General features: G+C 37.2%; 2 protein-coding genes across 2 annotated transcripts; one reads left to right on the top strand and one right to left on the bottom strand.

The window, feature by feature from the left end:
* Positions 1-24,762: 24,762 nt before the first annotated feature.
* LOC127091504 (lon protease homolog 1, mitochondrial) lies at positions 24,763-35,484 on the bottom strand. Its single transcript, XM_051030163.1, has 20 exons — positions 34,959-35,484; positions 34,011-34,076; positions 33,669-33,860; positions 33,493-33,558; positions 33,282-33,323; positions 33,061-33,183; positions 30,893-30,991; positions 30,681-30,746; positions 30,510-30,596; positions 29,675-29,714; positions 29,071-29,242; positions 28,629-28,753; positions 27,957-28,087; positions 27,757-27,861; positions 27,505-27,618; positions 27,109-27,276; positions 26,871-26,972; positions 26,490-26,675; positions 25,541-26,056; positions 24,763-25,256 (listed from the first exon to the last, which is right to left on the bottom strand). The coding sequence occupies exons 1-20, from the start codon at positions 35,241-35,243 to the stop codon at positions 25,065-25,067; spliced, it is 2,877 nt and encodes a 958-aa protein (XP_050886120.1). The 5' UTR covers positions 35,244-35,484; the 3' UTR covers positions 24,763-25,064.
* Positions 35,485-53,814: 18,330 nt separating this feature from the next.
* On the top strand, positions 53,815-56,527 carry LOC127093319 (uncharacterized). The gene is made up of 2 exons (XM_051032228.1): positions 53,815-54,180; positions 55,573-56,527. Exons 1-2 carry the CDS (start codon positions 54,111-54,113, stop codon positions 56,379-56,381), a joined length of 879 nt encoding a protein of 292 aa, XP_050888185.1. The 5' UTR covers positions 53,815-54,110; the 3' UTR covers positions 56,382-56,527.
* Positions 56,528-72,089: the final 15,562 nt, after the last annotated feature.

Here is a 72,089-nt window from a genome sequence, read left to right on the forward strand (position 1 = left end):
AGCTTCCATCCTGCTGGGGAAAGACAAACCTTGCTGGGGAAAAACCATCAACACAACCTCTGCTGGGAAGACAGCTTCAGACTTGGAAAACAGTCACAACTCCGCTGGGGATACAGATATCAGTCTACTACAGAAACCCGTCCAATCCACTGGTAGGATGAACTCTGCTGGAGAAATAAGTACTACTCCACTAGGGACGACCCAACCAATCCATATGTAGGAGAATCACTGTTGGTGATGCATTTCATAAGACCCGCTCCACTCGGGGAACTTGCTGAGGAAAAACCACGCCATTCTGCTGAGGAGAACAATCCTAGCGGAGAGAACAACCGTAGTGGCAAGAGCAACAACTCTGTCGAGGATGATAGCACGTCATATCATACTGGAGATGAATTCCCACAAACCTGCTTGGGATAAGCACTCACGGCCATACTGGAGATGATAGCATCACAAAACCAATTGTTGGGGGACACACCAACGGTCTACAGATAAACTCCACTGGGGTGCTCCCGAGGAAAATAACTGTCAGGCGCTCAGCGGGGATTCTCAACTGGGGAAATCCGCAAGCATAGGCCTGCTGGGGAGAAGCAATCCTTAGATCTGCTGGGGAAAGAAGGTACTGTCCACAGGTATCTCTGCAGGGGAAAATAATTCTGATAGCTTCAATACTGGCTTGGGCTGGGGACGTGACAACCTTCAGGCTTGCTGAGGAGACAACGATCTCGAATCTGCCAGGGAGATCACACTCTTAATCCTCTGGGGAGATACAGCCTGTTTGACGGGGGTGTCGGTCGACTCGTCGAACACTGGTATCCATCATCCACCCATAGTGTTGACTTTCCACTTTTAAGAACTCTCAGACTCTTCTGGACTTTTCTGCTCCATCATCTTGTATTCCAAATCTCGTCCGTACTCCACGGGGATCGAACTCCTGGTATTCATACAAACTTTCCAATCATCAGACTTTGAAGAGTCTTCTTGATTAATTTTCCAGGACCGTGGTCGTAATCCTTCACCGTCTTTTCACCGCTCAACTATCCGTTGCCCCTAATCAGGCTCTGCACAAGAGATCGTCAGATAAAAACGTGCCCCAGGTATGCCCCAGGTGTTCTGATATTTCAACACTTAGGTCACTCAGACTTCCAAGTAAGATTTCCAGATTTCAATCATACAAGCATGCATTGGAAGAGACCTCTATGTTTCAAAATGCAAATATTCTTATCAAAATAAACGGATGTTTTCGTAATCAAAACGGTAATGACAACAAAACAAAATTATTTGACTGAACACACGCTTTATTTTACTGGAATAAAAGATGGCTCACAATCGAGCAACACACAGGAAGCAAACCCTGGAAAGAGGTGATTGCACACAAAAGGAAAAATCTATCCTAATGGCAACGTGAAACCGTGATCTCATCGGGTTCCAACTTAGTTACACCTCATATGTCCTCAGGACTTTCCGCACCTTCTGTCTTCTGAACAAGACGCTTCCGATCGGTCTCTGTCGGAGATTATCCAAGTCATCATGAGCACAAATGATCATGCTAGACGCAGTTGTTCGTTTCATTCCCTCTTTTGCCTGGACCGCCCTTTCGGGTTTCAGTCCACCGGGATACCCTTTTTTGCCCAAGTCGCCCTTGCGGGTTTTCAACTTGCCGGGTGTACATTTCTTTTCTTTTATTATCCCTAACTTTTGCCCGAACCTTTCTCTTTTTCTTGGTTTGCCGGGATGCCCATTTTTTGCCTGGACTCTTTATTCTTTTTTTTTTGTCCAGCGGGTTTCTTTCACGAAGTATTTTCTAACTGCGTCCGCATTCACAGGGAATGGAAAAATCGTCGTCATCCGTGGTCATAAACAACAAGGTTCTGTCAGATGGGACCCTCTTGACCACGAACGGACATTCATAACTGTTTGATCATCTGCCCCACAATCGTCTTGAGGAGGAAGGATCCTTTTCAACCAATTCTTCCACGTGGTACGCGCGAGGTCATACTTCTTGGTTAACAACATGCTTCGTTCACTGGGTACAACTGCCCCATGACAAGTAACTGTCAGCCCTTCCCTCGGTTGGACTCAACGTGTCATTCTGAGTCTTTATCCATTTAGCCTTCTCTGGTTTCTCACACATCTGTGAGGGAGACACTGCCCCAGGTAGATGCACATCCCTAGGTTCAATATCCAGGATACAAACTTTATGTTCAGCCACCATTGTTGGTGCAACCAACTGGGATCCGGGAAGCACTAACTTATTCACCTCATCTCTTTCCCCCTCAGACATCGGAATCCGTTCGGATTCGGGGTCAGACCCCTCCTCCGGGATCAGTCACTCCCAATCTTTCGATTTGAGTACCTCGAGATGTCCTCATCAGGGACCTCAAACTTCCTTGGTTGATGACCTTCCACGGGTTGCTGCTAGCTTTCCAAACACATATCTGATCAGATCCATTTTGGACATCCACAAAGTGGTATGAATCAGCATACACTGTCTCAGTCGGCGAGCAGCCTATGCCGAAGTACATCAAGTTTTTTCGAACAGTGAGTGTATTGTTTCACGGTCGATAAACTTTTTGCTTAGGTAAATTGCATACTCTTTTCGACAAGACTAGTCATGCTGACTCAATACGCACCTCGTAGACCCCTCGAGGGTTATCAAGTACCGGATTAACAGTTATCTCTTTCACTGAGGTATCAGAATCAGAGGTTCCTGCAATTTATCTCTTTTTTTTTTTTTTTTTTTTTTTAGCAGGATTGACCTCGATTCCTCTGATTCGCTCACAACAATCCTCGGTAGCTTGATGGACAACACTCCATAAGTGCACTGATTCAGACTTAAAAGTATGAGTTATCTCAACTTATCAAACAACTTGCCCCAAGTCTACCGGATGCCCCTGTTCTGCTTGGGACTTTGCCATCATGTCATCAACATGGCATTTGCTTTCACGATGAATCATATCATGAAACAAAGTCACCGTAGACCTCTGATACGTGGCACCGGCCTCATGTGACGGAACGACATCAACTTAGAACACGAAGGTGCCCCTTGTGTGGTGGACCTGGTTTACTCCATATCATCTGGAAATAATTCAATCTGGTCTTGGCCAAGAAGCCATCCCTGAAGATAAACACTGAGACCTGAGCCATATAATCAACCAATACCTCATTGTGATGTACCGGGAATGCATCTTTCTGATTAGCTCTGCTCGCATCTTGATAGTCTATTCACACCTTCTCTCTTTCTCATCCTTTGTCGGCCTCAGCTTTTGCTTTCTAACCTCGGCGGAGCTTGGAGTAACAATCTTGAATCACTCCTCGTGCGGTTGAATCACCTTCTCCTCTTGTTTCAACAACCTGGCTAATTCCAGCTGATCACGATCTTCTGCGCCTTCTTCTTCGGCATGATAGCTTGGATTGTCGAAGTCATATAGAGGTGTAACCAAATTGTTATCGATGAGCTCGAGAGAATCACTTTTAAGGTCGGAACCAAATGAATCGAAAGGAAAGAGAATAAAACATTGCCATTTTATTTTATTTTTTTAAAACTGCAAAAAGTGAAAAATAGGGAACGCCGCCTTTAATTACAAAAAACATCCATTTATTACTGATGCAAAATGTTGCAAAATGAAACACATGAGGTGGCCCTTACAATGGACCAGTACGCTTCGGGCAAAACGTACGGCTTTCATGCAAACAAGATTAAAACACAGAAATACTACACTCCTGGATGAGTGACAGTGATGCTTTTGGAGGCCTTCCAGTTGCCTGGTACGCACGACTTTATCCACGCCTCAAGCTCGCGGTTGCTGTCAACATCCTCACCCACTGAACGGGCATGACCAGGATCCCACATCCCTGCACTGACGAAGGTGTATGGTGGGCGACATCCTCTATTTGGTCTAGACGACTCTTGACCCAGCTGATAACCGACCCCAAACATGTCTGCTTTTACCACGATGTCAATGATCCTTCCCCAGCCTTGGGCTTCTTTGTTCTTCACCACTTCCAGAGCTTGTTTATAAGAAGAAATGGACAGCTTCTTCTTTTTCTCAGCGACAAAGGCATTCTCTACCTGGATGGTTTCAACTGTCAGACTGGGTACTCCACACCTTACATCGTCCATTTCTACTTCCTTCATCTTCTGGGTCGTGTCCTTCATCAACACACACTCTTCTGTAGTGACGGTCACACAAGCATTATCAACAACAGGGAAGGCTCCATCCCGTAGCAGAAGTTTTGGGACCACAGCCATTGGAACCTTTAGCTGATCCTTCTCAGTCATCTTCAATCCTTTCTTGGCCTTCTTCACCATTTTGACTTTTACAGGACCCCTTCTGGGCGCAGGGTTGACATCCCCCTTCATAATCTGGGCCAAGTTAATGGTCTCGGAGTCCACCATGTCCTGGACGACATGCTTAAAAGCTCTACAGCCCTCAATGTTGTGTCCGGGTGCCCCAGAGTGAAACTCGCACTTGGCATTCTCATCATAGTTTGGTGGCCTCTTCTGCCGTTCTATGGGAATCAATATCCTTGGCCGTACTAAAGCAAGATCCATCAACCTTTGGAACAGAAGGGCGTAAGTCACGGGTGGTTCCTCAAACTGACGATCCTCTTTCTTCTTCTTCACCTGGCTTTCAGCTCTCGGTGTCTTCTGTTGAGGTGGCAGTTGTTGCTGTTGAGCAGGTGGATTACTGACAGGAGTGGTTACAGTGGCAGCATAAGGATGATAACGATCTTTGCTACGTTCTTTCTTTGCGGGCACACCAACTGGCTCAAACTTCTTCTTGAATGGACCACTGTCGGAGGGTTTCTCTGCTACAGTACCAGAAGGTTTGTTCACTTCGGAGGACGGAGCCTTCCCCTGAACCTTTTCTACTATCAGCCATTTCTCAATCCTTTCCAATCTTTCAGACGTGGCTTTCTGCCCCAAGGCAAGTCCTTGCACAACACTGAACAACTCCCTCATCATCTCTTTCAGTTCAAGGATGTCGGCGTTGGGAAGATCCATCAGCTTGAATTTGTTGACCCCCAGCAGGTTATCTGAACAGACGAGCTATGCGTACCGGTTGAACACTGAAACCTACAAAACAGCAAATGGGTTAGTATGACTCACACATGCAATGTCTGTCCGTACTAGGAATATTCAGTCCTCTTTTTTTTTTTGGTTTCATTGAGACAGATAAAATTTCATCAACAACATTTTGACATCTGGATGTCTCTCAACCGGGGTTTTTAATTTAAAAATAATGGACCCTGAGTACGGACAGACATGAGTTGAATGCAGATGAATGCGGGATGATATGATGCAAATGCATGAATGCGGGTCCTTGTGCCACCAGGTCAACTGTAGACCCTCTGCTTTTCTGAACCAGTCAATTTTCGGGACCAAGTCACCATAAATCCAACTTGGGGAGTTCCGAAATAAACGGAACCGGAGATTACATCACCATCCTCACAGGAACAACCACTGAACGGGTGACAAACGGGTCCTTTGAACAAGTACTCTCAGCTCAGCCCGGGGATCCGAAATAAACGGAACCCGCTGATAAACCACGGACAGAACTCTGGCGTCCCAGAAATAAATGCTCCATAATTCCCAGTCACCATCAGTACCAAGAGTCACCAACAAATCGCCAACCAATCAGCAACTGTACCTGTAATGATCAAACCCTCCCCACTCACGGGTGTTATCTAGGCCAGGGTAAAGTCGAAGAGAAACGCAGCATAAATAACCTTTCGCAGAATACCATCATATACACACCTGAAGTATGTAACGACAATATCCCACCAGGGTCTGAACTGCTCGTGATATCAATGTTCCGCTAAGTGGCGCCATACCACCCGCTTCCCATGAATCACTCTATTCCTAGGTTTCCTAGATTTCACTCATAGCCTGGGTATTGGGCCTTTTACCTCAAGTAACTCCCACCCCCAAACAGAGAAACACAGACAGCACAGCAGATGAATATGAATGAAATGCAAACATTAATGCAAATAATAAATGCAAGCAATAAATGCACATATATACAATGAATGCAATAAAAAAAAACAGCACAAAGCAACCAAAACCCTAACCTAGAGAGCGCTAGGAGAGACTCGCTCAGGGAAGATGGACCAGCATAGGTCAACTTCTCTATGTCCCCAGCAGAGTCGCCAGCTGTCGCATCACGCGAAAAAACCGGCGGGAAAACAAGAACAACAGAGCCGCCACCGTGCGTTATTTATCCCAAAAGAGGGAAAGGAAACGCTCAGAGTAAACCTGGAAAAAACATGGTCTCGCGACCAAAGAGAATGGGTTCAGGAGTCGGTTATGCGAAGGGAAGGTATTAGCACCCCTACGCATCCGTAGTACTCTACGGGATCCACGCACAAAAGGAAGGATAAACGGTTGCTAAACACTGCTCACACTCACACACACTGGCTGGAAGGAGACAAAAGAAACTGACTGAAACTGAACTCGGCAGGATGTCGCATCCTGGGCCTACTTAGTCTATCAGGCATAGACATCAGAGTCGAAGTAGTTTGGACTGGGGAAACGACACATGCTCGCTAGGATGTCGCATCCTATGCATACGTATCTTCTCGGACGAGAGAAGAATCAGAGCATTCGTAGCTCGGCTGACACGCACACAAACAGACACAGGCAAAGGCAAACATGGAGCCTGAATGCCAATCACTGGACTTACATCAGCATCCGAACCAAAACACACAAGAAGGCAAACATGGAGCCCAAATGCCAATCACTGGACTTACATTGACATCCGAACCTAAACACACGCACACTGGAACCCAAATGCCACTCGATGGACTTACATCAGCTTCCAAGCACACAACAACACAACAAGTTGATAGGGAGTCGGGGACTCGAGCCTATAACTGTCAAGCACACACTCAAACAGACAGACAACAAATTGCTAAGGAGTCAGGCACTCGAGCCTAGCAACTGTCAGACAACACACACAAAAAAAGAAAAGGGCGCCCGGAGAGATCAGCTCAATCTCCTGCCTACATACTTCATCTGGTATGAAGATCAGGGCGATGTAGTTCCCCTACAGAGGGATAAAGGACTAGCCTAACCAGATAACAGAGGGAGACACAACTAGGGAGACTACGACTCGAGCCTAGATGTTATCATGCAAAATCATCCCTAAGTTAAGGTTTCTAGCTAACTGGCACAGGGAGCCAACCTATCCTAGACATGACTTGCACAGGAAGCAAGCCACACACACACTTAACTTGCACAGGAAGCAAGCCAAGCAAAACCTAACTTGCACAGGAAGCAAGTCTAAACTAATCCTAACTTGCACAGGAAGCAAGTCAAACAATCCTAACTTGCACAGGAGGCAAGTCAAACAATCCTACAAGCACAGATAGCACACACTATACACAAGCAAGTGGCTCAAACAAGGGTTGGGTTTTAGTCAAGGGGTCATATCAACCTCAACAAACAAACCTCTGGAACTGGGTGAATGTTGCTCTTAACCTTGCCATTGCGGGGCTAAGGTGAAGCAGATGAAAGGAGATGAGGGGTGTGCCTCATTGCTTCTATCCCTGGCCTGGGAGAGCATTTGACAAGAATGTGTGGGTTCAGAAAGTGGGAACCCTTCTACACATTTAAAACTGACTCAACTGTACAATTGTACAAGATCTTGGGTTTGTATCTGCAATGCATCAACACCGTGGTGTGAGCAAAGCAGATGACACACTGAATAGTGGGGGATAGATTGCATATCCCTACCTTCCACCAATTGCCTCTTCACTTAGGAGGACTTTGACTCTATGCAAGGACAAAAGTAAACAATCACAAACATTGCCTCTTAAGGAGGACTTCAGACAGTTGCCTGGCCAAGTAACAGGCCAGGTCTTCCAGACTACATGAAGAAAAAGAGACATACCTCAATGCAAGTTGCTTATACAAGCAAAGCAAAGCAAAAAGTTCACAAGGAACTAAGCAACTAAAGCACCAAAAATTGAAGGACAGTTGTGTTCTTGATGTTGTTTGATGTTACTGAAGTGCAACAGTTGCACCTTAGGGTCCCAGATGATGAATGATGAAGTTGGCTTTGGCTTGTGTAGATTGAAATGGTCTCAAGCAACTTCTGCCATGGAGTGAGTTTTTGTGTAGATGATGAATGATGAAGTTGGCTTTGAGTGAGTTTTTGTGTTTTTTCTCTTGACCAAGTGGCTGCTAGCAGTGTTTGGCAATGGTGAATGGATGGTCAAAATACAATGCAAGGCTTGGCCACTTTTTGAGTTTTTGACAGTTTTGGTAAATGCAAGTAAGATGAGTTTGAATGAATGAGTGAAATTGGTTTGTGTTTGTTGGTTAGGTTGGCTGCAGAGTTTGTTAGTGACAGGAAATGCAGTTTGGATTGTATCAAACAGGGCCAGGCTAGGTTGCTTTTGTGAGTTTGGACTGACTTGGTAAATGCAAGGATTGAGGCTTGAGAGAAATAAGAGGACAAGTGTTTGGTCTGTGGTGTTTGACAGAAAGTTTGAAATGCAAAGGAAATAGCAAGGTGAGGTTTGAGAGAGTGTGAAGATCTTTGGTTTTTGCTCCTAGTAGTGTTTCACATGACAGGAAACAAACATAACCCCTGCTGTCTTGTGCTGCTTGTTCTTTTTGACAGCATTTGAAAAATGTCAAGGCAAAGTGAATGAGGCTTCTTGGTGTTTTGGACAGGATTCTTTGAAATGCAAAGCAAGATGATGTTTTTTAGAGAATGAATCAAAATGGTTTGTTCTTGCTATTGGTATTACTCATGACAGAAAAAAAATGAAAGGTCTGCTGTCATGGTTGCTTTGTGGCCCTGGGCATGGTTGTGACTTTGGTGCTTTTGGATAGAAAAACAGAAATGCAAAGCAAGGATGAGTGAAGTCTTGTGTGCAGTGTATTGCTGCTGCTACTCCATGACAGAAAGTCAGGAAGCCATGCTATTGGATGTTGCTTGAGGTAAGGCAATGCTGGTTCTTTGAGAGATTGGACAGAAAAGTAGTAATGCAAAGCAAGGTCAATGCAGTTTTTTGATGAGTGATCTTTTTTCTGTGTTGCAATGTTTTTGTGGCTGCAATTAGTGTGTAGCATGACAGAAAAAATGGTGCTTAAGTCTGCTGTTGGACAGTACAAGGCATGGCATGGTTTTGGTCCTTCCTTCCCAATTTCAAGCAAGCAAGCATGGCCTTTGTTTTGCTGTTGGTTAGGATGCTAATCAGGTTCACAATGACAGAGCATGGCCTTCTAATTTTCTGTTTTGATGAAGTACAAAGCATGGCTCAAATGCAAGTATGGATAGCATGGTGAAACTTGTACTTTTTTCAAATTCCAAGCAACTAAGTAATGGCTTCATGTACTGCATAATTTGACTTGGCAAACAAATTTTAAATGATATTTCTGAGCTATTCCAATTGGCCAAATGTTAGAAAAATGTTTATATCAAAAAGTCAAACATTGGTCAAACTTGCATTTAAATGGGATAGGTCAAAAAATGTCATTTTGATTGGTGAAGTTTTGGCTCATGAAATTTATATTTTTGGAAAGAGGGGATCAAATGTGACTTGTAGGAAAAAACCCCACCAAAATTGGCCAAACGGTTTGAGAGATATGGCCTTCTGAAGTTCAAGATTTTCTGAAATCGATTTGATCATAACTTGCCAACCACACATGGGAATTGAGAGTTCTTGGACTTTTTAGAAATGGGAGAACAAGATCTTCAACTTTCATGTTGGGCAAAAATTCATTTGAGGCTTTTATCATGATGTAATTTTGAGGATCAAGACTTTCCATTTTTAGTAAGTTTTAGTTACAGGCCCAGTTTCCATTTTTGGAAATTTTTGATCTGGCTTCAAATTCTTCCATGATGGTGTTTGACATGATGTATGAGGACTATTTGGCCATGAATGAGCTCTCACAAACCAATTCCAATCATCAAATCACTGATTAAATGGACAGTTGACCAACAGTTGACTTTTAGGGTTTCTGCCTGACTTTGCATTGACTGATGACTTCCAAACCCTAATTCCTTGAGAACTTGACTTCAAATGATGTCCCAAGTTGTATGAACTCTTGATTATTGATCATGGTGCCCAAATTCCACAAGAATGGCCACCATCCACTGCTTTGACTGACTGTTGACTTTCTTTGACTTTTGACTGTCTGTGTATGAACTGATGACCTCTGAGCCTTCAACCCTTGACATGAACACTTCAAATGGACCTCCAAGTCATGTGAACTTGTTGGACAAACCCTAGGGCCTTGGCTCAATGAGAATTGTGCTTGCTTGCTTGACTGACTGATCTCCTGACCAGTTTGACCTAATTCTTGCTTGCTTGCTCTTGAGGCAACTGAGGGTTATGCGAATGCTATGCAATGGACCATGATATGCTATGACCTAATATGAAAATGTATGTACAATGATAGGTGCAAATTTGAGGTGCTACAGTGTCCAACCTCCTCTTCTTGATAAGGAGATGATTGATATGTTTATGGGAACTCTTCATGCTCAATATATGGAGAAAATGGTAGGATCCAGCTTCCCAACTTTTGCTGAGGTTGTCTCTATGGGAGAACGAATTGAGAGCCAAATTAAGAAAGGAAAGCTATCTTGCGCTGCCAATGCTTCAAGTGGGATGAAGAAACCTTATCCTAACCTCCCAAAGAAGCCAGAAGGGCAGACCAATGCCGTAATGGAAGGAAGAGGACATAGGGCACGTCAGTATGCTCCTATGCCTTATCATCAGGTTGCCGTTGTCATCCCAACACCATATCAACCACCGTATCAGCAACCTTATCAACAACAATATCAGCAGCCTTATCAAAAGCCATCTTATCAACAACAACATCAGAATCAACAACAATGTGCTCCACCACAACGTCAACCTAACCAGCAGAGGGCAAGGAGACCAGAAAGACATTTCGATCCTTTGCCAGTACCATACAGCAAGATCCTTCCTTACCTGCTAAAGGATGGATCAATTGTTTTGAAGGAGCTAACACCTGCGACTCCACCTTACCCAACAGGTTATGACGCCAATGCTCACTGCGAGTATCACATGGGTGCCCCAGGGCACACGGTGGAGAATTGCAAGGCTTTGAAGCACAAAGTCCAGGACCTGATTGACAGTAAGGCAGTTACTTTCATGCCAGTTAGGCCAAATGTCGCGACAAATCCCATGCCGGCGCATGCAGAGCATAGTGAAGCATGAAGATAAAGCTTCCCACCGGCCTGAACAAGCAGAGCAGTCCCGCCAGTGAATCAAGTGATGAAGACCCGCTTATTTGAATGAAGGCGATCATTATGCCATTTTTACCATTTCGCATTCTTGTAATTTGTTCTTGTTTGTCTAAGTATTGTACGCTTTAAACATTGTTATTTATATTTGGTCTTGTTAATGGGATGATTATGCATATCTTGAATTAATCCTTCATATTCACCCATATCATTTATTTGCAAAGCACAAACACATACCTCTCCACTTCACCCTCTTTATCACACTATTGCTAGTAAATGTTGGAAGGAGGATGACGAAAACAAAATACTCATAATTGTTGATTGTATGCTTTCGGATAAAACCTTGCTGATGATGTACAGGCATTGTTTCAAAATCCCAAACGCTGGAGAGATAAGGAGTTAATCCATAGTCAACCACTTCGAGCCTAGAAGTAGGAGTTTCTTTCGGATCTAAAAAAACCCTTACATTAAACCTGGGGTAGGGTAGTGTTCAGTTAATCTGACTATGCATTCAAATCACAAGATGAAATATCCAGTATGTGGATCAACTACATGCCATTCTTCGCACACATCCTAAAGTGTCGAAGGAACCTTGAAAAATCAAAAAGTTATGACGGTTGTTCTTCAATGACCAATGACTTGGCAGTCACATTCTAAAAATAAAAAAAAAAGAGCCCGCTAAGTCCAACACCCTAAAAAGAGACTTAGGCAAAAAAACTGGGGCAATCCCGATGGATTAGAGCTTCAACAAGCGGTCCATGCAAAAGTTAGGGATCAAAACAAAAATCAAAAGAGACAATGAAAGTGCTCAACAAAACAAAACAAGATTCGGTGACCACCATACCCAAATCAAAGGGTCACCAATATCCGTGAAGAACAAAATAGGATGACTGCCATTTTAATAGATCTTACACTATTGTACTCGCATAAAAGAAAATGTGTGTCGAATTAACCGAACATAGGATTGGAGATCATCATGAAGAAGGGGTGGGGTGAAATAAATTTTGAGCCTTATATCCTTTTGTTTCAATAACCATGAACCAAGCCACGTCACAACCCTCAAAAGACCTAACTGAAATAGGGTTTATTTTGAAAGCAGACCACAACAAGGTTGCGTAAACTGACTCCTAGAGATTTTCTAATCTTCTATTCTCACTATATCACTCACACACTAGCTAAAATCGACACCACGTTTGGACACATGGTCCACTCGTCATACATTACCACAACACTTCCAAAATGAATGATTGTTTTTCTCAAAACTCGCATAACCATTGCATTAAAATCACCATTTCTTGGATAACAATTCTTAATTGTCAGTCAGTACTTGACATCGAGAAATTTCCAACAAGGGGCAATTCAAGAGGCACTTGAACGTTGGTGCTGGCACGAATCAAGACCATCCTATGAATCAGGGGCATGGCATCCTTTTGATTATGTTGACTTAGGAAGTAGTCAGTATAAGACAAATCTCCAAGCATCGGTTGGCCAGGGAGGAAAAACACTTCAATACTCAGTATGTCTGGGGCAAGTCTCTCAAAGGCTAATCAGGGACGGATCGTTGCAAGAGTCGGACGTTGGAGAAAACAAACTCAGACCACGTCATGAGATAATCACTCCTAAGGTTTCCTTTCAAGGAGAATCCCTTTGAACACCCTACAGAATGGGGCAAGGAACGAATTCCCTCCGTATCTCCAAGTCAGTCAAGCAAACTACGTCAGACGCTGGAAACTACTTGAATTCACAACAAAAATGTCAAAAGTTCATACTGGTACAATATCACATCTTGACAAGAGTCTTAGGGGCACGTCAAAGGCATAATCATTGTGCGTTGATCACGTCGCTATGCTCATTTACAGGCTGGCCAAACATCTCAGAAGAAGAAATCGAGATCTTCTCTAAGAACAAAGACACAACGTATCAGCAGGAAATCAAACTTGGGGCACCAAGAGCATCCACACCCGTTGTGTGTTTATCACATCATCAACTACCGAGTGTCGGGCAGTTAAATCCTGTCACCAATCAAAAGTCCAATCTATACCAACAATTACCCCCAAAGCCAAAGTCCACCTTGCTGGCACCCACACAAAATTAAATACAACCAGCATTGGGTTCCAAAAAATACATCGCCTTTGAAAGGGGGGGCCAATCCCAAACAAACCAATCATTCTTCGCATTCAAACATGCATCACATGGATACATAACGCATACATGACGTTTATGCGTATAGCACAAATCAAGATCCAGGGTTTAGTCGTATGCACCCAGGCCAACCCTCAGTTGAGTCACTGTCAATTCTTCTAAGTGAGTTCCTACCCTATTATCAGGCGTTCCCCATTGAGTCACATCTTTCGACCTTTTGTTGATAAGACGTTATCCTCATCTAAGTCAAACATTGTTTCTTTTAAACAGCTATCTTGTTTCGAGTTGAGTGTCCCTCAATGAGTCGTTTCCTGTAACCTTCTATTGATGGAAACTATATCTCCCCAGAGAATATTTGTTCTGCAACCTTTTGTAGTTGATACTCCAAGCAAGTCTTACCCAGTAATGTTCCAATACTACCCGACAAGTCGGGTTTGCTGAACTTTGACAGTAGCCTTATTTTTCTAATATTTTTCTCACTATTATCCTTTTGGTGAAAGTCTGTTGAGGAATAATATTAATCATCACCCTGTTTACAATAACTGTTATCCTTTTGATAATGGTAAATCCTTGACATTTACCGTCATCCTTTTGGTGCCAAAAGTTTTGGTCCAACCTTCATCCTTTTGGTGAATGGTGACCCCTCATTATTAAAGCTTATTGTCATCCTTTTGGTGGTAACAAGTGTTGTCGTTTGATCTTACCGTCATCCTTTCGGTGTCGACGATCCTTGAGGTTTTGGTCCGACCTTCATCCTTTTGGTGATGGTGATTGTCGACTTATTATCATCCTTTTTGATGATAACAAGTTTTGTTATTTGATCCTACCCTCATCCTTTTGGTGACAGTGATCAGTAAAAGTTATCAACTTATTATCATCCTTTTTTGTGGTAACGAGTTTTGTTGTTTAAACCTACCTTCATCCTTTTGGTGACGTTGACCATTTGAGTTATAGACTCATTATCATCCTTTTGGTAATAACGGGTTTTGTTTTGATGTTACCCTAACCCTTTTGGTGATGGCGATCATTAAGTTTGTTTCGGCTTATTATCGTCCTTTTGGTGATAACGAGTTTTGAAGTTTTGTCCTTATTATCATCCTTTTGGTGATAACAAGCTCTGTTTGTTTGATCTTACTGTCATCCTTTCGGTGTCAGTGATATTTAAGGTTATTGACTTATTATCATCCTTTTGGTGGTAACAAGTTATGTTGTCGATCTTACCTTCATCCTTTTGGCGATGGTGGTCGTTTGAGTTTATTTGACTTATTATCATCCTTTTGGTGGTAATAGGTTTTGTTTTTTGATCTTACCTTCATCCTTTTGGTGATGATGGTTATTTTGACTTATTATCATCATTTTGGTGGTAACAAGTTATATTGTCGATCTTACCTTCATCCTTTTGGTGATGGTGATCGTTTGAGTTTATTTGACTTATTATCATCCTTTTGGTGGTAATAGGTTTTGTTTTTTGATCTTACCTTCATCCTTTTGGTGATGATGATTATTTTGACTTATTATCATCCTTTTGGTGGTAACAAGTTTCGTTGCTTGATCATACCTTCATTCTTTCGGTGATGGTGATCATTGAAAATTATTTGACTTATTATCATCCTTTTGGTGATAACAAGTTTTGTTGTCGGATCTTACCTTCATCCTTTTGATGATGGTGATCTTTGAAATTGATGAGTTAATTATAATCCTTTTGGTGGTAGTCTTGATACTATACTCTCGGCTTGGTTATTTATCTCACCATCATCCTTTTAGTGATAGCTACCTTTGCAGCTTGGATTATCCATCATCCTTTCGGTGATAACGATCTTGGAAATCATGGTGAATTTCTATCAACCTTTGATGGGGGGCGATTAGCTCTACTGTCATCCTTTTGGTGCTAGAAAGCTTGTTCAGTTTTAGTCCCACATTTTCCTTTACACCAATAACGACCTTTGCAAGGTTTGAATGTCGACGCGAGGGTTGGCATTGATTTGGAATTCTACCCCTATTAACTTGGTGCACTTGGAATCCATTGCATTTTCCTTCTGCATTTCTCCATTGCATTTCAAAAGGACAAAATTCAGGTCTTTTTTGTATTTAATCATCTTCCACCATGAATGCACGAAGACTGTTGTCGTTCACACCTTTTGGTTCAAGGTAATTAAATAGGGGCAGCTGTCATACCCCAATTTTGTCCTACCTCGATACAACTTTCATCTGATCCATGACCCTACTGCACATGCATACATTCATTATTTCTAAAAAAACAAAAAAAAATTAAAAAAATAATTGGGTAACCAGTTACCCTAATCAGCGTAACCGGTTACACAGACCCAAATTTGAGTTTTTGGCCATTTTTGACTGGGTAACTGGTTACCCTAATTAGGGTAATTAGGGTAACCGATTACACCTGCGCAGGCAGCTGTAATAGGTTTGTTTTTTACACAATGTGTTTTTTTTATCACCCCCTCTTTCCACCAACTTTCCCTATAAATAGAGGTACTATTTCCCCTCATTTTTTATGCTTCCTAGCCCCCAAAAGTTTTGTCCAAGTACCATTTACTCACCTCTCTAAACCTAAGCAAAAAAAAAATCTCTCTTAGAAAAGTCACCTTACCAACTTTTTATCCACTTTCATATTTTCTTCAAAACTTCTTACTCTCTAACACTCATAACTCAGCCTCTTCACTATACTTCCACCATAAACACTTTCATCCCAAACTCCTTGCTCTATATCCAAGCTCAACACCACTTCGACCTACCATTTTTCAACAATTTTGGGTAATGATTTTAGCTTAGTCTTTGTTAACTTTTTGGTTCTGTTTTTATGTTGAAAATGTTTGTTCATTCTTGGTTGATCTTTTGAGAGGTTTTAGACTCAAGATTGTAAAAATGATTAACTTTGGTTTACACCCTTCTTTTTGGGATTTCTTGCTCTTGCTACTTCTATCCACTATCTTTAATCAAACTTAGTATTTTGTTTCATTTGCTATTTATTGTGGACTTGTTTTCACATCTATTTGGTTGATGAGATCTATTATGTCATGGATATGGTTGTTTAGAGTGGATAAAACCTTCAATGTTTCAAACCTATTAATGATTGATCAATAGATCCTTCATGAGACTTTGAGGCATTGATAGGTTGCCTCTATTTCAACCATGTTTGGGTCATTTGATACATAGATGAAACCATTTTTCTTTACATTTTTTTTGTTATCATTTAATATTTATTGTTGACTTGTTGTTACATTTATTTGGTTAATGAGTTCTATTGGATCATGACATGGTTGTTTAGAGTTGATTAAATCTTCAATGTTTCAAACCTATTAATGGTTGATCAATAGATCATTCATGATACTTTGAGGCATTAATAGATTGCCTCTATTTCACCCATATTTGAGTCATTTGATGCATAGATGAAACCATATTCTCTATATTAACTTGTTAATCCATTTGCTTATTGTTATTCTACTAACTACTAACTACTAAATACTAACATTTATATTATTGCACTTTAATTCCTTGCAATTTATTTTATTGTTACTAACCATTAACTACTAACTTCCAATATTTACATTATTGCACTTTACTTCCTTGCAATTTATTTTATTGTTCATTTACATTCACTAGCCATTATTATTATGATGATATTACCATTCTTTATCTTGTGATATGCTTTTATGTCATTACCTTGTAATTTACATTCAAGTACTCATTATAATCATCATTGTACAAACTCATCATGCATGTTTATTTACTTGTTATTTATTGTATTGTCATCATACATTAAAAATAACAGAAACATGATAAAATGATAAAGACCTAAAATATTCACTCCACTCTTAATCAACTTGGACTTAGAGGACTTCATCTTAGGACCTTTGCTTGGAAGTCTTCTTTTACTCTTTGTGATATTTTGTAAACACTTGGATTTTCATCCGTAACTTACATGCATATTGTAAGAATGGCATCATGGCACCACCTTAGGGGGACATGTTTGTAAGACCATTATCCTTTGTTTAGCATAGGTCACTTTTGCACACAAAAGGCTTTCTATTGGGCTACCTTACAATGAGACTCTTTATTTTCTTGTTGGTTATTTTTGCATTCGCGTTGCATAAGCTAAAACTCATAAGAAATCTCATTTCGAGAGCATTTTCATAATTCAACTCATATGCACATGTAAATACAAACCTCGGTCAATATCGAGTGCGCCTTTCCCAAATCAATTCAAAACACCCTTGTAAGTCGATCGCTTTTAAAGCATCACCATCAACCTCACATAGCTTACTCTTGGGCTTTCTTACAATGAGACCTATTCGATTTTTATCGACTAGAAGAGCAATACACTAAATAAATTCACTTCATTCAAAACACAAATCTAAAACCTCGATCCGACGTCGAGTAGTTTCTCTCAAACTCAATTGAAATACCCCGATTAAATCAAAACTTTTTTTACAATAAGTTGAATAAAAAAGGAGTTGACTTTGAGTTTTCAACTTCACTCCTCAATTGGACGAATACGAGCTCTCTTACTCGGTCAGTCGAACAATTGTCATTTCTCCGCAAACATACAACCTAATCAAAACACTTTCATAACAAATTATGCAAAAAGGGAGATGGTCTTGAGTCTTCGATTCCTCTCCTCAAATGATTGGATACGAGTTGTCTTACTCAGCCATTCAAGTATCTGTCGTTTATTCTAAAAAATACGTCAACCATACACAAACCTATTTTCATAATCACTCAGATGAAAAAGAACGCGGTCTAGAGTCTTCTATTCCCTTTCCCGATTATTAGGATACGAGTTGTCTTACTCGATTATCCGAGTATTCGTCATCCATTCAAAACACTTTAATTATTATCAAATCCTTTCTATAATTAAGAATGAAAAAGAAAGTGGTCTAGAGTCTTCCATTCCCTTTCCTGACTGTTAGGATACGAGTTGTCTTACTCGACTATCCGAGTAATCGTCATCCAACCAAAAACATCTCAACCAATCAAAACATCCAACATATTAATCCAACTTGTCACCCCCGTGTGACCAAAACTCTTTTAAGAAAGAACACTATTTAATCCTTTCTAATGTGCATAACAAACCAGTGCTTAAAGCCTCCGCCGAGAGTAGACAAGCCAACGTTTAGCCTTTAGGATGCGATCTAAACAGTTGTTCATTAAAAAAGACCAACCAACCGTAGTTCCCCGAACTACGAATGCTCTGATTTCCTTATTATACCATAAGGATACGTAGGCAGGAGATTGTTGTATCTTCGCGAGCACACTAATAAAAAAACCTCCCCTTTCCCTTTTCTGAGGTTCTCATCCATTTCTATTTTTAATAATTTTATAACCCAAAGATAATAAACAAACATAAATTAACACACGAAACGCACATTAGAACTAAAAGGTTTCCGTTGAGTACAACGGACGTAAGGGGTGCTAATATCTTCCCCTTACGTAATCCACTCCCGAACCCGAATATGGTTGCGACGACCATTATTCCATTTTCTAAAGGTTTTATCGATATTTTCCTATTCCTTCATTGGGATAAATAAAGTTCGGTGGCGACTCTGTTCGAACGTAATTTTTTCCGCGACCATCGCGAGGAATCGTATTTTTCGAGATGCGACAGTAGTATCCATAGAAGAGTCGAAAGATTTGTCAAAAATTGACAAAGGGAGAGCTTCAAGGGACGCTTGAATCTCATGAACAAAGAATGGCTGAAAGAGTTGCAGGAAAGTCGAAGAGTGATATGGCTTTGCAGGCTCAATCAGCAAAAGAAAGAAAATGCAAAGGAAGCTGGAATGGAATTAAAGGCGGAGGAGGTTACAATAATTCGACTGGTCGAAATCATCCAAAAAGAAACTGGTCGAATCAAAGAAAACCCTGGAACCAAGGCAACCAAAGAGGTGGTGTTGCAAGTAGAGGAAGAGGTGGTGGTCAAAAGTCAGACAATAGTCACATTCAGTGTTACAATTGTCAAAGGTATGGTCACTATTCTAGTGATTGTCCAGAAAAGCAGAAGAATCAAGAAACTTATGCAAAGCTGGCAAAATATGAAGAAGAAGAGACGTTGTTGATGGTTACAACAAGAGAAGAAGAAAGATTCAAGGACCAGTGGTACTTGGACTCAGGATGCTCATCACAGATGTCTAGAAGAAAAGATTGGTTTGCCAACATAAGGCCCTCAATGAAGAACATGGTGAAATTTTAAAATGACAACACTCTAGCAGTTGAAGGTGTTAGTAATGTTCTGATAATGAGGAAAGATGGCAAAAGGTCAGTTATTTCAAATGTTTTGTACATACCAGGCATGAAGATTAATTTGCTCAGCATATGGCAGTTGGTCGAAAATAACTACAAGGTGTCGATCAAAGATAAGATGATGAGAGTTCTCGACTCAAATGGAAGGTTGATCTTGAAGGCTCCAATGTCTCAGAATAGAACCTTCAAAATTGAGCTTAATGTGATGGAGCATAATTGCCTTGTAACAACAGCCAACAAAGATGAATGGATATGGCATTATAGACTTGGTCATCTCAATTTCAAAGATATCATAGATTTAAAGAGAAGAAATATGGTTTCAGGATTACCAGAAATCGACATTCCAAACGAAGTCTATGAAGAATGTATGCAAGCGAAGCAACATAAGAACAACTTCAGTAAGGATGCAGGAAGCAGGTCGAAGGCAATTCTTGAAGTCATATACTTTGATGTATGTGGTCCTCTCCAGGTGGATTCGATTGGAGGTAACAAATACTTTGTTACATTTATAAATGATTTTAGTCGAAAACTGTGGTCTTACCTGATCCAGAAGAAAAGTGAAGTGATCGAGGTATTTTCCAAGTTTAAATCTATGGTTGAAGGACAGAGCGGTCGAAAGGTCAAGATTTTGAGAACTAATGGTGGTGGATAATATGTGTCGAAAGACTTCAACGCATTATGTGCGAAAGAACGGATTGTGCATGAGGTGGTGTCACCCTACACTCCACAGCAGAATGGAGTCGCAGAAAGGAAGAATAGAACCATTATGAATATGGTTAGAAGTATGCTTAAAGGCAAGCATCTACCCAAAGAATTATGGGGAGAAGTTGTGTCAACTGCGACATATATCCTGAACAGATGTCCGACGAAGAAGTTAGAAGGAATCACGCCAGAATAATGTTGGTTTGGTGTCAAGCCTAGCTTAAGTCATCTAAGGGTGTTTTGACCTATGGCACATAGACATATGCCAGATCAGTTGAGAAGAAAACTTGATGACAAGTCGAATCAGATGATCCTGATAGGATATCATTCGACTGGAGGATACAAGTTGTTCGACCCAGTGAATAAGCAGGTGGTGATCAGCAGGGACGTAATCATAAATGAGCTTAGAGAATGGGATTGGACTGAGAATGTCAAGAAATATTCAGTGAGAATCTTTTGTGATGAACCAGCTAGTGAAGTCGAAAGAGAAGTTCGACAAGAACAAGTTAGAGGTGAAGCAGGCCCAAGAAGAACTCAGAGAACAAGACACGTGCCTGCAAGGTTGCAAGAATGTGTGATTACATCAGATGATGTGGTCGATGAAGAAGGTGAGCTGGTACATTATGCTTTCTACGCATATGTCGAACCTGTCAATGCAGCTGAGGCATTGAAAGATTCGAAGTGGATGAAAGCAATGGACGAAGAACTGAAGTCAATCGAAGTCAACAACACTTGGTCACCTGTCGAATTGCCCCAAGATAAGAAGGAAATCGATGTGAAGTGGGTATACAAGGTGAAGTTGAATCCCAGAGGAGAAGTGACTCGACACAAGACGAGACTTATGGCGAAAGGATTTATTTAGAAAGAAGGAATCGACTTCGATGAAGTTTTTGCACCTGTTGCTAGGATCGAAACAATCAGGTTGATTGTTGGTCTAGCAAACATGAACAATTGGCAGATGTGTCAGATGGATGTGAAATGTGCATCCCTTAATGGCCCCTTAGAAGAAGAAGTTTATGTTGCATAACCAGTTGGGTTTGTGAAACATGGCGAAGAAAGAAAGGTGTACAGGCTGCATAAAGCCCAGTACGAACTTAAACAAGCTCCAAGAGGTTGGAACAAGAAGATAGATGGATTTATAAGGGAGAAGGAATTTGTGAAGTGCAAATCTGAACATGGAGCAATTACCATGAAGATCGACAGCATGTCAGCTATCAATCTGGCGAAGAATCCGATAGCATATGGTCGAAGCAAGCACGTCAAAATGAGGTTACATTATCTTCGAGACCATGTAGCAGATGGGAAGATGAATGTGGAACACTGCAGAACCGAGAATCAGATTGCAGACATCATGACAAAGGGAGTGCGGGTCGAAGTGTTCAAAAGACTAAGAGCTATGATGAATGTATATAGCTTAGACACAATGAATTAGATGGTGTGTTGAATTGTAATTCCTTGTGTCGAAGTAGGTTGCTCGATAGGAACAAGAAAGTGTCGAACCACCTAGTGTGTTAAGTTGTGTTAGTGTCGAAGTGTCGAAGCATGTTGCTTCACACAGAATTTCGACTTATGCCTTTTTTAGTAGTGTTAGTTATTTTGGATTTTTATAGTTTTGGGTTTGGGCTTGAGATCCAAGTTAACCTAAATCTATAAATAGATGGAGTAACCCTTATTTTTGTAATAGAGGTGAATAGAGCATTCATAACATTGTATTCACAGTATTTTGCAGTTGCAAAGTAAATAAGAAGTTGTAATAGAGGTGAATAGAGCATTCATAACCTTCGTCGTTCTTTACACTCTCTTTTTTTCATTATTCTTCTCTTTTCATTGTTATTGTGTGGGTAATAACAATCTTGTTCATCAAGATTGATTGAAATTCTCTATAGGTTTTGGGGGATTTCCAACCAATGTAAGTAAATAGAATGATATTAAAATTCTCTTATACTTTAGTACTAAATCTTGTATCTAAGAATGTAAGTTTAGACAATATATTCATTGACTAAATTATCATATTCTTTTGAGGGAGAACTTTGTCACTCACTGCATTCTGACTTAATTTTTTGAGGGAGAATTTTGTCACTCATTTCGATTCTATCTTATTTGAGAAATTAGTCTGTTTAATTGCGAATAGAGGATATCTAATTTTTACTTAAAAAAACTATCATATTATCCATTTGAATTTGAATTATATTTATCAAACTTTCTCAAAATTTAACAAACTATTATTTACTTTTAAGTTGATTAGGCTTGAAATAAACCTATAATATTTACTTTTAAGTTGATTAGGCTTGAAATAAACATATTGTAATAAAGTTACAACGGCTAAAAATGCATAAATATCATGAACATCCACGTGAATAATATTAAATTGTCATTAAACTCTACTTAATTCAATAAAAAAAAGGTTTCTGTTAGTTTATAGTGAGCAAAGAAGAAAACGTAAACAATGATTTTATATACAAATTCGTTACAACGGAATAGTAGTAAATAACGAGTAACCTAAAAACACGTAAAAGAATGAAAACAAAAAAATAAAAGCACGTACAAAAGAACAAGTGATTTTTCAACCACTTGTACACTGATGCAGCTTTGTTTCAGTCTTCTGTGATAACAAAGTCGAAATTTAAAATTTTGAAACTTTGTGAACATATCTAAATCAGATCTAATCTATCATTTTATTTTATTTTAATATTTTTATTTTGTATATCAAAAAAATTTGCAGTTATTTTTTAAATGTTTTTTCATTTATAATAGAATTTTATAAAAGAATTTCGATAGTCTGTTTTTAATATTAATTTTTATTTTATATATTAGAAAATTTTGTAAAAAAAAATCGATAATTAATTAAAAACAAATTATTTTATATAGTAGAAAATTTTACAAAAGAGTTTCAATAATAAAAAAAATTATATTTTTTAACTTTTATTTTGCGTATCGGATTTTTTTGCAAAATAGCTTCAATAATCAATTTTTTAATTTTTACTTTGTTGTAAAAGAATTTTGTAATTAATTTTTTAATATTTTTAACTTTTATTTGTTTATCAAAAAACTTTATAAAAGAGTTTTGATATTCAATTTTTTAAATGTTTTTAAAATTTTATTTTGCATATCCGAAAATTTTTTAAGAAAAATTTGGTAGTCAATTTTTAAATATTTTTTAACTTTTATTTTTTTATACTTTTATTAAAAGAAATTACAAAAGGGTTTCGATAATTTATTTTTTAATATTTTTTAATTTTTAATAAATTATTTATAAAGTATTTTGATAAAAAGAGTATATATAATATAAAATTAGGAGAATAAATAATGGGTATGGGTAAAATTTCCAACATCCTAACATCTAAAATTCAATTATAGATGACTGGAATTCTTTTGACATCTAAAAAATCAATTATAAATCCCTGAAATTATTTTTTTACATTCAAAATTGAAACCAACCATACATTATTTTATCTAAATGGCAAATCTTACGATTTTTTTTCTAGTTACACCCTATATTTTTCTAGCTATACCTATTAAACTCAAAGTATTAAACAATTATATACTTATATTGTACTCACACTTTAATTGAATTTGAATAAGATTTAAAACTCATAATGTATAACTGAAATATGAAGTAAGTTTACGTAAACTTACTTAAACCGAATTTACGTAAATAAATCTAAGTTGTTAGATATTAAAAAGAATTTGATTTTTATGATTATTTATTCTAATTATTTATAAGCTTAGAAAGTAATGCAAACGGATTTGATAAATTAATAATATAGTGCATATTAATTAATATTAATTAATCTATGTGTGTGAAATAAATTTACGTAAACATACTTAAAATGAGTTTTCATAAACATATTTGAGTTAAGTTTGCGTAAGATTTAAAAACTCAGAATTTACATGTGGTAGTACGTAAACTGATTTTACGTAAACATATTTGAACAAAGTTTATAAACACTTTTTGGACATTAAAGTCTTATTTGTTTTGGTTTTTAAAAAATGTTTTAGTTTTTGAAAACTTAAAAAGTAAAAAATTGTTTGGATTACTTATTTTAAAAAAGAGTTGTGCAAAACACTGTATTTTATCAGTTTTTTCATAAACATTGTATTTTTTCATTAAAATTATTTATATATAATCAGTTCTTTCTAAAAACATGATTAGGCAAACAAATTAAAATTTGCCAAACAAACTTTTCTTTTTTCCTTTTTTAAAATTGTTTTTAAAAACTATGACCAAACACAATCTTAGAAATACTTTTTAAAACTAAAAATAAAAAGTTACTCAAACGGGGCCCTTGGAATCGTGTAATTTGTGTCTGAGGGTATCACAGGAACTTAAGGGATGTAAGTAGCAGAAATAAAGTGCAACTTTGCACTAAAAAGACAAGATGAAGTAATAATCATAATTTACCTGAGAACTAAAACTAAAAGACAAAACAGAAGCAAGTATCATTCCAATGCGGATACTCGTATTATTGCAAATATTATAATACTCTCCCTTGCAAAAATATATCATTTAAACAAAGATCCTACAGGGCTTTTGAAGATGAATGTACATATTATTACAATTTGGATGCATCAGGCTGAAAAAAAGAAAAGTATACTTCACCCTCCTGAACACAGGGCTAGGTGAATAAAAACTCCAAATATCTTCGGCACTAATAAATCGATATAGTACAAAACTCAGGCCGGTTCCAACCTCAATAAAGAATCAGGTTTCATCTCAAGATCCTACAGGGCATTAGTGATTCAGTTCTCTGTATTGTGAGACTTCTCATCACCAAAAGCCAAATCAAAGATCTGCAAGTAGTCATCAACAAAATGCACATCAAGACCTTCTTTTACATTAGGTGCTAGCTCATCAAAATCTCTCCTGTTTGCAGAAGGAAATATTATGGTCTTAACATCACTCCTTCTTGCAGCAATGGTTTTCTCCTTAACCTGCAAATTTCATAGCATTGACAGACAATCAGACACAAAATTTGCAAAAAGTCATGGCAAAAAATACTTATGCTATAGAGATATAGTCAGTTTGTTGGACTTGAAATTTTTCATATATTATAAATATTATTTGTTGGTGAGTAGATACTGAAAGCAGTAGTCAACTCATGTATAAAATGCACCCTTTGTGCTAAAAGAAATGATTTTAAAAAGAAACAGCTTAAGATGCAAAGTTTTTACATCCAAAAATTTTGAACAAAAATATTTCAATTTTCTCAACATACCCCGCCAATGGGAAGAATCTTCCCTGTAAGTGTCACTTCCCCGGTCATTGCTAGATCCTTCTTCACAGGCTTCTTCAAAGCAAGGGACAGCAGAGAAGTGGTCATTGTGCAACCAGCACTTGGTCCATCCTTTGGTGTAGCCCCTGCAGGAACATGGAGGTGTAACTTTGAATTTGCAAAGAAACGGTTTTCTGGTTCTTTCTCCAGTAGTATAGCTCTGGCAACTGTGTGAGCTATTTGAGCACTTTCTTTCATCACATCTCCCAATTGACCAGTGACATGTAGTGCTCCTTTTCCATCCCCTTCTTCAACAAATGTAGTCTCTATATACAGAGTGGAACCACCCATTGCAGTCCAGGCAAGACCCATAACAACCCCAGTAGGTGTCTGATCATAGATGCGCTCTGCATGGAAGACAGGCTTGCCAACATAATTATCTAAATTCGATTTATCAACCAAAACCTTTTCAATAGCCTTAGCTTCAATTTCCTTATCATCCTCCCTTTCTTTTGCAACCTGCCAAAATTCAGATCCATAAATATCAAATTTGTGTCGGTAGCAATGGAATGATGGACCATATAAAAGGCTAAGGTTTCACAGAAAAAACTGTATGTGTAGTGGTTACTGAGCCACGGAAAAGATTTCAGATTCTAGATTGAAGTCTTCTCTTCAAACAGAAAACCTCATAAAACTTTGCCAGTTTAAAACAGCTGTAACTTTTGTACTAGTCACAGAAAAGCCGGTAAAACCCCAAAAAGATGCAACTATATGGCACTAGCATACCTTTGAAGTATATAATAAGGAAAAAGACTTTGTAAGTTCTCAAAGTCCCATTAGTGTTTCGCATTAGTAGGTTTTTGTTTTCTTGCTCAATGAACCAAATAAAAATTAAAAAAAAAAGGTTTGCAAGAGAGAGAATCATGATTGTGCTTTCAGAGTGTTATACTACCTCAAAATCTGTAGATTCATCTGCTGGTAGATTTGTTTGCAACTCATCATCGTCTTTAGAGTCTTCATCCATATTTTCAGAATCGCTACTCTCTATTAACACCGGGTTCTCTTTTGGAGTGGTATTTGGACCCGTTTCAAGAGCAGCATCAATGGTTTCCCCTTGCCTCACAAGTTGTAGTGCTATCTGCCATGCCAAACAGAATATTTCAGGACACCGAATGCATTTACTAAATTTAAATTCAGATAAAGTGATGAACAGACTGCAATCAATAAATTTGAAACGCATATATCAAGAATGGCTGTCTATTCAACCATGCACAGCATAGCATATTTTACTGGTAACTAAAAACCGAAAAATAATGACAAAAAAATACTATACCTTCCGGTAAATTTTCTCTATATGCTTTTGAAGGTTTCTGACTCCTGCTTCTCGGCAGTAATTTTCTATTAGAGCAAGAAGAGCAGTATCCGTCACCTCCACCTGAATCAAATTAACTTTTGTAGTCAACTACCTTTTCAACCATTTAAAATGAATAAGGAAATAAGAGATGGCATCATTATGCTGGCCATTCATTGCAGGAAAAGGAACCCTGTAAACGAGTGAAAAAGTTAAATACTTGTTCAGGCTTTATTCCACATGCTTCACGTGTAGTTTTCTCCAGATAATCTCTTGCAATGTGCATTTTCTCATCAGTAATATACCCAGCAATAGCAACAACCTCCATCCTATCCAATAGGGGATTTGGTATCATCTCCACTACATTTGCAGTGCAAACAAAAAGAACCTGCAGCATGACTCCAGGGCATTATTTGTCGTGGTAAAACAGTCAGTGTGACAACTTTGACTTCAAGGTACTCAATGAAAACTATCCATTCAAAAAATATTTGACTATCCAGACTAGCTATAGAAAGATAAAATAAATCCTTTTAGATCAGCAACAAACATGTAACCAATAAGACATGCACAAATGCTGACTCTTACATAACCTCCAAGATTATAAATACTTACTTACCTTTGATAGATCAATGGGAACATCAAGATAGTGGTCCAGAAAATTAGCATTCTGCTCAGGGTCCAGGAGCTCTAGCAAAGCACTTGCTGGATCACCTGCATGTCCTCTGCCCAACTACCAATTGAATAAAACAGTGTCAAAAATACTAATTGTCCTTAATAGAATATTTGAGATTGGGTATCGTTAAAAAATTAAAGGATGAAACAAAATTACTCAGCCACAAATAAATCGAACTGTCTAGCGACATCTTACTTTGTCAATCTCATCAATCAAAACAAGAGGGTTGGATGTTCCCACATTCTTAAGGCATTGTACCATCTTTCCTGGCATAGCACCTATATATGTTCGACGATGGCCCTGTAAAATTCAACATTAATGATACAAAACACCACCACGCATTATTATACAACTGGTATCAGTTCAACCTAGTGAAGGACACAAATTTTATCTACCTTGATTTCAGCCACATCAGCCAATCCTCCAACAGAGAATCGGAAGAACTTACGGTTCAAGGCACGTGCAATTGAACGGCCAATACTTGTTTTTCCCACTCCTGGTGGACCAGAAAGACAGATAATTTTTCCTGCATATAAGAAAGATCAGAAACCATGTCAGACTTTTGGTGAAGACCATAGGCAAGCACCAAAGGCTTGAAGTTTAAGTAAATGAATTGACTTACGGAGGCCAATATCTTAATCTTAAAGCATTGAGTTAGAATCAGTGTAAAAGTAAAACACATAAAATTGAGTGTCTCGTGATTGAATTTTGGACAAAATAATATGCATCACATTTCAAAGCCTAACAAAGTCAAGCATGCGCATAATATTTTAAATTGTTATTTCAAATCTAACATTAAATTTATACCATTTAAAACAACTAAAAGCACGCACTCCAGAGCAGGCTTGTTTTTCCATAAAATATTTATAAATATAGAAAAATTGGGCATCAAGATATATGGGGATTTAATACTGCTTAATCAAAAGAACTAACCTATTTCAAGAAACCATAGGAATATAGTATTTGGTAGACATTAAAACAGATCAATATTTAACAGAGTAGTATTTGTCACAAACTAAACACCCAGATAAATCTTTGGGATATGCTACATAAATGATTATATTTACCTTGTGAAGTCCCTCTTAATTTCCCAACAGCTATGAATTCCAATATTCTTTCCTTCACATCAGTTAATCCATAATGGTCTTCATCAAGAATCTTTTGTGCACCAGTAACATCAAAGTTCTCGTCACTGGATAAGGAAATTAACAGATTCAGACTCGTGATTTTCAATACAGTAACTAGCGAAACACAGACTTAGTGCATCCAAAAGCCTAGGAAGATTATTCTTGTGCATTTTAGCTGTCAGCTTTTCAGGGTCTTCCTAAAAGGCTAAAGAATCCTGTTCAGCAAGCTTTCCTAAATGCAAACTATGAAATACATGTCCCCCAGCACATGAATGGTAAGGGCCTAGGGGGCTGTCTTCTTCATGAGGCATACATTTAAATCTTAAATAAATTTAAATTAATCTAGCAATAGTAATAAGAATGAAATTCCAAGTATATAAACCTGTATTCACCCCAAGGAAGTGCAGTCAACCAGTCCAAGTAGTTGCGGGTAACACTGAATTCACTAGAACTAGCCTCCAACAGCTGTAGCTTTGTCAGTTCTTCATCTATAACTTGTAAGACATGAGGTGGGCATTTTTCTCGTTTAGGTTCAATCCTTTCCCTGAATTTTCCTGAATTATAAATTAAAGTTAATATTATCATAGAAACAAATTTCATTAGAAAGTATACTCTAGAAACAATCCTTTCCCTGAATTATAAATTAAAGTTAATATTATCATAGAAACAAAATTCATTAGAAAGTATACTCTAGAAACAATCCTTTCCCTGAATTATAAATTAAAGTTGATATTATCATAGAAACAAATTTCATTAGAAAGTATACTCTAGAAAAGTGATTAACTAAAACACAAATGAAAGTACAAGAAGCATTAACTAAAATACAAACAAAGTACAATATAAAGAGCACTCCTATACTCACCACACAACAAAAATTTTAAAAGATACTTGTAGAGAAACATAAAGAGGAGAAAAAGAAGAAAAAAGTTATAAGAGAAATCCACCATCTTGTTATAAAGAAATGAGGGGGAAAAATCAAAACCAACCGGTAAGAGCTGTCTTGTCGTCAGTCTCCAGTCCCAATTCCTGCAAATTGAATAAAACTCAAATTACAAGAAAATTAATCAAAGACCAACTTATATAGTAGAGCATGTTATACATACACATATAGATATAAATTATAACTGCACTTGTGTTAGGATAAAGGGAAAAGCCAACAGGAGGATCAAAGGCCTAGATTGCCCCAAAACTTTATAAACCACAGGATAAGCTATAAAGCCTACTGTAGCCGTGAATAGTAATTATGAGTTTGGGTTCTACAGATAGAATTAGGGGGTTCTGCAAAGCAATGGTGCATAAAGCACAGCTTAGCTAACTAGTTAAAGCCAAGAGCTTGTCGAAGCTTATAAGCTTTACCCACGTATAGAAAGAAAATAAATTCAAACAGTATCTTGTGTGCAAGTTAACATAAAGGATTGTATAATACTCCACCTGTTCCAAATTATAAATCACTTTGCCAAAAAAAAAATGTGTCCCAAATCATAAGTCACTTTATTCCAATGCAACATTAATGACATTTTTCCCAATATATCCTCTATCATTTATTATCATTTTTTCTTCCAATTCTTTAAATTTCTCTTTCATCTGTAATAAATGAAGAGCAATATTGTATAGTTATGCATAATTTATCTTTCCCATACAACATTGATTATGTTTCTTAATTCGTGTGAAATGTCCAAAACATCTTATAATTTGGGCCGGAGGGAGTACATGGAATAAACCAATTTTCTGAATCTTAGAATTTCATTGATATCAGAAAAAAAACAGGTTTGCCTAGGATTTGAGGTACACTAATCAAACCATATCATGGAGGTTTTATACCTTCTTTATGGCCTTAAGCTGCTCGTTTAACAAATAGCGGCGCTGCTCACCACTTATCTTCTCTTCAATTGCTTTTGCAATTGATTCCTACAATAATCAACTCAAACTTCAATAAATAAATGATGAAAAATTAAGTAGTACAACGCACAAGAAATCCAAATACATTATTACCTGAATCTTACTGATTTCCATTTCTTTCTTTACCAGCTCGAGTGTAAGTTTCAATCGTTTATACACCTGTTCAACAAAACAACAAATGCACCTCCAAATGTTAAAAACTCAATGTTCCACGGTTCAAATCTTTATGTTATTTTGATAGTAAAACAGAATAAAAAAATTCCACAAAGTCTACGTTCTTAGGCGTCAACTCCAAATTTACTCACATCTAGCTCTTCAAGCACTTGTTGGCATTGCAGTTTGTTTGCCCCGGATATTGCCGCTCCAAAATCTGCTAGCCTTGCATAAGTAAAATCACCTATATGCTGCACAATTAACGAAGAGACAGTCAACATATTAAAATGATAAAAGTAACGACTAAACTAGTATCAAAACATATAACAGCCACCACATTAATTACTCCAGTTTGTTTTTGTTTCAAATCAAAAAAAGAGTACAAGAAAAGGCACTTATTACTGATTCATTCATGCTTATGTAGGAAAGAGTGATGCATTACCCATTAGTTTCTGAGAAAATTAACAATCTCTTTTGAGTGATACAACTTTGGAAAAAATATAACAAAGACTTCAAATAAGAGAGTTAAATATGTTTTAAGTTCCTACAAAAAAATTCATTGATGTTTAGTCTTCAATTTTATGATATTCAAATACTCTCTTTTTAAGAGACTAACCAACAAGTTCAAATCATCAATATGCTATATATTCAAACGGTCTTGTTCGAAATGCAAAAATCTTGTGGAAAATGTCACATTTATGTGTTCACAAACTGTATGATAAATAAGGTCAGAGACCAATGAAGTGCCTTTACTTCATAGAACAGCAACACCTCATTGAAGCACAACAACAATTCAGCCATGCAAAATTCCACTCTTGTGTTGACATTTATAATATGCAAAAGAACGAAACAGCAGGATGCATAGCGTGTTATGCAGCAAGTTAAGTAGAAGAGTCCCCAAGAATCCATAAATCCTACTAAGATTTAATGAGACAATTGCAAGAAACCTGCCTAAAAGTACAGCCAAAAACTTCACAGAACTTAGATTCATGATGCAAATCAATAAACAACTAATGGCCCATTTGTTTAAGATAGTGATTTTCAGATGAAATGAACTAAAGATTATTTCTTAGACTATTCCTGCAAACTAAAATAGATGTTTGTTTGTTTCTAATAATGAAAATCATTTTCTAATCTTCCCGCTCATCTACTACACTCATTAAAAACAGATTATTTCTAAGAAACAACTAAAATAAGACAAGCAGGCTCTTAATCAAGGGATTATTCAAAAAGCAGCTCTACAAACCATAGTTGAACACTTATTCATAAGCTAGCTGAAAAAAGCTTGCGGAAATGTTACAAGCTATATTTATAAGTATAACCAAATACTAACATAAGAGCTTATACTATGAAATAAACCTAAGTAAGCTCTAAATATGCTCATCCAATCTATCCCTCATTGTTATGAAGATATCTTAATTTTTAAGGTTCATTGTCAAGCTATCTAAAATATGGTGCAGCTCAAGAATCCCTACTAAACATTTCTGTTTGCCATTATTCCTTCTCTATCTACAATCCCACTTGTGGTACAATTATCACAAAGATTGACATCAACTATATAACATATTTGAACAAGCTGTGTTGCAATAGAGTAGAACAGGTTAGCTTAAGGAGTAGTAACATTTGAGGTGTTCGCATGGAAGTAGCAATATGGATCCAACTATTCCAGAGTTTGTGGCAATACAAAGAAGAAAAATAATAATAATCGAGTAGTTTAAAATTCAAAAACTAAAAATTGAAGGTGTCATTCCAACTTCCAAAAATTCTAACGAAGCAATGCAAACAAACAAACCTAGCACATAATCAAAGGACTACTTCAATCCTCTCCCCATTCCCATGTTCTGATAAACACAAACACAAAAGGGTCTAAAGTCTAAACCTCAGAGTAAGTCTGAATATGATCTCTCCAAAAATTGACCTAAACTATATTCCATATTCCTGTCTCTACAATCCTACTGGGGGTAAAATTATCACAAAGATTGACATCCACTATATTCTATATTTGAATAAGGTGTGTGACAATAGAGTAGAATAGTTTAACCTAAGGAGTAGTAACATTGGGGGGGTTTGCATGAAAGAAGCAATATGGAGCCAACTATTCAAGAGTCTGTACTTTTCCGCAATACAAAAAAGAGAAATAATAATAATAATCAAGTAGTTTAAAATTCATAAACTACAAACTAAAGGTGTCATTCCAACTTCCAAAAATTCTAACATAGCAATGCAAACAAACCTAGCACATAATCAAAGGACTACTCCAATCCCCTCCCCATTCCCATGTTTCGATAAACACAAGCACAGAAGGATCTAAAGTATAAACCTTAGAGTAAGTCTGAACATGGTCTCTCCAAAGAGAGCTTGTTTTAAGAACGTCCCTAAGTGTTGATATGACCTCAAAAGATGTGGCCTTTATGATCTCATCCTCTTTGTTATAAGATTTATCCTGCAGCATTAAGTAAAAGTCAATAAAAGATGCTTGTCCAATAAAAAATTTCATTTCAAAGAAAATACAACATGAGGAAGCAATCAGTAAAGGCTTGCCTTGAGATGATCAACTTTTACAGTAAGCGGGTCCTCGCTAACCTACAAAAAGGAAAGTTTTAAACAACCATCAGAATACTTCAACTGTAGACAAATGATTATCAGAAATCAGAATCCCTGTGAACAAAACTCAGGAACAAATATGGGGCAAATGGCGCCAAAATATTATCAAACGCCATTTTTTCTTAATTTTTGCATATTCAATACCAACCATCTCTGTAATGCGTAGACGTCGATGACCAATCAGGATCACCTGATCGCCCTGGATACTTGAAATCTGGAATTCAAAACAGGATTTTTTACAAAAGTTAGGCAGTTATCAAATCTAAACGAGTAATGTGTTGAAGGCAATAAAGCAACTATTAAGCTGCACATAAAATAACATACTTGGGCAAGAGTCCCAACTTCATGAAGACGGTTAAACAACTCTTTTCCTTTTAAATCATATACATTCTTTTCAGTGTCAGAGCTAGATACTACATTGGGATCAGTGTCGGGCTCGTCTTTAAGGAGGAAAGCACCAGCATAAGGGGCTTGCCGTTCTCGACTCTCCTGTAAAGCTGCCAACACTTTGGGGTCCTGGACGCATAGTAAAACAATCAACAGAATTAACACAAACATGAGTTCAAATTCCATGTCACATTTAATCAAATACTATATGGTTAAGCCAGAAGCGTGTAATGAGCAAAGACAGAGACTTAAATAATCATTCTTGGCAACTCACCATACCTTAACAAAGATTGGCATGTAAAATCCTGGGAAAAGGGGTCTGTGCTGCAATGGTAATGCCAAAACCTGATCCAAAGGAAAATAGAAAAAAGAATCAGTAAGGCTATGTTTGGATTGATGGAACATAACGGAGCGGAATGGAACATAACGGAGCGGAATGGAACATAACGGAGCGGAAATGGAATATAGATCTCATTCCATTGTTTGGTTATTTTATTAAAAATGTCTCATTCCATTGCATACACCACATATCGGATGGAACAAAAAATGGAGAATTGGATGGAATGGATTTCATCATGTTCCATTCCACTCCATTCATTATTTGCAAATCCAAACAATGGAATCTCATTAGTTACCATTTCATTCCATCTCATACCACCAATATAATCAGACCCTAAGGCTATGTTCGGATATCATGAAATAAACGTAGTGGAATGGAGCAGAATGAAGCAGACTAGAATGAAGATTCTATTCCATTGTTTGGAAATTTTAGGATGGAACAAGACAAGTTGTTCATTCAGCCTAAATCGGAGGGGAAGGAATATGGTGGTAAATGATGGAATGGAATCCATACCATTCCATTTCGCTCCATCCGATTTTGATGATAGATGGTGGAATAGATACTACAAAATCGAATTCAAGAGTCCAGACAATAACCAACTAGCAGTTTTGGCAACACTATATATATTACAACACTACAGCATCTACATCTATATCTATAATCAAAACACAAACTTCTCTTGCAGTCGTAATTATTAAAATTTCTGCTTTTGAATTACTAATTCACGGTCCCATTTTCCAAATAACCATAGGCCAATCAAATTAAAACATAATGTACCTATCAAAAACGAAAAAATCCAACTTCTGAATCATCTAAACAGTACTTAAAACATTTCAGCAGCTAAAAATAAAAAGAAAAAAACGAGTAAGATAAAATCTGAAACCAACAGTTAGGTAATCTTCAGGTCTGGGGTACGTGGAGACAATAGCAGATGCCTTTGACGGAGTATCCTCAGCCGCTTTAACTTCGGCATCCACCACATGATCGACTCCGTCGCTGGAATCCGAACAGAAAAAAAGCCGACCTCCCAAATAACGATGGTTCCGGCTCGAGCCGCTGAGAGAGCTCAGCACTCTAAGCAACGGCGACGCGGAGTTTGCTGCGGGACGGAGCACCGGTACTGCGGCGGGGCTTAGGCGGTGGATGCGAGAGGATGAAATGAGCTTCAACATTGGATTTGGGGATGAGGAGAATGGTGGGAATAGGATTGGGAAAATTGAAATTGAAGTGTTGTGAGAAAATTAGAGAATTGAATGGGTTTTGAGGGTGGCGATGACCACCATTGATTGTAGTGGATACGAAAGCGAGGGAGAAATGGGGTGTGTGTGTTGAATTACTGTGTGCAGATTTGTTAAACCTTCTTAAACCCTCGTCTATTGGGTTTACTAAACTGACCTTTCTTGTTCCATAAGTACGCTTTTGACCTTGCTGTTTTATCACTGTCTTTTTTGTTTTTGTTTTGCTTTGGGTTATATGAGAAAAACAATGGCAAGTTTAGTTTCACTTTTACTTGTTACCGAGCAGAGTACTATTGTACATTTTCTTATATATATATATATATATATATATATATATATATATATAATTTGAAAAAATCTTCGTGTTCGAAATCATACTCGTATCAGTGTTAAAGTTAGAATTTGTACTCGTATCCTATGTGTATATAAGTACTCATACATGTACACTCGTATTTCTATTTGAAATAAATAAATCAATTATAAAATATCATATTATTTTAAATTTTAAAAAATATTTAAAAAAAATTCACACAATTTATTGTTTAAACAAACGAACACTTATATTAAATAAGTAATTGTTGATAGAAATATATTTTTATATAATAACATAAATTAAAATATATAAATATAAATAAAAATACATAAATATATAATGGGCAGGTATGGGACGGGGTGGATATCAAAGTGTCTATACCCGTACTAATACTCGCTTATTTTTATGGATAATTATCCGAGTTTATGTCTGTACCCATTTTTACGAATTTTTATCCGATCCTTTGTGGATAAATTAGCGGGTGTCCATTGGAGATGGGTCAAATTGTCATTCCTAATTGTTTCAATTTTCACATGTAGTACTAGTAGTTCTTTCATCATTCATGTTTAATTTTAAAATAGTCAATTATACTCCCTTCATTTTAAAATAAGTGTAGTTTAAGTTTCTAATAATTAAAAATTATAAGAAACACAATTAGATATGGTGTAATTAAGTGAAATACATAACTTTAAGATACTGTGTAGTTGAGATGCACTTAAGTAGAATACAATATAATATAAGATACAGTGCACTTAAGTAGAATACAATACAATATAAGATACATTGCACTTAAGTATAATACAATACAATATAAGGTACAGTGTATCATACCCCAAAATTTACCCTACCTTTCACAATGTTTATCTCGGACTATGATCCTAAAATTCATTTGCATATTTGTTTGCATATGCGCCTGCATATTCATGGCATTTCCATCCATGTGCATTATTGATTTAGAGGGTGGTGTTTATGGTTCAAGCGTTGGATAACTCCTGTTATGGTATTCTTAAAAACCTAACTTATGGTATTATGGTACTACACTTAATTTCGCTCTGAGTTGCTTGTGGATCAGGTGGACTACATCATGACATTGGATTTGATTATGAACTGTAAGCGGGATTGATTAATCTATCGTGAAGTTAGTCGTTTGATATGGATTCGAGATAAGGCTTTGCAAATCAGAGTCTAGTCGAACAATTTATTATTTCATACAAGTTCCATTCAAATATAAATTCAGATGTTCGATACAAGACATGGTAGAAAGTTATTTCTCTTTAAAAAAACATCCCATTCCATTACAAAAGAGTCCCAAAAAACCAAATTACATATTTTTACATCATTTGACTCACAGTTGAATTTTGACCAATTGTTGACTTTTTGGTCAAATAGTCAACCAAAGTCAACAGACCATATTATACTCTATCTGTTTCATTTCTCCATGAGTTCTTCATGTTCGAGCTTCTGCATCATGTCAGAGGTTGTTCAACACCACATCACGAGTCATACCTGCAAAAATATACCAGAAAACATACACAATGAGTCGCGGTCCCAACATGCCACAAAATAGTGAAAAAGAGAAAAATCACTTTTTCATGCATGTGATCGGTTACGCAAAATCAGGTAACCGGCTACACCTGCATTTTCAATACTTTCAGCAACCCATAAATATAAGTTTTCGTGTTTGAAATCGATTACGCAAAATCAAATAATCGATTACACATGCAAAAACCAACATTTTACACTAGTTTTCAAGTGTGTAACCGGTTACGCAAAATCAGGTAACCGGTTACACAGGTAAAAATCATAATTATTACACTAGATTTCAGGTCTGTAATCGGATACGCAAAATCAGGTAACTGATTATAACTGGGACAGCAACAAGAAATACTGCATTTTTCAGCACTGTAGAATTTTGTTTTCACTCCCAAACCAAGCTCAATACACATTGCAATTTGTGTTCAATTGTGCATCAACATTACACTACACTAACTCACTCCCAACCACACTTCAAGTCATCAAAAATCCAACAATTGAGCTACTATAATATCCCTTAATTGTCATAACAATTCCACTAACAGCTCCAACTAACTTTCTAACAGAAAATTTAACACCATTAACTTCACAATTAACTTGTTCATTAAATCCTGTAACACTAACCACTGTCCTAACTTCCAACCGTTGTTGCCAGAAGATCTGATCAAAACAATTGGAATTTGCATCTATATATTATAAACTAATCACTCTCATCAAAATCATGAGCTAGCTATCATCAAAATCAGAACCTAATCATTCTCTCAAATCACTCATTACAAATTCAACTTTTCTCATCTCACTTCATCTTCTCCAATGCCTCTTCATACACTGAAACTCTATCATCATTGGGGGAAGCTTCATATTGAAGCTTGTTATCAATTGAGATAAACCTTCTACATTCTACATTACTCTCATAATTGCAAAAATGAACATCAAGAACAACAATCAAATTCAGAATTTTTCAGAGTCAAAACATTGGAAAGCAAAAGTATGAGATCAAATAAGCATATCTCTATTTTCTTCATCTTCGTCACCTTCAAATTTCAGCAAGTTTCAAGAAAATCCTCCGTCTTGCATGTCAGCGATTTTTTATCTTTCTTTGTTTGTTGAATTTTTGATACCACAATATAGCTTGTGCATTAGAGATCCAAAGCCCTAAGATTTGTTGGCTTGATTCTCCTCCATCTCCATTTGCTGGCCATTAAACCCACAATTTTGCTTTTAACGCCTTTATTTTGTTAGATGATATCTGAAGGAGAACGGCGATCCAAAACGCAACGGAAATTAAAATTTCTCCTTTAGAGATCCTTACGAATGGTCATGATCAGTGATAGAATATTTACCTCTTGTGACGATTGGAACCTTTGGTGTAGATCTCTTGTGACGATCAAAACCTTTGATGCAGATTTACGGAGCGATCACGAACGTTGAACGATGACAACGTCTCTACTCAGTCCACACGAACGAATTCCTTCAGTCTCAGTGCTAGCTGGTACGAATGAAGGATTTGAGTGAGTGAGAGAGAGAGAGAGAGAGAGAGAGAGAGAGAGAGAGAGAGAGAGAGAGAGAGAGAGAGAGAGAGAAAATGAAAATAATGCAACCGCAATGAATGCTTCTACACAAGGGTTCTATTTATAGAACCACTTGTGTGGGCTTCAAGCTAAAAGGCCCACTTAAGTGTATTTTGGCCCATATCTTATAATATGCCCAAAATCACTTAAGCCCATGGTACCTTACCATATTTCGTATTCTACTTAAGTACACCATACCTTACGATGTTCTACAACTCACTTAAGTGCATCGTACCTTACGGTGTTCCTTAGTTACTCTATCTCTCATCAATCCTTCCTTTGTGTGTGACCCTGTAGGTTTTTGCGGCATTGGCAATTATATTAAATCACGTATTTAACATAATAAATAGTGAGCGGTATCTAGCAACACATCACTGCTACCCAAGACACGAAAATGTCATGTGATCTGACAAATCCTTCTGTGATAATACTTATGCGTATAATTACCCTTTTGCCCTTATGTATATATTGAACACAAGGCATAGACCGTGTCATCCTTGTCCAGTTCAATATTGGACCCATAGACATTTATCCTGTTATGCAGGATGGGCAAATTCCATCTAGGTCACTCATGTCCCTCAGTATGCTTCGTGGAGTACCCATCAACTGTCTTTATGGTTATCTAGTTACGGACAACGTTTAATCAGTAATAAAGCACTCGACTTTACATCTATGGTCCATAGTGGTTTCAGGTCGAAAAGTGGTATACACCATTATCACCATGAGAATAACTTATGACACTTTGCATAACTTTTTATATAGTATTCTCATAGCGGGTCAATCCAGTATAAATATTACTCTTAATATTCATACCTATGTTTAAGACTTGATAACTCTTTATCCATGATCCATGAGATGTGATCATCAGTCTATATACATAATAGTCTTAATGCTTTAATATTATCCCACTTCACAATAAAGCTCGACCACGGATACTTTAAGAATAGTGTCCTTATGTTTAATGTGATCTCATGATCAAGTCACACTTGATACATTAAACGGACTAGCTATTCTAGGGACTTTATTAAACAAACGTAATAAAGAAAAAGCCTTTTATTATTAATAAATAATTCGATACAAGTACCAAAAGTATTGGCCTTTAGGGCTTACACCAACAATCTCCCACTAGCACTAGAGCCAATCAGGCATACCCCTAATGCCCATATATCTAGTATGGCGATCATGCTTCTGCTGCGCAAGATGCTTTGTCAGTGGGTCAACAATATTGTCAAGTGTAGGTACTCTGCATATTTTCACATCTCCTCTATTTGTTATCTCTCGAATGAGGTGATAACGCCTAAGTATGTGTTTGGGTCGTTAGTGAGATTTGAACTCCTTAGCTTGTTCGATAGCACCATTGTTATCATAATAGAGACCAATGGGATCCCCAATGCCAGGAACTATGCCAAGTTCACTAATGAACTTTTTGATCCAAACAGCTTCCTTTGCTGCACTTGGGGCAGCAATATACTCGGCCTCGGTTGTAGAATCAGCAATTGTATCTTACTTTGAACTTTTCCAGCTCATAGCGCCACCATTTAAGCAAAACACATAACCATTGGAATCATGCATATTAAAGCGTCTCAGCTTTGTCTATGTATGTACTCTGACTTAGGCCAAGCAATTTGTGTGATCTATCTCTATAGATTCTGATTCCTAATATGTAGGCTGCTTCACCTAGGTCCTTCATAGAAAATCATTTCCCCAACCAAGACTTTACTTGTTGTAGGGTTGGGATATCGTTTCCAATGAGTAATATGTCATCTACATATAATACCAGGAAAATGATCATGCTCCCACTAACCTTCTTGTAGACACAAGGCTCATCTTCGTTCTTGATCCATGAGTAATGCATCACCTTGATCAGTTATGAGATATCAATATCTCTCAAGTAGGGAACGTATCCTACCTGACCTACGTTGGTCTTGTTCTACTTGAGCAGGTTGCTTTCCATAACTACTTGTGTTTCCTGCTCTAATTCCTCCATAGGTGTATCAATGCTTTGTGATTCTTGAATTTCTTCAAGCTCTACTTTCCTCCCACTGATTCCTTTGGAAATAAAATCCTTTTCTAAGAAAACTCCAGTTAGAGCGACAAACACTTTGCCCTTAGAAGGATTGTAGAAGTAATACCCTCTTGTTTCTTTAGGATACCCCACAAATAAGCATTTGTCAGATTTGGGCTCAAGCTTAGTTGAAGTTTGTCGTTTCACATAAACTTCGCAACCCCAAATCTTCATGTAAGACATATGTGGTTTCTTACCACTCCATATCTCATATGGTGTCTTCTCAACCTTTTTGGATGGAACACGGTTAAGTGTGTAAGCTACTGTCAATAGTGCATGTCCCCAAAAGGAGTTTAGAAGATCGGCGTGACTCATCATGGATCGGACCATGTCTAACAGGGTTCGATTTCTTCTCTCAGATACACCATTCCATTGAGGTGTTCCAGGAGGAGTAAGTTGGGATAAGATCCCACACTCTTTCAGATGGTCATCGAACTCTAGGCTTAAATACTCACCACCTCGATCTGATCGAAGAGTTTTTAATATTCTTACCTAGTTGGCTTAAACTCGTTAGGTTTCACCCTTTTAGTATTAATGTTATTAATAGGCATTTCGAGATCAAGGACATTTAGTCCATTGCTCATTTGTGCAGTAGCATAGAATATATCATTCAAATAAATTGAGCAACAATTGTTCTTTATTATAAATGAAAAACCAAACTTGTCCAAAATAAGAAATGGAAATAATATTCCTGCTAGTTGCATGTACATAATAACAATTCTCTAACTGAATTATTAAACCACTAGGTAAAGTTAATACATAAGTTCCTACGGCTAAAGCAACAACCTTTGCTCCATTGCCAACTCGTAGGTCAACTTCACCTTTTGCCAAATCTCTACTCCTTTTCAGCCTCTGCACATTTGTACAAATGTGAGAACCGCATCCAGTATCTAATACCCATGATGTAGAAGTAGATAAATTTATTTTAATAACAAAAATACCTGAAGTTGAAGTCTCTACTCCATTCTTCGTATCTTTCAGGTACTTTGGGCAGTTTCTCTTCCAATGTCCGGTCTTACCGCAATAGAAGCAGGTGCCTGCCTTTGCTATGTCTCCACTAGGCTTCAAAGCAGCAACAGTGGGTCTGGGTTTGACAACTTCCTTGCCTTTCCCTTTATCACCTTGCTTGGTGGGCCTTTTGTTATGTCTCTTTCCATTTCCGATCATCATAATGGACTTCCCTTTTGTCTTCAGATTCTGCTCAGCAATTCTTAACATAGCTAGCAGTTCAGGAAGAGATTTGTCCATATCATTCATATTGAAATTTAGGACAAATTGACTGAATCCATCTGGCAACAATTGTAAAATCACATCAGTCGCAAGTTCCTTTCTGAGGGGAAAACCCAACCTTTCAAGGTTTTCCACATACCCAATCATCTTGAGCACATGGGGACTTACAGGGGCTCCCTCAGCTATCTTGCCTTGAAAAAGGGCTTTTGAAACTTCAAACCTTTCATGCCTTGCTTACTCTTGATAGAGCATCTTCAGGTGTTCGATCATATCGAACGCTGTCATATTCTCATGTTGCTTTTGCAATTCCGAGTTCATGGTAGCCAGCATGAGACAAGCAATTTCATTGGCATCATCGACATGCTTCTTATAAGCATCTCTTTCTGCCTTAGGTGCAGAACTAGGAGGTTCCTCTTCAGGAACAGGTTTCTCCAAGACATACAACTTTTTATCATGTTTGAGGACAATCCTCAGATTTCGGTGCCAATCCTGAAAATTTGTCCCAGACAATTTTTCCTTGTTAAGGATTGATCGCAAGATGTTGTTAGAGGTGTTTGTTGTCATGGTAATCTACATAAGGATTAATGAAAATATAAGTATCATTAACATATTTAACTAGGCCTGTAACTAAATATGCTCCCACTATTTTACTCAAAACAAATGACCCTTATCATTTGATTCGGAAAATCCCGTTGGAAGATTTTCTAATGGGTCGAGATCCATATTTCACTTCGTTCTAAGTTCGCGTAGGCGGATTACACAAAACTAGGTTATTTAGGTAGGAACTCCTTCCAATTGTATCTCATACAACTCTCGAAAATTTTAGTTGGGTGAATAACTCCTTATTCCAATCCATCATATGGATCATTTCCAACTCTTACTTAACTAAACTAATATTATAATTTGTTAAGTTTGACCCATTGTCTTAGCAGTTGAATATTACAATTATCCCATCGCACCTTACTAATATAGAACATGCACCTCGCGTAGGCGAAACTTACATTATCTGATACTAGTCCTGATGAGTGCTAAAACTTGGGAAGCAAACATATATTTAATTTTGAGGGAATTGTAATTGTTATGATCTCACCGGCTTATTTATCATATAAATCGTCTCTCACATGCATCAACATATATTCACATGCATCAACATACATACACATGCATCAACATATATAATGAAACAGTTATGGCCCCTAGCGCAATTGTTCTCCCAAGCCAATGAGAGAACCTAAGCTAACCTAATAACAATCTAAGCTTCTCCAAGCAAGATCTTCAAGGTTGTCCTCCATTGATATTGAATTCTTCTCTTTCTTCATAACATTGTCCTCATTTGATATTGAATTCTTCTTTTTCTTCATATCATTATCCTCATTTGATATTGAATTTTTCTCTTTCTTCATATCATTATATTACAGAAGAAACTCGTTTTACATACGAGGGATTGAGATGAGAAAAGAAGTTACATTAAGAGATTAAAAAGGAGAGGCACGACTCGCAGGTCGTATTTAAATTCCCAAAACAAAATAAAGGATAACTAAGGCCATAACCGATCACCACAAGAAAATAATAACAAACACATTATTATTATTGATTTTAATTACTTTAATTTATTAAAACCAAATTAAATTTCGGCGACCGATCACACTACGCAGAGTTAGCCGGGGGTCTGCTGCCCGGTCAGCGGACGGGGGTCAAGGGGGCAGCGCCCCTTGCGGGGTCGTAGGGGCAACGCCCCTGTCCGAAATTTTTAATGAACAATTCATTTGAAATCGACATCGTTTTGCATCAACACAACTCTTGCGCAGTCAAAAATAAAAACCCCGAGAATTCTGACTCTGTGAATGTGACGACCGTCACAAAGCCCATGACAAACGTCATGCCCAGCTTGTTACGACTGTCACAGGCCTATGACGAACGTCACGCGACCAAAATAACAAAACGCCTAGAATTCTAGATCTGTGAATGTGACGACCGTCACAAAGCATGTGACGACCGTCACGTCTAGCTTGTTATGATCGTCACAGGTCCATGACGATCGTCACGCGGCCAAAAAACCAGCGCTTTGGAACAGTCAGCAGACGTGTTCCAATAAGCCCTCAATCCACAACTCCTTGATGGCACAACCCTTGCATCGTCACTAACCCTAATGCACCAATTTCAGACCGTCAAACACACCTCGATTGTTGATTCAGTATGATTGATCAATAGGTCATTGCTTCACCATACTAATGTCGGATTCCAAAGCAAATGACCATTGATCGCTCAAAGAAAAATAACCATTTAGTGTTTGAATGAACGAAACAGAAACAGTATATCATATATACCGTACTTTGCATTAGGATTACTTATATCATATATAAGTTGATCGGTCTCAATTGCGTAACATATGGACGATCGATGTATCGCTGCTTCACCATACTAATGTCGGTTCCGAAGCATAGTCAACATCAATCATCCAACTCGTACACTCATGATGCCAAATTTAATTACCCGTTTAATTAATTGATTCATTCTGTCTTTTAATCATATTAATACAGAAAATAAACAGATATCTGATTCATGGTTTCGTAAGTGACTCTGATACCACTGAAGGAGAACGACGATCCAAAACGCAGCGGAAATTGAAATTTCTCCTTTAGAGATCCTTACGAATGGTCATGATCAGTGATAGAATATTTACCTCTTGTGACGATTGGAACCTTTGGTGCAGATCTCTTGTGACGATCAAAACCTTTGATGCAGATCTACGGAGCGATCACGAATGCTGAACGATGACAACGTCTCTACTCAGTCCACACGAACAGATTCCTTCAGTCTCAGTGCTAGCTGGTACGAATGAAGGCTTTGAGTGAGTGTGTGTGTGTGCGCGTGAGAGAGAGAGAGAGAGAGAGAAAAAACGAAAATAATGCAACCGCAATGAATGCTTCTGCATAAGGGTTCTATTTATAGAACCACTTGTGTGGGCTTCAAGCTAAAAGGCCTACTTAAGTGTACTTTGGCCCATATCTTATAATATGCCCAAAATCACTTAAGCCCATGGTACCTTACCATATTTCGTATTCTATTTAAGTATACCGTACCTTACGATGTTCTACAACTCACTTAAGTGCACCGTACCTTACGATGTTCCTCAGTTACTCTATCTCTCATCAATCCGTCCTTTGTGTGTGACCCTGTAGGTTTTCGCGGCATTGACAATTATATTAAATCACGTATTTAACATAATAAACAGTGAGCGGTATCTAGCAACACATCACTGCTACCCAAGACACGAAAATGTCATGTGATATGACAAATCCTTCTGTGATAATACTTATGTGTATAATTACCCTTTTGCCCTTATGTCTATATTGAATACAAGGCATAGATCGTGTCATCCTTGTCCTGTTCAATATTGGCCCCATAGACATTTATCCTGTTATGCAGGATGGGCAAATTCCATCTAGGTCACTCATGTCCCTCAGCATGCTTCGTGGAGTACCCATCAACTGTCTTTATGGTTATCCAGTTACGGACAACGTTTGATCAGCAATAAAGCACTCGACTCTACATCTAGGGTCCATAGTGGTTTCAGGTCGAAGAGTGGTATACACCATTATCACCATGAGAATAACTTATGACATTTTGCATAACTCTCTATATAGTATTCTCATAGCGGGTCAATCCGGTATAAATATTAGTCTTAATATTCATACCTATGTTTAAGACTTGATAACTCTTTATCCATGATCCATGAGATGTGATCATCAGTATATATACATAATAGTCTTAATGCTTTAATGTTATCCCACTTCACAATAAAGCTCGTCTACGGATACTTTAAGAATAGTGTCCTTATGTTTAATGTGATCTCATGATCAAGTCACACTTGATACATTAAACAGACTAGCTATTTTAGGGACTTTATTAAACAAACGTAATAAAGAAAAAACCTTTTATTATTAATAAATAATTCGATACAAGTACCAAAAGTATTGGCCTCTAGGGCTTACACCAACACTATCCATGTTGAATCAAATAGTAACTTTTTATGTTTGGGCCTTTTCTGTTAAACTCAAAACCTCTTTTTCCAGGCTGCACACCTCCTTGGGTTATGCACCCTTGCATATTTAATTGTTTTTACTCTATTTCTTGTTTTTTTATCATTTATTTATCAATTCATACTATACTTTTAATTTATGAATATGCATATTTTAATTCATGTAAATTCATAATAAATTCATGTTTTGTGGTTAATTGGCATATTTTGGAATTTAATTGAATTAATTCTCTATTTAATTCATTTCCATGTCATGTTAACTCATGAAACTAACTTTTTCACTCTTGATTGCATGCTTGAATTTTTGTGTCATGAATGGTTTATTTTTGCATTTTAATAATTATTTTATGCATGGTTAATAGTTGAATACATTCTTCATTAATTAGCCATGTTGAATCCATTTCCATTTGAAAACAAGAGCAATTTTTCAAAATATTTATTCAATAGATCGGCTTGTACGAGCCATGTTTTGACCTATTGAAGCAATGTGTCGACCTGTCTGAGGTCATGTGTCGACCTATCAAGGAAATGTGTGGCCTATAGGTCAACCTGTTTAGTCAGCTCATAAAACAGAACCTTACAGGCTTTAATAATGCAGTGCATGAGTCAACTTGTTCTTACAATGTGTCGACCTATGTGTTTTGTAGATGAGCTATGTGTCAACCTATGTTCGCATGTATCGACTTGTAATGTGAAAATTTTCATACAAAACCAGTTTTTCAAGAACAACACAATGTTTTGATGCACAACCCTTTTCCAAACCATTTCCAACAATGTTGACATGCTTCCTAATGCAAGAACGCTAAAATGCACACCAAGACTCGGATGATACCGTCCAATATACATAAAGCTAATTCCTAATTTTAACATCATACAAAACCTATCTAAATGAAAAGATGCAATCACATGATTATCATAGGAAAAACTTATATCTGGAAAAGATTATGGCTTATAGACAGTGGATGCTCAAGACACATGACGAGATATGCTTCCATGTTCATCAAGTTCAATGAGAAGGAAAATGGTCACGTCCCGTATGGGAACAACACAAGAGATAATTTTTTAGGAGAATGTATTGTCATATACCAAAATTTACCCTCCATTTTTATATAATTCATTTGCATACATCAATTCATATCATGCATGACCATTACATTTGGTCATTGGATCACAAGCATGACCATATTTTGGTTGGTATCTTGAAATTATGGTTTCATCTTGATTTTGCTTGTCAATTAACCCTAACTTCAATAAGAGATGGTGCTTGGTTGTTCTTATTATGCATATAGGTGATCATTCTCCAAATAAAGGTAAGACAAAGGTCTTTGGTTCAAGACAAAGGCAAGTTTGCTTCATTGTGATTCAAAAGTGGTTTGTGTGTTTGTTTCCATGCCACATCACTCAATCTTCAAAATTTCCTTAAGATTACTCAAGCCCTAATCAAGTTTTCATAAAGGGATGTTTATTCCATCATCATTGTGGTTTGAAATGCAAGAAAACATCAAATTTGCACCAAGGGGTACAAATGTGGTTGACCTAATTTGCAAGTATGACATGTTTTTGGTCTAAACTTCGTAACTTCTTCAATTTTTATCCAATTGTCAAGCTTCTTTGAGCCAAACGTGCCTTTTGGTAAGACAAAGGTCTTTGGTTCAAGACAAAGGCAAGTTTGCTTCATTGTGATTCAAAAGTGGTCCGTGTGTTTGTTTCCATGCCACATCACTCAATCTTCAAGATTTCCTTAAGATTACTCAAGCCCTAATCAAGCTTTCATAAAGGGATGTTTATTCCATCATCATTATGGTTTTAAATGCAAGAAAACATCAAATCTGCACCAAGGGGTACAAATGTGGTTGACCTAATTTGCAAGTATGACATGTTTTTGGTCTAAACTCCGTAACTTCTTCAATTTTTATCCAATTGTCAAGCTTCTTTGAGCCAAACGTGCCTTTTGGGATCTTCTACAACTTTGATTCAAGGGTCAAACATAAATTCAATCATTAAGGACCTCATTTATGCAAAGAACCAAGTTACCAAAATGGGTCAAAACCTTACCATGACCCCTGCTTTCCACCATTGACATTTTCAGCTCAAGTATCATTTTGATCCCATTCCTTTTGCATCTTGTTAGGCTTATGTAAAAGATCATTTGACCCAATTTTGGCTCAAAATTCAAGAGGGAATCAAAAGTTATGGTGTCATCAACTTGGGACCTCAAAATGACCAAACATGCCCCAAGCTGCTTGACCAAATGCCCAACCTAAACTTCAGGTCACGCCCCCAACTTCCCACCTTTGTAACTTTCTCCTCAAAATTCATTTCAAGTTGATTCCTTTTGCATTATGTTCTTCTCCATGAAAGGATCATTTTTCTCAAATAAAATTGGAAAATGCACGAGTGGATTAGATTTGGCCTATGCATAAACATGGTGACTTAAACTGTATTTTGCACCACGACCTATAATGTGAAATCATGCCAAATTCAACTTGGGACCACTTTTCACACGCGCAAACTTGTTTATAATGATCTAACACATCTCACCATAACACAAAACGACTTGAAGAGCACAAAAATCACGAGTTTGGTGCCAATTTTTCACACGGTTTGGATCTCAGATTTTGTGATTTGATTCACACGTTTGAGATCCAATTTCACACGAACTTTGACCTCACTCTCTTACCTATAAATAGGTTAGTGATTTGACTTCATTTCCAAGCTTGAAGAGCCACAAAAACCCTACTGATACTTCACTCAAACTGAGCAAAAACCAGCTAATGGTCCCATTGATTCAAACCATTACCTTCGAGTTTCTTTGCCCAGAAAGATTTTCCATACTTCACTGAATCTTTTGCAATTGAAATCAAGGCTTGTGAGTGTTTGAATTGTGCTACCCGTTTCCATCGTCTTCAACCTTCGACCTCGATTTGGACAAGGTAGAACATGAAACTTTTCAAAGGTTTCTTGATACAAGTTTGTGCGTAGTGATTCCATGAAGCAAAGCCCTAACCTCTTGTACATTTATTTTTGAAATTCATCATTTAATTTAACTTTTAGGTTTTCTTTGCTCGTTTAATTTTGTTCCAAATACTCCACACTAAGGGCCAAACAATGGCTCCTGAGCATGGAGTTAGCAACGATGAACAATGGAGTGTTAAAATGCATAAGCATTTTGCCCTAAATTTGTGAGTTGCAGAAAGCCAATTTTGACTTGGTTGGAGGTTGAAGACAAAGTCTTCCCTTATACTTTTTTAGTTTTTGAAGGAAATTCGAATTGGACCAATCATGTGGCAATACACGTGTTTTTCAAATTATTTTTGTCAATTGTGATCCGATGCAGTGATCCTCATGGTGAGCGCACTTTGACTTTAAGTCCTTGCCATCTGATCAGCTGACTGGACTTTAGTAATCAGGTCTGATGCCCCAAGCTTTTTCGTGTTTTAATTTGTTTTTAATTCCCTTTTCTTTCAAAAAATTATTAAAAATAACTCCTTATTTCTTTTTAGCTCCAAACTTTTACAGAAAATCCCTAAAAATATCTTCTATTTGATTTTATTTTTAAACCATTTTTAAATTCATTTTTAGCATTTATTTGTTATTTTCTTTTATTTTTATTTTCTTTTGATATTTAATTTTCAATTTTTTTTAACTTTTTGGGATCCAACTTTTGGGTTCAAGTTACTTATAATTTTGTTGACTTACTCCATTTTTCTTGGACTTTTATTTGGTGTTTTGATACCTTTTTGACATTTTCTCTTTTATTTTCTTTTATTAATCATTTTTAATCATTTCTTTTATTTATTTTTATTATTCACTTGATGTTTTGACTTAAATTGATTGTTTGTTGATGAGATCTTCCATATCTCAAATCATTGATAAATGGATTTGAGGTTGATTCAACCTTCTTTGATTCAATTTGTTGATAGATGATCATGAATCATATTTAACACTTTGCATTAATGATATGTTATCTTTGATGCGTCATATTTTGAGTTATTTAATTTGTGGATAAATTGATCCTATGTGATTGCCTTAGATCTCCTATTCACCCGTTCTATCTTTATCTCTTCTCTTCTTTTACTTTGATCATTGTGTTACATGTTGTAGGAGATTAACTTTGTGTTAATTCTCTAACATGTCTTATACATACATTGTTATTTACCGACCTCAAATAGGTATGACTTCTACATAAGCTTAGTTACGATTGCTTAACATAGCGCTAAATTATCCCAACACAATTGATTGATCAGTAATTCTTAACATTAATCATTGACTTTATTTTGTTGACATTTATTTCTTGCCATTTAATTCAAGTCATTTAGTTTATGTCATTTACTTTTATTCCATTTACTTAATGCATTTTATTTTTATGTCTCATTAATCATTATCTCACTTCATACTCTATTCATCTTGATTTATTCATTTGCTACTTCTTACCTTGTTTGATTGATCTGCTTGTTAATCTCAATGAATCAAAACATGATAAAAGTGACTTTGACTTTATCTTAAACCTATGCTTGACTTGTATTGTTGATGACCTCTTAGACTTTAGACCTTTAGACTTAAGATCTTGGACCTTTGCTTGACTTGGAGTGACCTTGGACCCATGGACCTTGTGAACACTTTGACTTGCCTATGCTTCTGTGGAACTTTTGAGCTTGTGATTTTGTTCATCTGCCTGATGCCTCTTGCTTATTACATTCACCTGCTTAAGTTTAGCACACCTTAAGACACACGTAGATTTATCTTGGGCTACCTTACAATGAGACATATGGAAGTAAACTTTGCATCCACATGACTTTCTCCTGGGTTACCTAACAATGAGATCCTATGCTAGTTTTTGTATGTTCATGCATTCTTGTTTGTTCATCAATCCCACTCTTTTGATTTGGCTTGATCAAACTCCAATTTGATCAACTAGATCCTTTCATCTATTACACACCCCCTCTGTCTTTATCAAGTGGCTATAATTCCCCTGGTCACTTGATGAGACTTGCTTTTGTTACTTTGGAGCTTCAACCTCTCAACAAGTACAAGGATCCTAGTTGACTATAGCTTTTCTCAGCAAGTCTCAGTCATCTGACTCATCCCTACAAGCATCTTTGGAAACCTGCTTCAACAACTTGTCATCCATTGACTAGGCTTATATGCTATAAGCCTTAAGTAATAGAGAATGATGAGATGAATTATTTCCTACACTTATCTATAATATGTATGAGTACGGGATGAATGACCTAGTTGCTCATAGTATTTGTATTTGTTTTAGACTTTAGTGTAATTCCAGTCAATTCATTATTAAGTCTGCAACCGGCCATGTGGCTTCTTTCATCCCTCATTTTGGTTTAAACATCATTAAAATTTCCTTTTGGAACACACCTTCATGGTTAACACCTATTCCTTGGTTTTGACACCACAATTAAGGTTTACACTGTCATGGTTATATACCTCATTTGGGATACACCCATATGGTTAACCCCATATCCTCTCTAGGTTTAAACATCATTCCCTTACCACGTGAGATCCCATGTTTTGGTAAGACCCTTGTCATGTGAGTCACCTGAGTCACCGGCTTTGACAAGTTCATGCTTTCTTTCCTTACCATGTGATATCAAGTGCTTTGGTAAGACCCTTGTCATGTGAGTCTCTGACTTTGACAACTTTCTACTTTCTTTCTTTACCATGTGAGACCCAGTGCTTTGGTAAGACCCTTGTCATGTAAGTCTTCGGCTTTGGCAAGTTCCTGATTTATTTCCTTACCATGTGAGTCCCCGTGCTTTGGTAAAAGACTTGTCATATAAGTCTTTGGCTTTGACAAGTTCATGCTTTCTTTCCTTTCCATGTGAGTCTCCGTGCTTTGGTAAAATCTTTGTCATGTGAGTCTCCGGCCTTGACAAGTTTCTTTTTCGGCTTAAACACCACCCCAATCTTATCTTTTTCTCTCATTCTTTATTCCACGGACTACAAGCCTCTGACTTTCTCATAGTACTATGAGAACACGTAGGCATGAGGACCCAAACCCTCATCGAACACTCTCTTTCTAACCCATTTTCTGTTTTACAGGTACATGAAGACAACAATATCCATCCAAACAAGAGCATTCAAAACGACCTCCATGGAGTACTATGGATGTGAGAGGTGCTAATACCTTCCCATTGTACAACCAACTTCATTACCCATTTCTCTGTTTCCCCTTGGGTTTTATCGATACTTTCCCTTCTCTCTTTCGGGATAAATAAAGTTCGGTGGCGACTTTGTTGTATGTTCGATCGTACGATGTGTTCTAGTATATTTCGACTAGCTTCAGGTATCAAGGGAAATTCCTCCACAATCACCATTGAAAATTTGCTTTTAGTTAAAGGGCTTAAATACAACCTACTTAGCATTAGCCAATTATGGGACAAATGATACACTGTGGATTTTGATACTCTTAGTTGTTTAATTGAGCATAAGGCGAGGAAAGACCTTGTGGTTAAGGGTTCTAGGATGATAATGTATATATGTTTGATCTAGATGATGTGTCAATGCATGGAACTAAGTGCTTAGTCGACAAGGGTGAAAATTATTGGTTATGGAATAGGAGCCTAAGTCATGTGCATTTCGACATAATAAATAAAATAGCATCCAAGAATCTAGTGTTTGGTCTTCCTAAAATTATATTTTCCAAATAAAAATCATGTGATGCTTGCCAATTGGGAAAGCAAACGAGAATGTCATTTAAATTGAAAAATGTTGTTTCGACATCAAAATCTCTCAAGCTTTTCCACCTAAACTTGTTTGGCCTTTCGCGAACAAGAAGTTTAGGAGACAATTATTACGGGTTTATGATTGTTGATGACTACTTTAGATTCACTTGGATATTATTTTAACCCATAAGGATTAAAGTTTTAAGGTTTAGTTGATTTTGCTAAGCTTGTCCAAAAAAAATTAGTTTGAAAATCATCACACTCCGTAGTGATCACGGTGGTGAATTTGTTAGCCATCAATTTCAAAACTTTTTAGAAAAAAAGGGATTGCTCATAACTTTTCATGTCTGAGAACTTCATAACAAAATGGTGTTAAGCGTAAAAATTGTGTTTTAGAAGAATTGACCTAAACCATGATACGTGAAACGAGCCTATCCAAGTACTTTTTGGCGAATGCGATTAATACTACATGTCATGTCTTAAACAAATTTATCATTCGATCCATCTTAGAGAAGACACGTTATGAGTTGACTAAAGGTAGAAAACCAAATATTTTTTATTTTCGCGTTTTTGATTGTAAATGTTTCATTTTAAATAACAGAAAGGGTAATCTTGGTAAATTCAATGATAAGTCTGATGAAGGGATATTCTTAGGGTACTCCAGTAAAACTACTTTAGTAGAAGAATCTATTCATGTTGCATTTGATGAGTCCTCACCCCAAAAGCGGGGAACGATATTTGTTTTGATGTTTCAGGTGTGATAACAAAGAAGTTGAACAACGACAAAAGTTTCAAAGAGAATCCCTGTCCTTCATCAAAGGATGAGGAGGACATTAAGGAATATAAACATGAAAGTTTGCATGAGGATGACAAACAAGAAACCTCGAATCAACTGCCTCAAAATTGAACAATCACAAACAAGAAACCTCGAATCAACTGCCTCAAAATTGAACAATCACAAAAAACTGTCCATTAAATCAAATTTTACGAGACATCAAAAGAGGCGTAAGTTCTAGATCACGTTATAAATACTTTACTTTCATTTCTCATATTCAACCTAAATCAATATTATGGTGGTGTAAACAATAAAACAGCCGGTGCTAATAATAACCCAGTTCCCAACTACCAAAATATATTGGGCTTAAAGCCGACGGGCTCTCAATTGCTTTCTCGACGTTTGATTTTTCCACCGCCGGTCATCCGTGTACTACCGGTCAACGCTCAACTTCCTCGACGTAAATAGGCCTCCGATAAAGCAACGTAGTTCAACAAGATAATCACGACTCTCGCCACTTTTTGAACCATTTTAACTGTCTCCAAAAGACGATAACTATCTAGAAAGTTACTTAGGGTTTACGGTTAAAATCATGGATGTCCAGAAAAGAAGGATTCGGTTATTCGTTATTGTTGCCGCTGTTATTGCTCTTAGCATCACTGGTAATTTTTTCGGTTTCATTCCATTGATTTTGATGTATTTGTCATTTAATTTGTGATTAAGGGAGGCTTCAGTACTTGATAATTTGTTTTACTATCCTAATTAGCACTATAATTTTTCTGATTTAGGATTTATTTCCTGTTAATCCATTCATTTAGTTGGTGTTAAGCTTATCAGTGATTTCATATTTCTACTTGTGATCTGGGATTGATAAGGATTGATACTCTACATTACTAGATTGTAAGCATGGCCATTTTTGTGTTGATGAATTTGTTCGTAATTGAACATTTTTGTGTTGATGAATTTGTTCCTAATTGAACCGTTTGGATTAGTATAAATGAAAGAATGAGGTACCCGATTATCCTTATCAAGCATTGATATATTTATTGTCATCATAACTTCAGAGTAAAAGATTTTGAGTTGGGAATGATGCAAGTAGGGTTAGTTAGTTAGAGTAGATGATACAAATAGAAAGAATAGTATTAGGTAAAATTGAAATGGTTATTAAATTTGGGGTTTTGTTTTGAAAAAGTTTGATTGTTTTGGGATGGGGGGAGTATATCATAACTCAGTAGTATAATGTCTAAGCCCTTAAGTTTTTTTTGGTATTTGCCCACTAAGAAAATTTGAATTCACTATGTTCTGCATTTTTTCAATTTTTTTTCTTCTTTTATTCTTAAGAGCTTAAGACATGCTTCATTGTGGAGTTTGGTATTCTGTTGGTATGACTTGGAGATCCCAAGACTGTATTTGAGGAGTTTAATAACTTATAAAGGACGGTCACCGGAAACGCGACACCCACACTGACACTGACACGTCGACACTGGTAATAATTTAAAAAAATGAATAAATTAAATGTACTTGCAAGTGCCAATGTCACTTTTGGACAAAGACATTGACATGGACGCATCTTTTTTCATAGGTGTTGGTGTTGCAATAATAACTATATGATGACAACTCTTTAAATTTTGTGTTCAACCATACTATTTGATTATTTTTGCGTAGTTGTGATTTTGCTCTTTAAAACTTGTTTAGTCTGAAAGAATGGAGAAATATAACTGCACATACTCTAGAATGTAATGAAATTAAATCGAATTAAGTTAAATGTAACGGCATATGTCTATATTATTATTTTTTTTATTATGGAATGAAGACAAATATAGGTTGTATTGCATCCCATATTTGAATGAAGTTAAAAGGGCTGATTTTTGTTTATTTACGTTTTTCTTGGTGCGTGTTTATTGTCAGCAAATACTTTCTGATTTTTGAACATAGTTCATGTTTCAATGTTGGTCATGCATGTTCGTCTTTGACTGTTGAAGACATTCGACTACACTGTCTGTTAGTGCTTGTCTGAAGTGTCTGCCTGTTCTGATATAAGTTGCTCCTTTCAGCTGAAAAATGCAGGGAGCTTATTGGCGAGGAGGGGTCATCTCAAAGTGGAAAGTTCACGTTATTAAACTGCTTTGACATGGGCTCTGGAACTATGGCATGTGCTGTCAAGGAAGGCGTGAAGCTCTATTTTTACAGTATTAGATCTACTCACGTTGAAAAAGCAAGGCAACGGGCAATCGAGTCTGCCCTTGCCGATGCTGTTAGTCAAGGGATGTCCCCAACAGATTCAGCTAAACATGCACAGAAAGAAAGTAAAAAGGCAGCAAAATTGGCTTCCCGTCAAGCCAAACGGATTATTGGTCCCGTCATCTCTTCTGGATGGGACTTTTTTGAAGCTATTTACTATGGTGGTACACTCACAGAAGGGTTCCTTAGGGGTACTGGTACTTTGTTTGGTGCTTATGGGGGAGGATACCTGGGGGAGCAGAGCCTTGGCAGAATTGGCTATCTTGTTGGAAGTCACATGGGCAGTTGGGTTGGTGGCAGAATAGGACTAATGATTTATGATGTTGTTAATGGAGTGCATTTGCTGTTACAATTTGTTCAAACAGGTGAAATTGAAGTTCATAAAACACCGGCTACTGAAAATTTTGATGCTCCTGATACTTCCTTTGATGGCGAAGTTCCTGATTTTGAAAGCTCTGAAAGTGCCGGTTTGTATGAATCACCTACCTCTGAAAGTTCCAGTTATGAATCACCTCGCCCTGAAAGTTCTAGTTTATATGAATCAGCTCCCAGTAAAGAATCCAATGCTTATGAATCTACTGAGTATCAAGACTATGAGTCATATGAAAATTCTGAACTGTGATGAAAATTTGAAGCTCATATATTGACATTTGTTCAAAATGTAGATGGATTTCAACTTCAATGTCTTTGCTTCAGCATAGTATGTATAAATTTCACTATTTCTTTAAAACATAAATGCACATTCCACAGCACATATATTTTGTCTTATGAGCACTTGCACATTATGTATTCTATATTCCTGGTAAAATAGAAAGTCCGACCCAGTCCCAAATTGTGGCAGTAAGCGCGGCAAACCATTACAGCATTACACTGCACAACTAGTCGTCTACTAGTGTGATTACCAGTGCGATGCTCAGTTGAAATTTAAAAGGAATTTTAGAATTATCAATAAGATGTCAACAGTATTATCAATATTTCTTTCGGATAGATAGAAGGTTCAGTTTAATTTTTTTAAAAAATATTTTTTATTTGGATTTTTAAAAATGGATTTTATAAAAAAAAAATTGTCAATTTTTTTATATTCATTTTTTTAAAATTGAAAGACTAATTTTGACATTTTATTGTTAGTTATTATTATATTGGTTTATAGTATCTTTATAAGGGTAGTTCGGTCTTTTCTAGCATTTAGTATTTATAGTCTGGTTAGTATTTATAGTCTGGTGTAATCCTTGCTCTTTAATTTTTGTTCATTCTATTGAAACCCTAAGTCAAATGGTCTTTCTTTCTCTATGTTTCTATATGTTCACTATTGTTAACATGGTATCACAGAGTTTAGTTTGATTTCAGAACTACCGTAAAGTGGTCCACGTATTCTAATTATTATTTTTCCTGCCAATTCATTGGAATTTGAAGTGATAATGTCAATTTGTAATTGTCGCCCCGGTGAAAACACTTGTGTGGTAATAACTATTCCTAAACCATCCATATTTAATTTCCTTGCTGCTAGATTGTTGATTACGAAACTAGATGCTTTGTTGGCGGTGATAATGTGGCCATGTGAATGAACCATCCTTATAATGTACACTTATCAAAGAGAAGAGCAACGTTTCGTTCAATTTTTGATGGTGCTTAGAGATGATTTTGAAGGCCTTCATGGGAGTATTCTGCATCGTAATCCTCTTTCCAATGTTGATTCAGTCTTTAATGAATCGTTGGCAGAAGAAATTAGACTCAAGTCCTACTCAAATTTGATTTCAGATAAATAATTTCTCTCCACTCCTTCATATGTTTTTGCTGCTCTACTTCACAAAGGAAGACCTCAAGGTAGGGTTGGGCTTGGTATTGATGAATGTGCTTTTTGTAAGGAAAAAGGTAATTGGAAAACACAATATCTCAGATTGTTAAAAGCAAATAAGAAAAAACTTCAAGGGTCCATCATCCAATGTTGTTGTTGCTGCTTCTACTACCATTGATTCTGGTTATGATCATGCATATCCATCTGAGACCACTTCTCAAATATTTGATATTGTAGAGCAACTCCAAAAGCTTCTTGCCACTTAGTCACGTGCCATGTCTGCCTCCTATATTAAAGGCTTGGACTCTTGTTCAAGTATATCTTCATCCATCTGGATTATAGATTCTAGAGCATCACACCATATGTCATATGATGCTAAATCATTTGTATCTTTGAATACAATACCATCTATGTCGGTTAGACGACTGATGACACTTATATGCCGTTAGCAAGCTTTGGTTATGTTTCCGTACCTAATTTGTCATTTTTTGATGTTTATTATATTCCTAACCTCACTTTGAGTCTTGCTTTTGTTAGTCAATTATGTGATTCTGGTTACTCATTTATGTTTTCTTCCACTTCTTGTTGTGTGCAGGATCCTCATTCTGGGAGGTTGATTGGGACATGTCGTAGACAAGGGAGGCTTTACATTTTGGATGAGTTAAGAGTCCCAGATACTGCAGCCTCAACCTCTACTTCCATAACTGATTTATTATCCTCTTTTCGTTCGAATTCTTTGTCTTCTAGTTTTTATTATGGCATTACCGTCTTGAATATGTCTCCGCTTCTAGATTAAAATATTTGACTTTTACTGGAGCTTTAGGAAAGTTACAAACTAGTGATATCTCATATTGTTGTGGTTGCAAACTTGCTAAAATTTTCAGCTTTACCATTTAATAAAAGTATTTCCATTTCATATGCACCGTTTGACTTAGTTCACTCTAATGTATGTGGCCCATCACCGCTTCTTACTAAGGATGGATCTATATATTATTTTTTGTTTATTGATGACTATACTCGTTATTGTTGGATTTATCTTATGAAAAATCATTCTGAATTTTTTGACATTTACTGTATGTTTCGTGCTATGGTTAAGACTCAACATAATATTGTTATAAAGTGCTTCTGTTGTGATTTAGGTGGTGAATATACCTCTAACGAATTCTATGAATTGCGTGCTTTTGATCATACAATTCATCAAACATCTTGTACTGATACACCTCAATAGAATGGAGTTGCTGAAAGGAAACACCGTCACATTATTGAGACTGCTCGCTCCCTTTTGTTGTCTGCTTCGGTTCCTAGTGACTTTTGGGGTGAAACTATTTTTACTGATGCTCATGTTATTAATAGAATCCCATCGTCTATCACATCAGGTTTGTCTCCCTTTAAAAAATTATGTAACTCCATCCTTATATTCCTCTTTGAAAGTGTTTGGTTCTACTTGCTTTGTTCTTCGCCCACAGTTAGAACATAGTAAGTTGTCTTCTCGTTCTGCTATATGTTTTTTTCTTGGTTATATGGATGATCAAAAGGATTATCATTGTTATGATCCTGGTGCAAGGAAATTGTATGTTTCTCTTCATGTTGTTTTCCTCGAACACATTCCTTTTTATTCTCTTTCTTCTGATTCTTATATTACTAGTAGTTCAAAACTCACTCTAACTCATTCATCCCAAATCCAAATGAGGTCAAATTTGTTACCATTTTGAAGGTTTTTGAAAGATATACAATTTTGATGAAGACACTTTTCTCATTTGAAGCTCACATAGAAAGTTAGCCAAGGTGGAATAATTGAACATATGGTTTAACACTTAGAATTTTTTTTGACATGTTAAAATCTCCAAACTTCCACCTCCAAAATCATCATGATACAAGTTTCAAATGGAAAAGTGTTCAACATAAGAGTTATTACTCTTGATCTAACCTTTCCAAAGAGTTCAAATTCATTCATTTGGGACAAGGTTTGAGGGGTCTGCGTATGGTCTGAACATGGCTGCATCAATTGGCAAGGATCAATCTTCAAACATCAATACACTTTTGCCTTGCATCACAATCCACATTCAGACTCAATCTCACTTGCATTTGAACCTAATTGAGTTGCTTCATGGGCCTGTACATGCCCATGCAAGCGTGCATTCCACATTGCCAAATTTGGAAGAATTTTCAAAGGTGCAAATATCACTTGCATTTGCTATAAATAAAGGTCTATTGCATCAGTTTTGAGGACCCTTGCGCGCCAGTTTTGCCTCCCACATTTGAAACCCTCACCATTGAAAGGAAAACCTAAGAAATTTCACTTGAAATTTGAGTTTGAATCTCACTGTTTGGAGATTCAAAAACTCCAGGATCCAAAGCCTTGTACCATTCCTAATATATTTTTGCAAGCTCCATAAGCAAGATCAAACACGAATTGAAGCAAGAGAGATCAAGTTCTGCACAACATTGAAGGTATTTTTCCAGATTTTTCTTCTCTTCAATTCTCTCTTAATTCTCATTAATTCTCTTGGATCTTTGGTTGTCTGAAGTCCTACCAATGCAGGCAAGAAGATTGAGTTGCTTTGAGGTTAAATCGAAGTAACTCAATTCATGTACCTCAAATTTCAACTCCATGTATCTCTTAATATGCTTGGAGTTAGGTTGAATTGAGGTCATATTCGTGATCTACGCCATTTTTTCTTTAAGATCATGTCCTCTTTTTTCATTTATGTAATGGTGATGAGAGAACCAGTCCGGCCAGGGTCATCGGAGAAGATGACCGGTGGTTTGCTCCGACGATGTGCTGGATGAGTTCTGAGCCACATGATCAAGCCAATGCGTTTTAATCTTGAGCATTCTTTTTTATTACCAGTTGTGTGGCGCGCTGACTAGTATGCACCATGGAACACGCGTTTTCATCCACTTGATCTGCCACCTCAATTAATGAGGGAGATCAAGTGGTCCACGTCTTTCTAATTTAATTGATTTTAATTTTATTTATTTTATTTTCATTAATTCATATTAAATTTAATATTGATCCAAAAAATTAATATTAATATTAAATAAAATACTCTTTCATTTTCTGAATTAATTTTTTTTTGGATCATTATTAATATTTTTCATGATTTAATTGATTTTGTGAATATTTTTAATTGTTTAAAAATACTTTTAAGTTTCTAAAAATTCGAAAAAAAATTCTCCAAGGTCCTTTGACCTTGTTTGACTTATGATAAATCTCATGGCCATTTCTTTGGTGTTTTGATGAGGTTTTAGGAAATTGACCAACCATAATTTAATTTAGTGCATATTTTTATTATTTTTAATTGTTTAAATGCCAAATTAACTGTGTGTAGCTATTTTAATTGACTTTGTGAGTTTGACTTGTGTTGTTGGGCCTTGGTCAAGGTTGATTTGACTTTGCTAGATTAAGATCATTGAATTTAGGGGATTGATGGAATGTACATTCCATCTCCCAAAATGAATGAATGATCTTAATTTGGTAAAAGTTCTCCTTTGACCAATTTGTGTTTGATCCATTCCCCCTCCCTCTTCATCTTATTCCCCTTCTTTGTCCACTAATGTCATGGACCTATAATATCTCTATATCCTAAGACTAGTTGATTGCAAAATCAACATAAGTATGGATGAGATTAGGTCCCCCACTTTGCATATTCTTTTTGTGTGTGGTATGTTTCATGAGCATAGTCCATTATACTATGTCTCTAACATGCCTCAACACCTAAATTATATTGCCCGATCTCAAATAGTTGTGACTTCTACATAAGTCCAATTACGATTGCTTAACATAGAACTAAATTTGTGACACAAAAGGCATAACATTCTTGTTAGTGAGATTGTAAGTCTCCCCTCTTTCATGGTATTGTGTGGAAACTTGGCCTTTTTTCCTTCCTTTGGAAGATGTCACAGTTCAAGGATCCATGCTTGTGATAAGTGGGTTAAGTGTTCTCCAAAGAACGACTTAAACAAAAAAAGCAAAGCAAAAGCAACACTAACCCCTAATTTACTAACAACTAACATTTAATTTCAAGTCATTTATTTTTAATGCACTTTAATTTTTAAGCCTTATTCATTTGCCATTATTCATACCATTCAAGTTGTTTACTTTAAAGTCATTTTCACTTTGCCCATTTGGGCCATACTTTGTGATATATTGTGTTTGTATATACTTGTTTGATTGTGTGGTCTTTTGACCTTAATGTACATAATAAGAACAAAAAACCTTAAAAAACATCTTGTGTGGACTGTTGGTTTGATCTGAGACTATTGGACTTAGAATCTAGGCAACACTTCATATGCAAAGGACTTGGCCAATGCCAACTTTCATGAAACCAAGTACTTGTGAAGTGAACTTTCATTTGATGCAACTTTGAAGATCCATTTGAGTTCATCTGCAACATGATCATTGTGAAGCTGTTATTTTGAACCTGTGACTTATGCCATCTTTGAATTCATCTGACACATGGGAAATTTTGAAGAAGATCATGGAGTTGCTAAGCTTGGATGTGGCTATCTTTATTTGATACCTTTCTCTTCAACTAGCTATTTGTGTATTGTTTGTTGCTTGATTCAAAAGTCCAAGGGAAATTTGGGTTTCTATATGACATTCTCGTCTATTGGATTGCAGCCCATTGATCAGATCTTTTCAACTCTCAACTTTTAAATTTATGCTTAGGATTAGTCTCTTCATCTCCTCCCCACTTATTTAATTTCAAAATCTCCCCCTCCTTTTAAAATCTTCTTTGCTTGTGTTTGTTGATTTCTAAACTTTGACCATATTGTAAATTAGAAACTTTGGCCTTATGCCATTGCATTTTCAAACTCCTTTTCTTAATCAAACTTGTGAATAAACTTAACTATACTTAACTTAAAATTTTAAAGGTCAAAAATAACTAACACTCATTCAAACCATTTTTAGGCCCTTGTGCCTTTTATACTTAAATTTTTGTTAAAAGCAATGCACTTACTTTGAAATTGTTACCACGAACTACGAGGTTTTGATCCCTCATTTTTATGTTGGTACGTAAGCACAAGTCCGAAGGTCTTGTCAAACACAAAAATATAATTAATGAATTCTTTTCTCATCCCCACACTCTTTTTATTTGCAAACATCATTTGTACAAAAACACATATGCACACAAGAAAGGGCTCCCTAGGAGTACCTAGGACACTTTGGATGATAACACCTTCCCTCTGTGTAACCAACTCCCTTACTTGTAATCTCTGGAATTTTATTAATTTTGATTTGAAAACTTCTTATCTTTTTGGGTTTTGTTCATACTTTTCCCTTTTCCATTGGAAACAATAAAAGCGCGGTGGCGACTCTATTTTTATTGACGTCTAACTTATCCATAACTTGATGGTCATGAATTTACCGCTACAAAGGGCCATAAGATCTCCCTCATTAATTGAGGTGGCATATCTGATGACCACACGCGCGTGTTCATCATACTCCTTGGTCAATGCGTTGTACGCATGGTAATCATAATGAACTTGATGCGGTGTTTCGCAAGTATACGAACGCGTCAGAGTAATATAAAAGATTGTCGAATCCACAGAGACCAAGTGTCAATCTATCGTTATCTGTCGTTATGGTGTTTATCAAAGGCAATCAAAATAGGTGTTTTTTAGAGTGTGCAATGGAAAGTAAAGTGTTGAATAAAGTTTAATTAATAAGGACAAGGTCAAATGTAATTCACGTAATCAATTAATAATCCAAGTACTTGCTAACAGAACTACTTATGGGCAATGTTTTCTACTTTGAAAAGAACTAATTTAACAGGAACTGTCGCTTTCACGTATTCAGAACCGAGTTGTACTCCCTAATCAAACCCTCTTATTGTCACTTATAAAAAGGCGTGCATTGCGTTAGAGTAGTAAACCTATTTTTAAGAAATATAGTATCTTGACTAAGTTGAAAAGTATTATAACCTGGATTTCTTAACCAAAAGAGGTTCTTACGAACCAGACTCTAAACTTATAAACGCGTCCGAAAATAGTTTTAAAATCTCTTTTCTTCTTAAATTAAAAACTCCTAATGAACTAAACAAAGCGCTTTCGCTATTTTTGAAATAGTTAAAAATAATTAAGTTTAGATAGACGTTGGACGACTTTCGATCTTACCCAACGGAATTGAAGTGCGGGAAAACTTAAGTTGAAAGTTAAAATAGCCCTTAAGTGTTTCTACGAACAATTGTACGGATTATCGGTTCAATTACGATCCTTACATTCTAACCTTATAAATTTAGTTAGACATGGTAAAGTAAAAGTGCATTAATTTAAATAAAAGTAGTGCGAGTGCGGAAAATAAATAAAAGTAGTGCGAGTGCGAGGAAATAAATAATTTAAAGCGAGTGAGAGGAAATAAATGAAAGTAAAGTGAGTGTGAGGAAATAAATAATTTAAAGCAAGTGCGAGGAAATAAACAAAGTAAAGCGAATGCGAGAAAATAAACGAAAGTAAAGCGAGTGCGAGGAAATAAATGAAAGTAAAGCGAGTGCGAGAAAATAAATAAGATAAAGACAAGTAATAAAAACCTGCTCCAATCGGAGGGTTGAATAAATTTGCAAAGCGGAAATGAAAATGGCGGCAGGATTAACTTCCTTCCAAAGTGCTCCAAACTCGATTACAGACTCTATCACAGACTTGATTACACAATTGTGGTAACACTCCAATGCGAAGCGATTACCACTTTAAAATACTGAATATATGCCTAAGTGAAACAAAGTTGCTCTGAGTTTGCCTCTGTTCTAAGTTTGGATGATTGTAAAAGTGATTTCGAGTTTCTATTTATAAGCAAGTAAAAAGATGGAAATGACAAGGATGCCCTTCAACTTGAAAATGGGAGGGAAAACTTTTCCTCTTGTGGCGCCCGCCACAAGGCCATGGCGCCCGCCACAAGGCCAATCTGAGGCGCCTTAATGGAAATAGTGGGGAACGTGGCAGTTGAGGGAAGTTGAGCTTGGACACGTCATGGCAGGGTCTATGGCGCCAACCATGGGGTAGGCCACAAGTACAAAATGCTGAATTTTAGGGTTTTTAGCTCTTTTTCACTCCTTTTCTCGATCGGGGCTCCGATTAAAGTAAAAACCTGAAAACAAAGGAAAACATGGCAATAACACAACAAAATAACAATAAAACAACTAGAATGCATGTGAAATCGGAGTCGAAAATACGGTAAATTTCAGTGTTATCAAACTCTTCCACACTTAAACCTTTGCTTGTCCTCAAGCAAAATATTAAAAAACTCATAAAAGAAAAACTAGTGCAAACGAGTGCTTCAGGTAAAAATTCTAAGTTCAAGTCGGGGTGCAGTGATAGGTACTAACTGAGTGAACTAAGGGTATCATGATGACAGTAATCCGCAAATATGGACATAAACTTCATTCATATATTAACCAACCCATATTATCCCACAATACCTAGGCCTGCCTCTTCATCTCTTTTTTGTGTCCTTTTCATTCAGGCGCAATCACATTAAGCCCGTTATCCGTACATGCTTCATAGTAGAGTGGCCTGTTAGTGATTATGATCTGAGCATGGGGTTTCTGGCACATAAATATGTGTAAACCCTTTTATTGGACCCAACTGTAGTTGTGGGGGATCGGATCGTAATCCTCCCTACCGAGTTCAGTGCCAGATACCTCTGAACTAACTATCAGTGGGTAAGTTTTTCTTTTTCTTTTTTACTTTTTTTTTGTAGTAAATTTTTACAATTCTTTGGTTTAAATGACTTTGTGAGGGTCACCTATCCCGGAGTTGCCTTTTTGCTTTCTTTTATTTTTTTGTTTTGCTGGATCATTTACTTATTTGCATCGGTCCCCTGCGTAGAGGATGCGTAGGCCGGAGCTGACTGCTGAGATAAACTACTGAGGACTTATACAGAAATGATGATTAAGGCCATGGTATATGGGGTTTCGGGAGTGGTTCCTATATTCACGAAGTCTATGGTGCTAAAATAATACTGATGTTTCGCAAAGTTCTCCCAAGTCACCGCATCCTTACTCAAAACATGTCTTTAAAACCTGAAAACTTTCAGAATAACACTATTTTCTTTTGCAAAAATTTGTTTTCGATGGGGCTAAAGGTATGGGGAGGTAGGATTGTACTAAAGATATACTATATTTGGTGACTTGTCAGACTCATGCATTATACTAAAAAGCAAAATAAACAACTAAAAGGAAATAAAAAGAAATAAACTATCTAAAAACAACAAAGAAAAAGCGATAAAGGAAAAAACGAGAAAGGTAATAAAGAAAAGACGATAGAGTCTCCTCCCACACTTAAATCGAACATTGTCCCCAATGTTTCGAAATAAGATAAGGGAAGAGTTACCTGATAACCTATTACTGACCACTAGTGCCCTCGCCATCCTGAGGTGGACGACGAGATCGGGTACGACGACGGTCTCTCTGATCCATCCTCGCCTGCAGGGCATCCTGAGCGGTCCTCACCTCGAAGGTTACCCATAATGGAACCTTGAGTGTTCTCTATGAGAGAAATATGCTGACGGTGGTGGTGTTGCTGACGAGCTTGTGTATCTGTGATCGTTTGCAGGGACTGTAGAACAGTGTCATAGGACCTGTCTGTCCTCCACTGCGACTCTTGCATGAAGCTCATGTTATTCGCCAGCTGTTGTTGGATGGTAGAGAGTAGGTCGTTACGCCTTTGCTCTCTAGCCATGTGGTCACGCCACATCTCCTCCGTAATATAAAAGCCAGGAACGGTACCTGCAGAAGAAGAAGATGGTGCGGTGTGTGGTGGTGAAGGATGATGGGGGGACATATGGGGTACGGGAGATCTCTCTCTCTGATCATATTCATCATTAGTGTCATGTCCCGCCTCATCAGGAATGTTAGGAGGAAGAGGACCCAAAACAGGTGGAGCATCTAAAGCGTAGGTCCAATTCCTTTCATCTCGTACATCTGTACCTCTAGTGCACGGTAAAACAACAGATGAGATGGCTACACCATGAACCATAAGCATATAACCTCCTTCTCTCCTCAAACGACACAATTTCATGTCTCTCAGAAATTTTAGGTTAATTGTGCGAGGAGGTAAGGGGTCTAGGGTAGCCATCTCATTGTTCAGGTTAAGCGCCCGAGCAATAGATGTAATCAATCCACCAAAAGAAATCGGTCTCGCTTTATTCAAAGTTAAAGTCATATGAGCAAGCATGAACGAGACCGAATTAATTCGTCTATTTGTGAGGCTTCCTTGTAAAAATAGAAGCTTTCTAGCATTAACCTTATTTGGATTCTCCCGGCCAAAAATAGTGCATGCCAACAGATATCTAAAAACTCTGATGGCCGGGTTATGGATAGTTGAGGCAAGAACTCCTTCAAAAGAGTTTATGGAAGTGTTTGATAAACGCTCCCAGAAGGAAAATACCTCAACTGACCACTCCGAATCCAAAGGGGCCTCACAAATAGCACCTTCCCCATGAGAGATTCCTAACAAGTTGGCTAGTTTATCGGTACTGAATTCATATTCAACAGCAAACATTCTAAATCTGACAGTACCAACTGTCCTAGCAGTGTTAGGGTTGACAATATAAATTAAGGAACTCAAGAATTCAATTGTCAATCGCTCATAGGTGGGTTCTTTGTTGGAAAATAAATTATGCAATCCTAAGTTATCTAATAAATGAAATATGCTATGATAGATACCTAAAGTGTAGAGACAGTTTTCGTCAACATACCTTGTCGGGAGGATCTCCCGATTTTGCAACCGTTCGATAATTTTTCTTTGTCTATCCCCCGGTTTCCCTCCTCGAAGAATGAATCCATTAAACTCCATTTGTGTAGCTCTTGAAAAGTGACGAAGAAGATGAAGTGGAATGTGAAAAGGTTGGATTTTTATGAAATCCGACGGATGAAAATGGAAATGGAAATCGGAAAAATGATTTGTACGGTGTGGTGATTAGAAAGGTATGAGCTTTTGTCGCATCCTGCGAAAAATCAACCGGCGAGACTCAAAATAAAACACACAGAGCCGCCACTAAACGTTATTTATCCCAAGATAGGGAAAGGAAACGCTCAGAGAAACCTGGAAAGACATGGTCTCGCGACCAGAGAGAAAGGGTAAGGGAGTCGGTTACGCAAGGGGAAGGTATTAGCACCCCTCACGTCCGTCGTACTCGACGGGATCCACGTCCTAGAATAAAGAATAGGTTGCTAAACATCACACACACACACGGGGAACGCAGGTGGGGTTAAGAGAAGGGAGCTCGATAAGGTATCGCACCTTATGCCTACATATCTTGTCTGGAACAAGAATCAGAGCCACTGTAGTTCGGCTTACGCACGCCCAAACCACACAAAACAATCAAACAAACAAAGGTGGCAAACATGGAGCCCGACAACCACTTGATGGAATCATGTCGGCATCCGAACCAAAACACGCTCAAAAGGGCAAACATGGAGCCCGACAGCCAATCACTGGGCTTACGTCGGCATCCGAACCCAAACACACAGTCAGATAACAAGTAAACACACGCAAAAAAGAAAAAGGTTTGCCCGGAGTGGTCTCGCACGACCACCTGCCTACATACCTCGTCTGGCACGAGGATCAGGGCGATGTAGTTCCCCTGAAAGGGACTAAATTGCTAACCAGAAACCGGGGAAAGATACACAACTAGGGAGCTGAGACTCGAGCCTAATGTTGTCATGCATCGTTAACCCTAAGTTCGGTTTTCTATCCTACTTGCATAAGCAAACTAACCTAACCAGGAAAGAAGCTAGCACACAAGCATACAATCATATATCATCAAATGAGAACAGGTATCTCAAACAAGCATGTCAATCAGATATCCACATAACACGCACTATAGCCAAACAAGAGGCTCACACAATAGGTTTGACTGCCGAAGCGAGTCGTCTGTACGGGCTGGGTTTGCTCTTAACCTTGCCATTACGAGGCTAAGGTGAAGCAGATGAAAGGATGAAGTGAGGATCAGACCTCACAGCTCTTATCCCTAACCAGGGAGAGCTGACAAATGAGCATGGGTCCAGAATAGGGGAACCCTTCTATACTCGATGACTCTGACTCAATGTGCACTGCACAAGATCTTGGGCTTTTGATCTCAATGCTACAACCATGTAATGGGAGCAAGGAGAAGACTCACTGAATAGTGGGGGACAGATTGCTTGTCCCTACCTTCCACCAATTGCCTTACTTGAAGGACTTTTCCTGCTTGGGCTTGAAAAATAAACATACACAATCATTGCCTCTTAAGGAGGACTTCAGACAATTTGCCCGGCCCGGTAACAGCCGGGTCTCCAGACTACATGAAGTTAGGAAGTTACCTCGATGCAAGTTGCTTATGCAAAGCAAAGCAAAGCAATAGTTCACAAGGAACTGAGCAACTAAAGTACCTGGAAACAATCAAACTCAGTCAATACTCAATCAGACAAACTATACAGCAAACAATCAAACAGTTTAAACAATACAACACAAAGCAAGCTCAAGGCTCAAGCCCAAGCTCCAACACCTACACAACAATGCTATGTTAGTGTACAAACATCCACAACATTAATTAAAATCAACTTGTATCATTCTCCATGTACATTGCTTTTTTGATCCTGAAAAATCAAACAAACATTAGCAACTAGACCACTAGGCCAAGCCTAGGGTCCAAAAGCAAGAAAAATTTAAAACAGCAAGGTATTCATCAACCAACATCAAATTAACATCAAACAAGATCAAACATCATTGGTCTCATGTTTATATCATCCATCATGTTCAATTCATGCACAAAACAATCCAAATGGGATCAAATGAAGCACCAAGCATACAAACAGAACTATTGCATTCAAATCCCTATCAAAATAAATCCAAAAATTCTCAAATTAAATACACCTAAACAGGGGATAATCAAGGTCTACCATGTCAAATTTGAGCTCAATTGGGCAAATGAAACCATGTCAATGAAAATCCACAAAAACAGACACAATTACATGCTTCAATTCACACCATCAATGCATACATCCAATTCAAAAATTCATATCTCATTGAAAACAAAAAAGAAATGGATGAGACCAAAACAGGGAGGTCACACAACGTGTCTAGTTCATGCATATCAAATTTCATGGCCATACAATACAATATGAGGATTTCCCAATCAATCTACCAACATGTATCACATGAGCTTGCAATTTCAATCACCAGAAATGAAAAATCATGATCAATTAGAAAAGGCAGTGAAAAATTCTACAAAAATTCATACAACATCCTAACATATCAACAATCCACCATGCCAAATTTCATTCAATTCTAACATGCATAGGTTATCCAATTAAATTCAACAAGTTGACATCAAGAGGTGTGACACAAATTGTCACACCTAAGTTCCAGAATTTGCTGCTCTCTGACCAGGTATCAGAAATTCATGAAATTTACATATAAATAATCCTCAATGAGTCAAGAACCACCACAAAAATTTTCAGCCATTTATTTTATGATATGAGTATTTCATGATCAAATTGCCAAAATGTATCAAAATGTGACATACATTAGAAAAGCCTATGCCAAATAAAATATTTGCCAAGCACAACTTTGACCAATAGGTCAAAAAAATCCTACACAAGTCAACAAAACCATAGAAAAAATTTCCATAATTTTAGGAATTTTTTGCTATTTTTTCTGAATTTTTTAAGGTGTTAAATATTTTTTAATAATTAAACAAAATTGATTAAAGTCCAATGGCATATTGGTAATCCTCAGTGGCGGGAGCGGGAAACTCCCAGTTTGAAAATTCAAACGCTTCCACGGATCAAACACACTAATTCATCGTCTCCTTCACACAGAAATTCCAGAAAATTGAAAAAAATGATGAACACAAAATCTCAACAGAAATTGACATGGCTATATCCGTTGGAAAGGTCTCTCCTCCTACAATCCAAATATCACATTAATTTATCCTAAAAGTTCTTACATCAACCGAATCGAAGCACTTAGGGTTTTGGATCAAATGTTCAATTCAAGATTTCTCAGGCTACAAGCATCCATTCACAAAACTGAAACTATCACAACGATCTACGATCCACGCACTTTAAAACACATATAAACTTAAAGCATTTCATGAGGTTCGAATTTTGCTCAAACCTGGAATGGCAGCGATGATAGAGAGGTTCTTTGCGTGAATTAATCCAAAACAGATGCGCAAGGATGATTAGGAAGATGATATGTGCGTTCAGCTTCACTTGATGTTGCTTCTAGAGCATGAAATCCGCATTTGCCATGGATGAGGTAGTTTTGAACAGCCACGATTTAGCCTTCCACATGCTCCATTCTTCACAAACAGTTGGAGAAGATGATTGAAGGAGCTTGATGCAAAAAGAATTTCGTGATTTGGTTGAAGAATGAGGAAGATTGATGAAATTGAAGATTTGGTGTTCTTGAGGGTTTGGAGAGAATTGTGATGATTTCAGATCCAACTTTGGTAATTGTGAGATTCAGTTATGATTAGGAGATGATTTGGTTTATATACCTTGCATTAATCCACCACTAATCATGTTTAATTAACAATTTGGAATGTTAGTGAAATGGCAATTTTTGTAAGCAAGGGCAAATTGGTCAATACACAATGACAGCTAGTGCCAGCTGTTTTGACAGCTCAAGCAACCCCCAAATGCCATATGTGATGTGTAGAAACTATTCCCATTCCAATTGGTTGAGTATTTCTCAAAATCATATGTGTGTGGTAATTGATCCATTTTGTGCATTTCATTTTTCAACCCAAAACTCAAACCATGTGCATTAACCATAAAATGAATATTCAAACACACTTAAAATGCCATTCCTGAGGTGTTGGAAAAAGTCCCATTCAAAAATTCCAATTATTTTGACATTTGGACAATTTTGCCCCTGGTCCAATTCAGCTGTCCAGTTGAAAAGTGACTTTTTGCCTTGGCCACTTTTGGGAAAATCCAATGATTCACCCTCAAAGTACATGTTAAATGGAGTTTGTGCATATAAAGAACTTGCAATTTGGACAAAGTATGTGGTAGTTATGGCCTCCTGATTACGGGTCTTTTCTGAAATTCACTGAGCCATATCTTGCAAACCGTACATTGGATTTTCAAGTTCTTGGACTTTTTGGAAAGGTGAGAACAAGATCTACATCTGTCATGTTGAACAATTTTTCATTTGAAGCTTCCTTGGACTTCTGTTTTTGAGGTCAAAAACTTTCCATTTTTGGAAACTTCAGTTACCAGTCACCTGCTATTTTTGGCAGTTTTTGTCCTGACTTGATTTTCTTCATTCTTAAGCTTTGCAATGTCATTCAACACTTGTTCCAACATGAATGAAGTGTGTCTAACTTGTTTCCACCTCCAAATTCATCAGATCATGTACAGTTGACCATAGTTGACTTTTCCACTGACAGATGAATCTGGCCATGCATAGATCAATTTGAGCCCCAATCTTCAACTGCAATGGCTCAAGGGTGAAACCCTAGCCTCAATAAACACCATATAATCACAAAATGAACCTCATATCCTTCATAAACCCCATCTTCTGATCCAGCCCTGATTGGCC

The sequence above is a fragment of the Lathyrus oleraceus genome, chromosome 6 (assembly GCF_024323335.1).
Source record: "Lathyrus oleraceus cultivar Zhongwan6 chromosome 6, CAAS_Psat_ZW6_1.0, whole genome shotgun sequence".
Lineage (NCBI taxonomy): Eukaryota > Viridiplantae > Streptophyta > Magnoliopsida > Fabales > Fabaceae > Lathyrus > Lathyrus oleraceus.

Coding starts and splice junctions, on each gene's coding strand:
- LOC127093319 (XM_051032228.1), top strand. CDS start 54,111: ATGGATGTCCAGAAAAGAAGGATTCGGTTATTCGTTATTGTTGCCGCT. Junction 54,181..55,572: donor TATTGCTCTTAGCATCACTG/GTAATTTTTTCG, acceptor TGCTCCTTTCAG/CTGAAAAATGCAGGGAGCTT.
- LOC127091504 (XM_051030163.1), bottom strand. CDS start 35,243: ATGTTGAAGCTCATTTCATCCTCTCGCATCCACCGCCTAAGCCCCGCC. Junction 28,088..28,628: donor ATTAAGAGGGACTTCACAAG/GTAAATATAATC, acceptor TCTTATATGCAG/GAAAAATTATCTGTCTTTCT. Junction 27,277..27,504: donor TTCCCATTGATCTATCAAAG/GTAAGTAAGTAT, acceptor GTCATGCTGCAG/GTTCTTTTTGTTTGCACTGC.